Raw genomic sequence first — 72,089 nt, forward strand, 5'->3', positions numbered from 1 at the left:
ACCTCCTCTCCGCACTCACAGCCCCACGCAAGAGCCTAATCTGAGTAACTGAAGGCAGTTAAAGTTAACCGCTGGCAGGGCTGTGAGCCACCAGGTTGACAGTTCTGGTTAGACAGGTTCTGAGCGAGAGAGAGAGGGGAGAGGCTGCTACTTGTTAGTCTGATGAGTGTGACACACTCATGCCTCTTCTCCAGTATAGAGTGCAGCTCGCTCGGCCGAGGCCCAGTCGTCGACTATATAACTGCTTTTAGGAGAAATAGCAGTGCAAACTGTGTGTCATGATAACGTGCCTGGCACTGATAATGTGCTGGTGGAGTGGGTTGGGGGGGGGCTGATGTTATGTAACACTTCTGGTTTTGAATCACCTTCACTGGAAACAGAAGTGCGTTCCGCTTGGGAAACATCTCTCAACACATGGATTGACACACAAAGCAGTGAAGCGGCGTCCCGTGTGTACACATAAAATGCCTACATTTCAGTAGTGCAATACGAATATGGAAATTCTGCAATAAATCTGTTTGGTGGAGGAGTCCGTCTCATAAATCCTCCTGTGTGACAAATCCAACATAGATGTACTACTATGAGCCATGTTGGTATGTGTGTGTGTGTGTGTGTGTGTGTGTGTGTGTGTGTGTGTGTGTGTGTGTGTGTGTGTGTGTGTGTGTGTGTGTGTGTGTGTGTGTGTGTGTGTGGTGTGTGTGTGTGTGTGTGTGTGTGTGTGTGTGTGTGTGTGTGTGTGTGTGTGTGTGTGTGTGTGTGTGTGTGTGTGTGTGTGTCATTGTTTTTAACACATAAACAAAGACAAGCCACATGAATCAGCAGAGACGGGCTGAGTAAAGTGATGATTAAGCAACCTTGCTCAACAAGTCGAGTCCATCCACACTTTCCATCCCCTCTGTTTCTCACACACACTTCAAAGGAATTGTCCTCTGTTGTTGTGAAACTGGCAGCCCAGGTATACACGAGAGGGACCTCATTTACACAGCGACACAAGAACACACCTGCACAGATGGAAACATGAGAGAAAAGAGGAAGTTTCAACTTTCAACAGATAAACAAGCCTTATAGTCATTTTTGAACTTTTTGTACCAAAGGCATAGCCTACAGATGCAAGGCAAGTCCAAATCTTAAAGGTACACCTGTATTCATACTAGACAATATGTGGATCGACAAGCTTTAAACGCAGCCTGGACTGTTTCAATTCTCAAATTACAATTTTACATATTCAGCTCATGCCCAAAATAGGGATGCCATGTTGAAAATGTTTTAAATATTTTGTGGGTTTATATAATTTGCCTCTGTATTGATAGATGAGTGTGCACAAAGTACAGATATTGTAAATTAAAGTTCATTCGTAACTTATTTTGTATTCGGTAGTTGTAAATTGCAATAGTTGTCTCGCGGCACACCAAGACTAGATCAATGGAACGGGATGGGTGACTACAAGTTGTTTTCTGCTCTTACTAGCTCAACATTTCTTCACACATCACATTGCTTTTAGTGGACTCCCCACACATAGTCTACTTCTGTGGTTACATGAGCGTGGATAATGATGGCCACTGTTCCTATTAGTTTGAGATTTTGTCTTTGATGTTTATTAATGGAATATTCAAACCCATGACTAGGCCCTCAAAAGAAATTCATGACTTTTATTAACAAAATCTCTCTCTCTCTCTCTGTGTGTGTGTGTGTGTGTGTGTGTGTGTGTGTGTGTGTGTGTGGGTGTGTGTGTGCGTGTGTCTGTACAAATAACTGAATTGTTAGCAAGGTCAGGGTTGAGTCTTTTATTCATTTTTCCTTGCAACTTGCAACTTGATTTTTTTTTTACAGATGTTCAAAAAGTATGTCATACCCACTGCCTAACCTCTACCTGATAAAAAACTAACCCATTTATAAAAGTTTAACACATCATAAAAACCATACACCAGAATGATACCATTATTTACACAAGCCCATTAAATTACAACATAAATTAGAAAATATTTACATTCAGGACAAGATACTGGATAAAATCCTATGTTTGTAATTCAATGTCTAATTAGAAACACGTTTTTAGTTTTGTTTTAAAAGAAAGAAATATATACATTTACACACGCTCGCTCGCGCGCACGCACACACACACACACACACACACACACACACACACACACACACACACACACACACACACACACACACACACACACACACACACACACACACACACACACACACACATACACATACATACGTACACTGGCAGGACTGAATTGGCTGGTTGGTTGACATCTACATGGGGTTCTTTTAGTACTAAATGTGTCACATATCCAATGGACTAAGACTCTTAAAGACTTGTTTTAAATACAGAGGAAATGGAAGCATTGCTCTGCCCTTAAGCCACACGAACACTGAAAAGGCTTGCATGATAAACTGTACTTTAAACACTCTGGTTTCTGGGGGGAACGCAGACTGAGTGACAAGCAAATTGTCAATGTTTTTCCTTGTCTTTTTCTTCGGTCACTCAGCTCTACGGTATGAAACAACTGCCATGAACAAAAGCAAAGTGATAATACTGGACCCATTTTGGTGTTGTGAAGATTGAGTGAGAGAGAGAGAGAGAGAGAGAGAGAGAGAGAGAGAGAGAGAGAGAAGAAATCAGGAGCACATACGAGGAAAAGGATTAAGTAAATTTTCTTCTCTCTGTCTTTCCCGTATTTAAAAAAAGATGTCTCTGTTGGAAGTCCAATGGGATGTGAGTGAGCACCACAGAAGAGACAGGAAATCAGTGGATTTGCCTCCAGACGGGGGGGAAGGGGGTGGGAGGGGAGGGGGGTGGGATACAAATCGGAGAGGAATTCACAGCCACAGCAACTCATCTTGAAATGATGTCCTCTGGGAAGAAGGAAGAAAAATTACAGTCTGCTTTCTGTTGTGTTCTGTTCTGGCGTCAACACACCGTTCTACACAGACGCTGTGTGATGTCCTGCTGAATGAAGCTCTCACTGTGACCGGTCAGTGGGCGTTCACCATAGGTGCTGATCACAGGAATGCATGTGTAGGAGATACACTTCCATTCATAGCAATGCAGAAGTAATCAGTCCATGGGGGCGGGATCCATAATGTGTTTGTTTATTTTGGATAGCAACACCCCATGGCAGTCACACCGCCAACGGGCACCCCATGGCAGTCACACCGCCAACGGGCACCCCATGGCAGTCACACCGCCAACGGGCACCCCGTGGCAGTCACACCGCCAACGGGCACCCCGTGGCAGTCACACCGCCAACGGGCACCCCATGGCAGTCACACCGCCAACGGGCACCCCATGGCAGTCACACCACCAACGGGCACCCCATGGCAGTCACACCGCCAATGGGCACCCCATGGCAGTCACACAGCCAACGGGCACCCCATGGCAGTCACACCGCCAACGGGCACCCCATGGCAGTCACACCGCCAACGGGCACCCCATGGCAGTCACACCGCCAACGGGCACCCCATGGCAGTCACACCGCCAACGGGCACCCCATGGCAGTCACACCGCCAACGGGCACCCCATGGCAGTCACACCGCCAACGGGCACCCCATGGCAGTCACACCGCCAACGGGCACCCCATGGCAGTCACACCGCCAACGGGCACCCCATGGCAGTCACACCGCCAACGGGCACCCCATGGCAGTCACACCGCCAACGGGCACCCCATGGCAGTCACACCGCCAACGGGCACCCCATGGCAGTCACACCACCAACGGGCACCCCATGGCAGTCACACCGCCAACGCGCACCCCATGGCAGTCACACCGCCAACGGGCACCCCAACAAAGTAGGTGGCTGTGGACACAGACATATGGTGACCCCATCTATTTGACTGGCAAGTTCCCAGAAATCATCAAACAAATGCCTAATGAATAATGTGTAGATTCACATCACACAGACAACCCTTTTTTGTCTTATTGTTACCAAAATGCCAAAACTAGTGAATAGCAATTTGAAAATAGTCCAAAAGGCCGACAGACAAGGAGGGGGCAGGGGGCTGGCTGGGGTGGGTGACTGTCGTAGAAGAGATTGACGGGGGGCGACTAGGGGGCTCTGAAGTCCATGAACACTCTTCCGTGAAAAAGTCTCATTATTATTTCCTGTGCTTCTCCATTTTGTCGGCGGATTTGTTGCCGTTGTCCGAGGCCGAGACTTGGCTGTCGCCGCCGCTCAGGTACATCTTGTCCACCTGCTTGAGCGACTCGTTCAGGTAGTTCTGCAGCGAGGTCATGGCGGCGCAGATGGCGGGCGAGCCGAAGCCGTGCGTGATGAGGCTGAAGTGGGTCAGGCAGCCCTGGATGCCGGGGTCGAGGATGGGCGCCGGTCGAGAGTTTCCCAGGGGCGAGCGGTCCTGAGTGAGCATGTCGGTGAACTCTTTGCAGATTTGCCTGAAGGGGGAGAGAGATGTCAAATATAGTCAATGGTGGAAAGAGTACTTGCAAATGTTTTGCTAAAGGGATTGTGACATAAATCAAGGTTTTGAAATTTTTCTTAATTTTCTCAACTTTCTCAACTTTTAACATTCAGTAGGTTTTCTGTGGTCTGGGGTTTTCTGGCTCAAACAAGTGATATTCCTGCTGTTTGTGATGTCACAGCCTGCAAATCCCATATATGTCAATGGGATTTGCCAGCAGATGTAACTGTTTTGCCTGTTTTCATTGCAGCTCAAAAAGGCTTCCAAACCCCAGAGAAAACTCCAGACCACAGAAAATCCACTGAATGGTCAAAGTTCAGGATTTTTGGGGTGTAACTGAGGTCAGAAAACCTAAAATAAAGAATAAAACTTAATGAGAATGTATGTCATGAAACCTTTAAGTAAAAGTATCAATACTGCAATGTGGAACTACTTTGTTGCACGTAAAAGTCACCGGAATTCAAAATACACTTGAGTAAAAGTGCAAAAGTATTGGCATCGAAATGTAGAACTACAAAGTACTCAGAATCACTATGCAGAATGTCCTGTCTCAAGTTTTCAAATGTACAAACATCTTTTGAAAATAGCCAATCTACAAGCTCACAATGTGTCGCATGGCAACGCATTGTGAGCTTGTAGATCGGCTATTTTCAAATGGCCGAAATGTGTATAAGGCTGAATGTGGTTATGTTTTGTACTGATAATCAAAATCGACAAAGTAATTAGTAACTATAGTTTTCCGATAATTGTAGTGGAGTAAAAGTACAATTATTTGCCTCTGAAATGTAGTGGAGTAGAAGTAACAGTACAGAAAGTTCGACATACTCAAGTAACTAAAAATTGTACTTAAGTACAGTACTTAAGTGAATGAACTTAGTTGCTTTCCACCACTGCAAATGCAATGGTGTACTAGATGTGAAGGTTGAAGTCTAGCCTCTATCATCTAGTGATTCAATGGTGTTATAACATGTACTAGATGTGTTATAACATGTACTAGATGTGTTATAACATGTACTAGATGTGAAGGTTGAAGTCTAGCCTCTATCATCTAGTGATTCAACTGACGTAGCTACTTGAGAGCTGAAGATGAAAGGAGGCATGCATGATGACATTTCCATTCAGTTTAGCAAGTAGTGAGTTCTCTGAACCGTAGCTAATAAGCCAAAGAAATCACAGAGAAATCGTTAAGTTGCTAAAACAATCAGTGAATGAACAAAATCTTTGTGAAATATCTTGATCTGTCAACTCGAATCAAAACTTGGCTAGCAGGCACTGCCAAGTTTTGATTTTAGGAGGGGGGGGGGGAGAAAATAGCTAGAGGCTCTTATGCAGATTAGATACCACCATCAAGGGATGAGTTTTGTCACTTACTTGGCGGCGAGGAGCATGTTCTTGCGAGAGTTGACCTCGTTGCGCTCCACGTGCGGCCTGCCCAGGTACTCGGCGATGGCTTTCGCCGGGAATTCGGTCTCGCACACGTAGCCAAAGTCCCTTGCTAAGTGAACCGCTTCACCTATTGGAAGAAAATCAAATATACATATTGTAATAAAAAACAACAGACTAATCACAGACAAACTCAATCCCTGAAGAAAAAAAAGCCAAGAATGTTTTTTGATGCCAAGAAAACACTGAGGGGAAACAACACTGGGGGCTCGCTTAATCTCAAGGCCATAAAAGCCTTATCATTAGCGTGTGCTCCAAAAACTCCTCTCTCCACCGCAGAGAAATTCGAAATGTAGGTAATTAACATTAACATTCATCATCACCGCATGTCCCCGGGCCCCTGCACTGGACAAAGGATTAGGATGGTGCCGTGTCCCAGGCAGACAACAGACCTCATCAATTTGGCCAGACATTCATTCCGCTAACAGCGGCAACCCATTTGGAGGCTGATGATGAGGCGGCAGAGCAGTGAGAGAGAGCACAGCGCAGAATGATCAGCTGTGCTCCGTGTTCTTGCTCGGGGGAGGAGGAGGAGGAGGTGCTAGCGAGATGAATATATCCCTCCCCGTCTTTAGGGCGACTTGACTTGCATGGTCATAATGGATTTATGTGGTCGAAATGCAAGTGGCGAGAGCCCCGTGGCGGCCAACATAGCGGCGCTGCTTATTGATAGACACGCACATCACTGGAGGATGCGGAGCGGACGCCTATTCAGAAGCACAAGCTTTAAGGTCAGCCGGCGCTCCTGGCGAGCTGCTACACCAGGATAACAAGCCTTAATTCAGCTTTGAAGGTCTCTAAATAACACACGCCTCCAGTCTTTTTTTCTTACACAGAACCATCAGACCATTTATAAAGATTAGAGTTGCAGAGAGAGAGAGAGAGAGAGAGAGAGAGAGAGAGAGAGATTTTCTTTTAAAAATATATATATTCTGGTCTAGCCTGGGGCAGGTAGACGTGATTGAAGTGATATCACGAGCATGACGATGTGTCATTGTCTAGCCCAGGTATGACTGATGGGGCTGTTTTAGCAATGGAGGCATTTACAAGGAAGGTTTAGGATATGGGCGATTTTTACTAGTCCCAGGCCATTTGAAGGAGAAAAGAATCCAACTGTGATCGGCGTGATCGCATACAGTATTTTAGTTGTGGGTGTGCAACCGATGTCACTACACTAGTCGGAAAGCAATCCATAGAAGCGTATTTCCTTTTGTAGGTCTGTACTGTTGACTTTTCAGATATTGCACAAATAAACGCTAACCTATAAAGTCACAAAGCAAGGCAGAAAATGAAGTAATCTCTGCCTTGATATCTGCTGTGGTCCAAAGACAGATGACAGACATAGCTCAGTCATTGACTTCAGTCAAAATTGAGACAATCACTACAGGATAGCTGCTACTGACAGACTAAATATATAATATACAAATAATGAGTCTGACACGGCCCTGTACTGCACTATATTACTGATGTAATAAACATGGTAATGAACATATAAAACCTTTAACATACTATATCCTTTATTTGAATCAATATCATAGACAGATCGAACCTCTTCGTCCTGGGTGTAATATACAGGCATGCATGCTAAGCAGGGAAATACTTTGCAGCACATGTTGCATAATTGAGCTGCATTCCCAGTGACCGAAATTATCCTAAGCAAATATGCAAAGTACTGAGTGACAGCTCATACCTTCTACTAGTGCCGTGAGTAAAGTGACATTAGCTGCCTTCCGTCTCCCCGCAGGCAGGTTAAGTCCAATCTTGTCCAGCTTTTCTCTCAGGGAACGGCCACCATTCTTTGACTTGGCTCTGTGGAAGAGGAATACATTATACTATTATTTTAGCATATCTTTGTAAAATGTTGTTAATTTAACCCTGTGTGTGTGTGTGTGTAAACAATGTACATGTATCGTTACTGTCCATTTCTATTTACATTGAAACTCAGGAGGGACACATGACAGAACAGAACGGACGCATTCCATTACACATTTTCAACCACTGCCTAACTACATTCCACATTCAGCCAAACTCAAGAGTTTTTAAGTGCTTTCAAATAGCCTGTCAGAGGAGAACCTCACCCAGCGCAGTGACCCCTGAACGAGGGCTCATCATACACTTTTGAAAAACAAATAAATCAAACACGAGCAGGTCCCGGATACCTCTCCTGACCCAATGATGCTTCAGCACAAACGGAAGCAGCGGCACCGCGCATACATAGCACAAATTCCCTATTGCTGTTTGGCCTATTGGCCTATATGACCTACTTAAAATGTCTGTTTTGTGTGTGAACGAATAGCTTGTTCTAGAATTAACACTAGAAACGGCGAACACGGAGGGTTACATTAGTACACTAGCCCGCCAAACACGAGACTCTCATGTTCCATGGTTTACATTCTTTAATCCATGTTTTAATCCTGATCGTATCGTTAGCTATCGTTATTTGCTAAAACAACAACACAAAGTGGGACAGTGGCCGCGGCCATTTTGAAGATGCGCGCGCATCCACTTCCATTCTAAGCCCTGCATTCAAAGCCCTGTATCTCAGAAACGACATTGAAGGGGGGGGCCGTTTCTGGTGAAGGGTGAAGGGTTTTCAACGGCTTGTAGCAGGCGCAGTGATACTCGCGGTCGGGTTTTTCCACCACCGACCGAGACAACAACCGGTCATGACACCACACACAGCGGTTTGTCATTGTAACATCCGGTTACGGATATTTGGCTCTTCAAAGTAAGTGTTACGCGCGATAAAACCTTGGCAATACGCTATTAATTAATGGTGGCGGGTAGACGGTTAACCGTGGAAAAGTGGAAGAGCTCTGGTCCACATGGTTGTAGGATGTATCTGATATATGAGACTGCTATGTTATACAAGAAAAGAGGACGCACAACTCGTATAGCTATCAACTATGCCATCAAAATGCTCTTCTTCAGGGTATGACTGCCTGTGTTAACATAGTGCCAAATTGTGCCATAAGGTCATCTTCTCTCTTGCAATAAGAGCTACCCTGCTGCAGCCCCAATCTCAACTCTAATAAACATAGCGGTAAGTGCGCACGCTCATGCGTGCACGCACGCACACAAACATGAACAGAATCGATAAAACCACTTCAATCCTTTGCATTCAGTACCAACCCATCTTTCACATTACTGCCAGGTGTTCTGATGTAACCTACTGTATCCCCAAAGGAGGCAATAAAGCCAAGTTAGAAGACCACACAAAAATATCTAATAACTGGTGGGCCAAACTATATAATCAGAAACTGCCACAAATGCTTTTTAGTACATTTCTGACAATATCTGAAACATGCTGAAATGGCAGCATTGCACCGGATCAGTGAACATTTGCTTCTCATCTTGCATGCCTATGGTTCGTTAATTGGTTAATAGACTACAGGCGGCCATTAATGAAGATGGAATACAGGGCTCCGATACATTAGCGCAGTGGTCCCCAAACTCTTTAAGCCTGTGACCCAAAAGAGAAATTAGACGTTTGCCCGGGACCCAAACTAACATTTGTTTTCGGATTTATGGAACTTCTTAGATTTCTTTCTTTGATTTCTTCCTGAAATTACAGAATTTCTCTGTGTGGAAACGTAATACCAGTCCATTTCGTATGTCATTGTTGAGAACACTTCGAGGTCTCACCTGCGTAGAACGCCTCCCAGTAGCGAGGCGTTGAGGCACTCGGGGGGCGACAGGCGTCTCTGGACCTCGGCCACGGTCACCTTGTACTTGGAGGTGGAGCTGAGCAGGGACAGGCGACCGGGCACAGAGCAGAACACCTCCGTGGGGTTGGACACCATGCCCAGCAAAGACTCCTTCTGGAAGGAAAGGCCCAGGCCGTGGCCTTTGGGAAGAGTGACGGGACCTGCATGGAGAGGAGAGGTGGAGAGAACGTGAGCGAGCTTAATAAACCCATTAAGACCTGAGACCAGATTCTACACAATGTCTTCCAAATCCTGACGGTTTTCTGAAAGAACGTATCTGACTTTTTTTTCATGTCAAGGACCCACAAAAGTATCTGTATTTGGCCGTGGACCCCCATCTGGAAATATGTTGTTCCAGGGACCCCCCAGAAGCAAATATTCGAGTTAGAAATGTTCACTGTGAAAGAATATATATTCAATGATGTGTGCAACATTTTCACGATTTTTCTTTCTTTTTTTCAAAACTACAATCTCATGAACTTGTAGATCTGCAATTTTTTCACCAGCTAAAATTGAAAGAAATATTGGTTAAAAGCTATATAAGGTCATACAGATGCGTTATCATGTGAATTTTAATTTGCTCCTACATTATGTGAACCCTCAACCTCCACAGTGTTGTTGTTTGTATACGTGGGTTTTGGGAGCGCTATAAACTCAAAGCCTGAGTCACAGTTAAGAGTCAAACTATGTCCTTTACTTACAGTACACTGGGTGCAAATGTACAGTATGCTCCGGACGGAGAACAATAGAACTTGCGAGGCTTGCGAAATGTCATGGTTTTCCCAACATAGGTTTCGCTGAGGTTTAAACAGCAGAAAAGTCCCTCATTCCTCACACACCCTCCACAGAAAACATCTAAACACACACAGACAGATCCTCGTCCACACATCATGTACGATACTAGTATACACCCTGGGTGTCTCATGATGATGCACACAGCATCTAGCCAGTCCATGCCACCACGTCCCTCCCTGCGTTTCAATGGACAACCTCATGTTAGCCCAGTTTGTGGGTGTTAGAGCAGTGGTTCTCAACCTTTTTCCACATCAAGGCCGATTATTTATTCAGCATTTGAGCCACGTCGGACCACCATATTGATGTGGTATAGGAGAGATAACAGGCAAACGTTGATCAAAATAACAAGTAGTCTACATTCTCTAATTGTGAAGACTTCTTGTAAATTAAACAATACAGATGTTTAACAATATTTTTTACTTTTGAGAGCGTAGAATTATGAAATTATGTTTCATTTTACGCTCTCAAAACTTATTAAAGATCTAATAAGGGTCCACTCTCCATCATTTAGCTGGGGGACCACCTGGAACCCCCTCAAGGACCACTGTTGGTCCCCTGGGCCAAAACCCCCGGCCCCACACAATGCACTGGACAGCAGTCTCACCGGACAAAACGAAACAAATACAGCACAAACTACACAACAAAACGACGTACTGTAACTGTAACTCTCTTCATCCTCACCCGCAAGAATGCCCCCCTGATAACAAGTCCTCTGTAAGCGATCAAGGTTTCGGCCACCTCGCAGTCCTAATACTGAGACAAAATAAAATCACACATGTCATGAGTTTTAAACTACTTTTAAACTACTTATGCACCCTGTACGTTGGTGTGCGGCAAACAGTGAAAAAATAGCCGGTCTACAAGCTCGCAACGCGGCGCAATGTGACGCGTTGCGAGCTTGTAGACCTGCCATTTGTTAAAATGTTTTGTCGATGCTTGACAGTTTTCTTCTATAAGGACAGGAAAATAGTTAACGTCTGAGGCACATGTGGCTAGTATGATGTGGCTAAGAGGAGTGACACGCCGCTGTTTACAAACGCTAACTCGTTTCCCTACAGCATACATGCCCGTGAGCAATCACAGATTTCCGCAACAAGGACTGGTTTGTTTATTGTGCTATGCAAACTGTCACTGACTGAATATGCTGCATAATATTAATTTGCACCTTACTTTCCCTTTCTTTCAAGCAGATTGCATTTATTATCCATATTGCTGATGAATATTAATTAAATTAGAAACAAAAAATATTTGTTATAATTCTTTAGCATTATAATGGAAATAAAATAATATATAACAATAACAATGACAATAATAATTTGCGGTGAATGATATATGAGGTAGAGTAGACCCTATTGGATATTATATTGATATAGGCTACTGACATATGTTTTTTGTAAGCTTACAGAGCTGAGTAAGACAGTAATGTTGTCTAAGGATGACAGCAACATTAAAGTACTTTATATATTCTTGGTCATGCAACACATAGCTTAAATCCTCGTTTATTCTTTCTGAACAATTCATGCCCCAACAAATGACTGAACTGTCCTCCACATACAGGCAGCTAAGGCTTAATATGCCACACCCCAGCAAAAAAGCTGGTTCTGCAAGCGTCTGGGATGCAGCTTCAAGATCAACTCACAGACATTGCTGTTAACTTCAGCTGAAAAGAGTGCCGGGCTTAATCAACTTAAACATAAACCAGAGCTTTCTCGTCTCAACACAGGGGTTGTTAGCCCTATTGCTCAACTTCCATGTCTTGTCAGCTACACTGCCATTTTTTGAAACGGATCTTTTCTTCCCACTGGGCATCCATTCAAACACGTTCAACACTAGAATAGACTACGGATCACAGCGAGCTTAGTTAAGTGCATCAGATGGCAACGAGGATTAGTGCTGTATGCAAAGTATACAAGCACTCCTCCTTTTTGCTGTGTGTTCTCTGATTGAATGCCCTGACATGCCACTGTACAAATAATTTTTTTGCTTTTCCAAATACGGGTAGTGGAAAGTATGGTCCTTTACAGTAAATTTCCAATCCCTTCCAGTTATGATTGCATCCTTGTTTAATACTTAATGGACAAAGAAAGACCTAATACATATAGGCCTTCATTTCAACTCCTGACTCCCGAGTCCCCCCCACCCCCTTTTTTGTTATAAACTACATTAACCTCATATATAAAATATAACTCACCTTTTTTTATGACTGTCTGGTCTGCCATTATAATACTGTGGTCATCTACGTGCTGATAAAAAATGAAAATGAAGACATTAGCCATGGTGTACAATACAATTGGCTATGAATGCATGCTTACATTTATTTGTATTATTATTCGTTTTTTTGTTTTTTTTGTTGTTTTTTTTTGGGGGGGGGGAGATAGTCCTACACATAAAAATAAAAAGGGGTCAAATAAGAAATAAAAAGTGATACCAACTTTAGAGTTCACACAAAACTATATATATAGGCCTAAATAAACAAACCAACACCAGAGCATTGGACTCACTTGGACGTCGTCTAATCCGTGGCCTGTCATGTCGTGCATTCCCATATTCCCATCGCCGATGCTAGACGAGTCCATGTTGTGAACGTGAGGAGGAGGCAGCAGCTCCGGCCGGCGGAAGCCCTCTCTCCTCACCCCCGAGGAGGAGCCTCCGTCCAGGCCCAGGATCTGACTCGCCAGGCCGCTCCTGCCCCCGTGAGCCCCGACCCCGACGAGTCCCTCCTGGCCCTGCCGGCCGGGCCACGACTGCTGCTGGTTGGAGGACTGCGACTGCTGGTGCAGTGAGTTGATGTTGAACGGGTCGCCGAGGTGCGAGTACGGGTCGCCGGACTGCGGGTACGAGATGGGCTGGTAGGGCGGAGGGAAGTACGGCGGCTGGAAGTCCGAGTTGACCGAGTGGGACAGAGAGGGAGACGGGCTATAGAGGTGCTGGCTGACCGCCGGGAGGTGAGGCAGCCTGGGGTTCCCGTTGCTGCTGCCGTCGTGCCTTTCCTGGGGGACGAGTGGAGGGTGGGGAAGAAAATAAATACTATAGGCCAGGTGCTGATGAAGGTGATAATAAAATGGCGGACATGTCATTTATTACAGTACAAGATGTCAGTAAAGTGAAAAGGTGACGTCTCAGTGAGGGGAAAAATATATATTAATAAATAATATATATTAAAAAGTTTTGTAGCCTAGGCATATTTAATTTCTGGCATTGATCTCGGCTAAGAAACGCGTTCCCCTTTTATTACTAATTAAAAAAGTTTTATGGTCACTAGGCCATCCAACAAACTTTAGTAGTAGCCTAGAACTATTAGCCACGTACAATAAACACAATATATTGCATTACATATTGTTATTTATGATCATTATTAATTTATTATTACATTGTTATTATAGTTTTTATTTTTATAATTTTGTGTGGTTGTGTGGATATTTTTTCACATGAGGAAACTGGAAATGCGCGCACAGGGCATTGGCTGGCGTTTCTCTGTCGCCTACTTCAGTTTAATTACTCTCTCTCTCTCTCTCTCATTATTATTTTTTTAAACAAACGTTTAGTTATAGTTTCACTCGCTAAACGTGCTCACATGTTGTGCCATGCAGTGCACTCTGTGATTCCAATTCCTCATTTTTGAAACAGAAATAGGGGGGGGGGGGGAAATAATAATAAGGAACGCATGAGCTGCTGTAGCTTGTAACTTGTTTGTCATTCATTTCAAACTGTTGATCGACGTTATTCAAAGACCCCTTTTTATATTTTCCGTGCCATGGTGTGGCGATCCGATCGATCGGCCGAAACTCACTCACCTCACAGTCATCCTCGTACTTGACGTTGTCTGCTAGTTTCCACAACATCGCTTCTTCTGACAGACAAGAGAACAAAATCTCTTCAAAAAAATCAACAACAAAGCGTTTGTCGTCAAACAAAAAAGACGATAATTATTCCAGGTATGATGATGATGAACCGAACGGTTTCTTCACAGTAGAAATCATGAATTGTTTTCTTCAAGCGAGCGGAGCAAATTTGGTCGAAGTCAAACTTTTTTTGAGGGGGGGGGCGGCTGCATGCATTAAAAACTACCGCACCAACTAAACTACCGCACCAACTAAAACTACGATGGGAGAGTTGACAAGAAATATTCCCTCTCTCTCTCTCCGCCCGATGCTTTTGGGGTGTACTTCTGTTCTGTTGTGTGAAGCTGCAGAGTTGCATGTGAAGAAACTCGTCTCCCTCTCATGGACAAAGCAGTGATGTTCAGTCCTGGCTGGATGGATGGCTGGCACCCACACTGCCGCACACACAGTGTCACACGCACACACACTGCCGCACTACACGCACACACACACACCGTGGACTTGCTGAACCTTGCATGGTGCAGGCATGAGGTCTCTCTCTACTATATTTTGGTGGGCGTTGCTGCTGTCATGATGATGTCACCGAATATGAAAGAAAACTTCGCTGATTGGTTATCGGTGGAGTAGAGAGAGTCCAATTATATTTCTGTCCGTCTTCTTGATCGCTATACTTTTTCCCAGGCAGAAATCGTCTCATGATGCAATGCTTAATAATAATAATATCATAATTATAATTATAATAGCCTAATAATAATCAGCCTATGAAATAACGAAATAGTTGTGTTGATTATGTGTAACCTCTGGGATGTATGCTATTAATATCAAACCAAACCATTGTTTTTATTCTAAAATGTCCTATAGGACTGTATAGGTATAGTTAGCTATTAACATATGTAAATGCATGTAAATGTAAATTAATAGACTAGCATTAGGCCTAATGCAAGTAGCATACTTAAATCATAATAATAATTTAGTATACCCATTTAGTGTAGGCTATTTTCTAATATTAGTAAAGGTGTTAGAATTAATAGGCCTCTTTGCTACAGCCATTAGCTTATAAATGAAAAATGCCTGTATTCTATTGTTACCTGCTCTAATAGCTACCTTGGCCAACAGCGAATGGAAATTGCATCAAAAGTAGCAATATTATTATAATATTAATTATGCATCCACTGCTGTGCAATCACTCAGAAACGATAATCGTTTGTTTTTAGACTTGTATTCAAATGAACCCAACACAACACATGCTGGGTCTCCAGGTTTAAGTGCCATGGTTTCGTTGACGCCAAATTCCAAGAAATAAATAAACCCGAGGGCTTCTTTCCTTTCAGGAAGAACCACTGAAGCTTCAATGAAATGAATGAGGGATCCCAACAACAACACGCATCTCTTTCTTATACCTTCATTAACATCTTTGGTGGAGCTGCCCTTCGCTTCGCCATGCATGTCCAAAACAACAAGTCTGCTTTGAAGCATTGATATGTATATGTATACTATGTATATATGTATGTATATAGACCCCACTACTGGGGCTGACAGTGGAATTCATTTATTTATGTTTTGTTAAAAAAGAGACTTAGCTATTGTCAGTTGTCGTGTTTGTTGTTGTTGCTTTTTAAATACATAACAAAAGCTTCCAACTAGCATGCATTTTTAGTTGTCTTAATTGTCTTTGTCTTTTTTATTATTGCTCCCAGGAGTTTTTATAACTTGACACACCCACCACATACAAGTGTGTGTGTGTGTGTGTGTGTGTGTGTGTGTGTGTGTGTGTGTGTGTGTGTGTGTGTGTGTGTGTGTGTGTGTAATATATATATATAATATATATATATATATATATATATATATATTACACACGTTTATTTTCCTTCATATAGAAGATTAGCACAGCATGCAGTTATAATCACATTGCCCTGTTGTTTTAATCGCATCATGCACATTGTTCATTGTATAGCATATTTAATTACGACTGACTATAATTATTTGCCACATAATAATTATTTGCAGAATAATTGTGGTCAGACATGCGGGATTTATTGTATTTATTTAGGGCCAATAGCCTGTTGCGTCTGTCCATGTCCACCATGGGAACCAGCGGACCCGAAGCAGCGACCGTGGATTAACTCTGCCTGCCATAGTGCCTGATGCGTGTTCGTTCTTGGCTTGTATATTATTATTGTGACGTGAAGCAGAAACGAATGTTCACTGATTACATGATCTTTATATTAGAAAGGAATTAAGAAAGAATCGGAGGAGACTTAAACGACGTTAGACACGCTCGGTCGGACGCCGATGATTTGAACCAGCTTGTCAGCTCAATGGCAATTCATTCCCGAGATGGAATTGATTGAGCTGCTGCTGCTGAGGTTTGAATTAAAAAAACAACCACCCCTCAATTATCACAATAGTTGATGTGATGCATGTGTGAGGTGCAAGTGCAGTGTGTCTTGGAACAAGGCTACTGCATTTTCAAACCACATTAATCGAAATTATGTTTATACAAATGTTACACTATAGGCTACTTATATTACAGTATTCCAGACACGCACTGACTGTGAACCATTACCACCTAATTTTAATAAATACCCTGATTAAAAAAACAATTTAACTAACAGGTATACAGCAATTAATAAGGCATAGCTGCTTGTACTGCTGCCATTAAACTCTAAAGTGTCTTATTATATTCTTTATATTATGGCTTTTTGGCCTACTATATAGCCGACGTGGAGAGACAAGAGAAACAGGTGAGCAAGCCATATTATACCCCCACAAAAAAGTCACAAATAGGCATGAATGCGAACAACAATAACTACAATAATGTTGAATGTAAAGCAATGAACTCACCCTCCAGTCTATCCTCTCCATTAAAGACATTATTTGTTGTGTAAAAGGCTCGATCCTCCGCAGCTATACTGCAGACAGACAGACGGTATAATCCCAGTGCGGAACAGCGGAGCCAGAGGACACTAACGGAGTGACTGCAGGAATCACTGAGCGCTTCACTCAGGCTAGATGCTCACTGACTTCACCTGGTGGTGGTGTGCGCGCGTGCCCGCGCATGCGCACTCCCGTGGAACACACATACACCTGAATCGGAGGAGCCTTTTTTTTGTGCCGCTTGTGTCTGTCTGTCTGCTGAGATGGTAAAACAAATAGGCCGATGATCTGCAAGATCACTGTGAGTTTGTAGATCGCCTATATTCAGAGGGGTCCCCCAAAGCTGCGTGTGCATGCGTTTGTGTGTGTGTGTGTGTGTGTGTGTGTGTGTGTGTGCTATTTAATTTATAGCTCTCCATAGCTCTAAGGCATATGACAGTTGACATAAATCTGATGAATAGGCTGTTCGATAAGATGGTCCTATACTTTCATTTAGGCAAAAAAAAAAGAAGAGACAAATGACATGCTGCTAATGAGTTGGGAGGAGGCCCAATTGTGTTCAGTTTTATTTAATAAAATAAACTATGAACACACATCTCAATCTATTAGTCAGGTTTACAGGACTTTCAACATAATATATACTTTCCAATAAATGCATGTTTATTGCCATGATGTGAACATATTGACGCGAGAGAAAGGGGTTAAATATTCCCCGTGGGATTTCTGGAGCATTGAGAAATGTGAAGGTGAGGTAATCCCACCCTTGAAGACAACAGTGCCCGAGGCTGACCGAGAATCTGCTTTCAAAAAGCCACCGAAGCTTTTTAGGCCTAACCTGGCTCACGGTTATCTGATCTCTCCAAATACTTTAGCTTAAAACTAATGAACACATCAAAGTGTCTGTGCCATATGTTTGAGAGAGCAGCTTCCACGTCGCATTTACCTTAAATAAACGTACCTTGGCTTGATAGACATAGCTTTTAATCTGCCGCAAATCAATTTAAACAGTTCTGAAATGAACAAACAGGAGTTTACAGCTAATTGTATATAGTCTATGTGAAATAGAAAAAGAAACATCTAAAAGGAGGGGGGAACTGTTCGCTGTCCGCCTATACCATTTTATTTATCTCCCACTTTTATAAATGAATATATATATAGGCCATAATTCAGATATACTGAAACTGAATCACTGGCTTGCTGCAGTAAAACGGAGAAATAGCCAAGCTTTTTTCGTCAAAAATGAGGTATTTTTTAAGATGAAGGGTTAAGGGCGGCATAGGCTATAGTATTTTCTGCACTGCCTAATTCTGTTAATTAGATATATATAAGATACAGGCTATTCAAACAATAAATACACATGGAAAGAAAACGGCCAAAATGACATAGGCCTACATGATGCATGACAGTCTCCGGCCTGACTATAGGCTCGGAATTTCTTAAAAGGTTGATTCAAATGTGAATTATTATTAAGGTTATAATTCGGAAAATTATTTTTATAAATAGAACAGTCAAGAAATTGAAGCACTTTATATAGAAATAGTCCCAAGAAAAATGTTGACATGCTACTTATATTTCTTTAAATAGGCCTATAAAACTTAAAAGCATATATATAGCAAGTATAAAAAAATATCATTTGTAAAACCTTGGAACAGGCATTAAGGGGGAACCCTCATTTTGAATAGTGCAGTGTGTTCTGGAGTAACGTCATCCTACACTCACGAACCGACAGTAATATAGGCCTATGGCCTTATAGGTGTAGAAAAAACGGAGAAAGCAAGGTAAACAACAAACAATAATAAAACATGATAGGTGATGCAGATGGATAAAGACAGTTTATTTTCAATCTTCAGCCACAGTGATTGTATTATTTATGGTCTAGCTTTCATTTAATGAGAAACAGGCAGTTCTCCCTGGTACAGATTTCTATGGAGGATAAGTATAGGTATAGGCTACCGTATCAAGAAAACCACATGGTAAAATGACTGAGTGTCTGCTGCCCTCTTTTGGTGGGATCTATACATTACTGCTGCAGCGCATGCAGACAACATCTTCTGCCAGTTTAACCCAGAGCGAGGGGTATCATTTCTGTAGGCCTACGTTTTGCGTTTTAAAGGTTTTATGACATTCATTTTAATTTTTATTTATTTTTTATTTTAGGTTTTATGACCTCAATTACACCCAAAAAACCTGAACTTTGAACATTCAGTGGATTTTCTGTGGTCTGAAGTTTTCTTTGGGGTTTTTTGGGCCTTTGAGCTACAATGAAAACAGGCAACACAGTGAAACAGTGACATCTGCTGGCAAATCCCATTGACATATATGGGATTTGCAGTAAGTGATGTCACTTACTGGGCAAATCAGAGCACCTGTTTGAGCCAGAAAACCCCAGATCACAGAAAATCTACTGAATGTTAAAAGTTCATGTTTTTTGGGTGCAATTGAGATTAGAAAACCTAAAAAAAACAAGAACAATTCCAAAACCTTTTTTTTAATGTCACAATCCCTTTAATGGCTGAACCTTAACACATAATTTTTCAATGATAGTAAAGCAAGCCTGCTAAGAGTATCAAACTCCCAAAGTTCACCAAACACAGGAAATTACATCTATACTGTGTTAAAATGTTTCTGGGGGAGGACTCACAAACCCCCCCGCTTGGGGAGTCCACAGTTCAATGTCGGTTTAACCACCTAGACCGGATACTTCATTGACCGAGTCCTCCAGACACCCTACTTTGACCCTCTAGTCTACACACCAAATCTCTCGGTCAAAAATGAGATTTATGGGAGATCTATTTTTGCTGAAAGTTTGCCCCAGAATAGATATACGCATACGCGTACCGGCATATATTTTACACCACACAATGTATGACAGTCATTGATATCCTGTGGTAATATTGGACCAATACAATGGACTCCCATAGACCCATGCATATGTGAGACAGCAACTAAAAGGGGCATTTTCAACATTTTACTGTCATTAATATACCTTAGAGCTGTTGTGTGGAAATGATAAAAAAAAGTCCCCCCCATCCTGTGTTTCCTAGAACTGTAATTATGAAGAAAAAAATCATTAACATGGTGAAACACATCTTGATGACACCATCAAGATGTGTTTCACCATGTTAATGATTTTTTTCATACCTCTAGTCAAGGGGCCCAGAGTAAACCAGAGCCTAGTCCCTCCACATGCCAGAATTGTGCCTCTCAGTCCCGGAGTAGTCTTTCCCTAGTGGGACTGATTGAGGGTAGCTACTGGGACGTAAGTCGGGACTTGATAACCCCAGCTGGGTCACCTGAGTGAGGGGTATGATGTTCGAGAGAACCGAAACCCCAGATGACCATGGGATACATCACATACGTCCCAGGTGCATCCATGCGATGTATTTTCGTTCTGGTTTATATTCTTCTGTCTTCAAGACAATAAGATACTGGATCAAGTATTGGAGTCAACCTTAAATTGTATGCTTAAAAATCTTTATTTGGGATTTACTGATAAAATGGGGGTCACATTCACATATTATTTCTACTGAGACAGGTAAAACAAACAAAACATTGCCTTACAATGTGTTCAAATTTTCTTTTCTAAGCCGGGTGTAGAAAACAAGATGAATATATTAAAACATTAACGTAAGCCTTCCTTCCGTGAACAACTACATTGGAAGTCAGAGTAATTCCTAAATTGCAACATGAATCAGAGGCGCTCGTATCATACATACATCATCACATTCCAAGCCAATCAGTTTTGGCGTCCTCACTTTTCTGTTTTTAAGCCCTCAGCCAATGAAATCATCGCTATGGGGGTACACACACACGCACACACCACGCTGGGCATGGCCCCTCAATAACTAATGAGATCATAAATAAGATGAAACCCCTAGTATTCTCCTTGCATGATGAGGGGAAAAGAATACATCTAAATTATGAATTACCTTTTAGGGGAATATTGAATTTACCACCTTAGTTCCAGTGTTGTTTTTCGCAGCACATTTTGATTTTAGTCATAGTCTCTTGAATAGTTTTTATTTACACATCACATTTTAGTCAAATGGAACGTTTCAGTGTTCGTAGTTTTAGTCGACTAAATATCATAAGATTTGAGTCGACTAAATCTACAGTTGATTTAGTAGAGTGAAAAAAGGTAGTCGACAGACATTTTGTCTTAGTTTTAGTCGACGAAATCAACAGTGCTTAGTTCTCACTAAGCAATCAAGGAAAGCGTATGCATTGTGTGCATTTCAGCATCTAATGATTTACTGATGGACAATGGGAGAACTCTCATGAAGAACTGTAAATAAGATCAAAGTACAGGAGCTTTGAGTTGAGGATCAATGGTCTGAACTCTAGCATGTAAGATTCATCGATACTTCATGGTTTGTCCAGGTGTTCCAAGCAAGAAATCCAAAGATGGCCAAGAAGGATAAATAACCCAGTCAAAAATAGAGCCTCACCTAGGTAAACTGACCCCCAAGTTAGAACCTTTAGGAGAAAACAGCAGGTTGGTCAATTTATGCAGTCCAATCCCCAACAAAGAAGACCTGTTGTAATACACAAAGCTACCACTGGAGAGCAATAGAGCAACAGTTTGGTCCAAGATATTTTAGGTTCCTCAGCCAAATCCCAAATCACCCCTCTGTTGCACGGCACATCTTACTGACATCATAGAGGTCCAAGGGAATACGTGTGTTGAGTAATAGCTAAGAAAACACATACATAAGCCTGGGGATTTATTAAGAAAATGTTCACAACAACTAAATACCAGGGCCTCTGGGGATGATTTGGAGGACTGTGGGGGCGCGCACGTGTGTGTGTGTGTCTTACACACAGAGAGAGAGAGAGGGAGAGAGAGAGAGAGAGAGAGAATGATGCATGGCTACAGAAGATATTTATTTGCATTGGGAGCTTTAGATGAGATTACTCTATAATATGTCTAACACCGACGTTCAGCTTTAATCTCACTCGAACATAATTGCCACCGTGGTGGTTGTGAATAAGCGGTCTTTCTTCCGGGTTTGCCTGAATCCACCCATCCTTCCTAAAAGTGGTACGGGGTGTGGGTCACCCAGTTGGACGTCTGGTCTTTGGTGCGCTTGGCAGAACTGTGGGTGGTGAACAGGGACTTGAAGATCTCAGACTTCTCCTCCATCTGCTGGACGGACCTCTTGGTGGCAGGGGTCAGCTTGGAGGAGGAGGAGGAGGAGGTGGTGGTGGAGCTGGACGAGCCGGACGCTCCAGCTACAGCCGGGAAGAAACACAATAAGTTGGTAGCCATTATACTTTAATTTGAACGTGAAGGCGTCACTATTCTGGATACTAGGTTATATCAATCATAACCATAATCATAGTAAGCTAACATTCTGCAAAAATATGCCATCCACATCTAAGGCTGTCACGATTACAAGTAAAGATTTTTACTGTGTTTCACATTTCTGTTTGGCTGGTAATCAAAAAATGCACAGGACAAATATGACAAATAACTGAAATATACAAATAAATGACTGATATATTCATTATTTGTATACAAAAAAAAAAGTATATAAAAAAAAGTAAGAACAAAACCAAGAAATAACTTACGTGACACATAGTGTAGTTTGTAGATCTACTATTTCAGCTTATTTTTTAATGTATGACAATTTTTCAACACGGAAACGATTATGACAATTATGACAAAATGATTGCGATTATCTCAAATAATTGCAATTATACGATTATATAATAATTGCGACAGGCCAATCCACATCACCGATCTACATCGCAAAGTGACGTGTTGTGAGCTTATAATGTAAATCAGCTAATTTATTTGAGGATTCGAATGATAATCAACCGATAATCACCAGTAGGTTACTTATCACTCGAATACAATCGAGGCATCAGCAGCAGGCTTGCCTGCACTATTACTAACACTAACCCTAACCTCAGTCTTAACCGGCCACGTTAAGTCCCCAAACCTCATAGTAGTCTTAACCGGCCACGTGAGTCCCCTAACCTCATATCGGTCTTAACTGGCAACCTAAGTCCCCAAACCTCATATCGGTCTTAACCGGCAACCTAAGTCCCCAAACCTCATATCGGTCTTAACCGGCCACGCAAGTCCCCAAACCTCATATCGGTCTTAACCAGCAGCCTAAGTCCCTAAACCTCTTATCAGTCTTAACCGGCCACGTAAGTCCCCTAACCTCATATTGGTCTTAAGCGGCAACCTAAGTCCCTAAACCTCATATCGGTCTTAACCGGCCACCTAAGTCTCCAAACCTCATATCGGTCTTAACCGGCCACTTAAGTCCCCAAACCTCATATCGGTCTTAACCGGCCACTTAAGTCCCCAAACCTCATATCGGTCTTAACCGGCCACGTAAGTCCCCAAACCTCATATCGGTCTTAACCAGCCACCTAAGTCCCCAAACCTCACATCAGTCTTAACCGGCCACGTAAGTCCCCAAACCTCACATCAGTCTTAACCAGCCATGTAAGTCCCCAAACCTCACATCAGTCTTAACCGGTCACGTAATTCCCCAAACCTCATATCAGTCTTAACCAGCAACCTAAGTCCCTAAACCTCATATCGGTCTTAACCGGCCATGTAAGTCCCCAAACCTCCTATCGGTCTTAACCAGCAACCTAAGTCCCTAAACCTCATATCGGTCTTAACCGGCCAAGTAAGTCCCCAAACCTTCACATGTTTTTGCTTCGGCGGCAGTAATCGCAGCCAGTATACATCCAGTATAGGCTCCAGGCGAGCCTGCTGGCTCCATTGGTTACAGCCCAGTCAGTCAGTAAATTCTGAGTTTCCTTTTCTGCTAACCAGCAGTGTTTTTATAACTATAAAACCAAGTGATGTATGGCTGAGGATATAGCATTGTGAGCATACCTGACTGGCTGCATTCACCACCACCACTAGTGCCACCACCATTTTGCGCAGAGCTTGTCCCTGCCACGTCCACTTGTGGAGAGCCTGCTTCATCTGTGGGTTTTTGTTGATTCAGAAAGCGTGATCTTAAAACACGGGACCCCTTTTGTTGTTTTAAGAATTATATTATACTTTAGCCATCGTGAAAATGTGACACAAATCTTTGATTACCGGTATGTTCTTTCAAAGTGAAAGTTTTTAACTCGTTTTTAATTTGTTGCTTCTGGGGGGTGGGGTCTGGAACAACATATTTTAACATTGGGGTCCAATGAAAGTGTGCGGAATAGAAGGTGACGTGTGGGAAAGACCCCCATCTGCAAATATGTTGCTCCAGACCCACCCCCCGAAGCAATGACTTGCGTTAAAAACGTTCGCTCTCACAGAATATATATTCAATGATTTGCACCACATTTTCACGATTTAAAAAAAATAGCAGATCTACAAGCTCGTAGATGAGCTTGTAGATCTGCTATTTTTCAATAGCATATCACATAAGATAACATAATGCTTTAAACATCAAAAGGGGTTCCCGCCCAGAATGGGTTAAAATGGAAGCCAAGGTCAAACTGAAGCATTTTTTGGGTAGGATGTGTATTTGGCCTTCTTATTGTTTCATTGAAAACTGTGATGACTGTATGATGGTACAAATAAACATTGCATCCTTCTCAGCCAACGCCTTGTTCTGAATGTGAGGGGAGAGCATTGTGCCTCATTATGCAGCACTGCTGGACTCAACAGGAAGCCACACCAACGTGACGCAAAGACGACCCAGTCCTGGTGTATTAAGGCACAGTGGTTCTCAACCTTTTCAGGCTGCGAGTCAGACTGGAAAAGTACTGGGCCACCGGTGTCTGTACCAAAACTAAATGTACACAACATACGCAGCTCAATGGCAGTTAGTAGGGACCTTAAGCAACGGCGGCTACGGCAGTCCGCTCCGGCAACCGGAAATGGATCAGTGCTCGATAGATAAACCTGCTTGCCTACTACGGCAGAACCTACACTTGCACGTAGTGTCTACAACGCCATGTCATCATTTAAATAAACTGTCATACATTTACACCGATTGCTCCATCACCTCTCTCTTCTGCTGTGTAATGTGTCTGCATGCTCTGAATGAAGAAATAACACTAATTCCATATGTCATAATAACCTTGTTTATTAAAATCGTTTTAGAATAACACAAATTGCTCCAGCACCTTCCTCTTTCCACTGCTGATCATGTCCAGCGCATGTAAGAAGCAAGTTATCGGCAAGTGAGCCGACGGGGTGTTCTCTTTTTCTTATGTCTGTTTATGTTTGACACGTGCTGCGTAGACGCGTCGTCACCATGGGAACCAAAAAGCGATGGGAACCCGTCGCCGACGGCTGTTTGCTTAACGATTTTGACTACTTCCGCCTAGCGGAGCCGTGCTGAAAACCGTCATTGCTTTAAGTCCCTAGTGTCTTTATTGTCAACATGCCGCCTGGACCCTGGAGTCGAGGTGTGTCAATAACCACATGAACCCTAGCCTCCATATTCTGGGCATGTCATGGTAATAAGGCAAACTGTAGTAATAAATAGCCGATCTGCAAGCTATATAAACGCGTTAAAGTTGAAATGAACTGGGAATAATTCCCTGGTCCCTAGTAGGGGGCGGGACTGCGACAATGCTTTCTTTAAAGTTCAACTGTGTTCCTCATCTGCAGGTGATTCTTCAGCAGATGATTCATGTCTCTGAGACATCACACACCGTCCAGGACCCACCTACCTTTTGACTCTGATGCTTTGGATGCACTCTCAGCAACCACCTTGCTCTTTTTGGATTTCTGGAGGGAAAATAAATAGAAATACATTTGAGAACAAAACAAGTCACAAATAAGATGGAAGTATAATTTAAGCTAAAACACAACACTGAACACAAATTGTGGTTTTGACCCATTTAAGACTGAGGCCGATTCTAAAAACGCCTTCTAAAGCTTCTCCTAAGATTTAAAAGAAAAAAGAAAAGAAAGGAGTCAAATATTTATTCCAAAATTACAAAAATGTTATGTTGCTATATACTGTACATAGCAACAAGAACCCCAAAAGGGGTTCCCGTCCAGAAGGGTTTTAACCCCAAAAGGGGTTCCAGACCCGTCCAGAAGGGTTTAACCCCAAAAGGGGTTCCCGTCCAGAAGGGTTTTAACCCCAAAAGGGGTTCCAGACCCGTCCAGAAGGGTTTTAACCCCAAAAGGGGTTCCAGACCCGTCCAGAAGGGTTTTAACCCCAAAAGGGGTTCCCGTGCTGAATGTGTTTACTTTACTTTACTCAGATTTAAAAAAATTGTTTGTACCAGCATCAACTAAGATGTCGAACGAGGCTCTGAAACAGCAGTAACTGTGTGAGGCTAGATTATCCACATCATGTGTGCAATGGTGTAATGTTGTGTCTCCCTCTGTAATGTATTTTTGTCTGTCATTGATGTTTTATGTGTGGCTGTAGCTGGGGTGAAAGCCCATGTCCCTTGTGGACAATAAGGTTTACCTTGACCTTGACTTTACTGTAACTGAAAAAAAGAAAGAAAAATCACACCCGTGTGAAGTGAGGGGCGCTAATATATTAAAGGCTAACTCATGTTGAATAGGTGATGTAAAACAAACTCTCTTTATTGTTAATGGCATTTAATGTTTGTGTTAGGGACAAGATGACGTAAAGCTTGTAGATCTGCTATTTTTGAAAAATCATGAAAATGTGGCCCAAATGTTTGAATATATATTCGTTCAGAGCGAACATTTTTAACTAAAATATTTGCTTCTGGGTAGGGGGTCCCTGGAACAACATATATTTGGGGGGGGGGGGGGGGGGTCCTTGACATGAAAATGTTTGAGAACGACTGACATAGGAACAAACTCAGAAAACTGTCAGGATTTAGAAGGCATTTGTAGAAGCAGGTCCTCAGGTCTAAATGGGCTAAACTTCATCCTCAACCGTCAGCAGCCAAGTAGCGCCTAAAATATAGGGACTTGGGCACTGCACACACTGTTCTCACCTTCTGACAATACCGATACACATCATATCTACATTAGATGGACACACAGCAGCTGTTCTATCATGCATGTTACCCACAGCACAAAGCGGAACCAACCTTTGCTTGTTTCAGTAGTTTTGCCGCGGCCCTCTTCCCCTCCATCCTCTCCCTCAGCCTGTCCGTGTCCTCCTTGGTTCCGTTGATCACCACAACATCCTGGTCGTGGAACGTGTCGCCACACTGAATCAGACCATGAGAACAAATATGGAGCCATTAGCATTAATAGCATACACAACAATAGAGGGTATGCAGCACGTGACATCAGCATCATACCTGGAGATTATGCAAAAAACTACTTTCTGGCCTTGACAGCTCATACATCCAAGCAGAAAAGCCCCATTAGATTAAACAATGTTAAAACAACATTAAACTCACTTTCCCGCTCACTTTATGCATGCGCATACCCTCTATAAGGAGCAGCGGTGTTTAATTCATTAATTTGCATATCAAGGGCAAAACATTAACTTAAAAAAGAAGGGGTAGTCTTGCCTACTCCCTGAAGTGTCAACATCAATATACAATTTAGGCATTTAGCAGACGCTATGTCTGCCAAGGACTTAATTAACTTATTTTTTATCAATCCAGAGCGATTTAAGCAAGAACAAAAAACAAGATAATTTCAGATTTCAGAGAGGGAGCAAAATACTAAATTAATTGTCAACTACATTAACACATTTCCTGGGGGCGAGTTGGTAAAGGGGCGAGTGTGACTCAATCGTTGAAGAGACTGAAGACAGCGGCCATCTTGTAGGCTACTGAGGTGACAATGGCCGCTGGCCACAAGAGTGTCAAAGTACTTAAGTCACAGTACACAGTCAACTTAACAATAGATATAATGATGATGGCACACTCATTTAGTATTCAAAGTACTGCACGTAGCTCAGTAACAACTGCAGGTGGTCCATGGGGAAAGGTTTTAAAATGTAAATGCTCATGGCCTGGGACGCCGGCATGCATGGTGGTCCCGGCTCCCTAGGCTGCAATGACAGCCTGACAGGGTGGTGAAAAAACACAAAAAAGTACAACACGGTAGAAAACTGAAGAGAATGCAGTTTTATATCCGTTTATTTTCCAATAATGATGACTCAACTGGTACACTTCCCCTTTCTTTAGATTCTAATTTCCTCTTTTTTTTAATTGACCTCCTACTTCCCGGTAACTGACAACATAGACTAGTCACCTGGTCATTTGGTGCACTATTCCATGAAAAAAGAAAGAAAAACCTACAGTACATCCTATCATACAAATAGAAAGTGGCTACAATTTGTGCTAGCAAATATCTCTCCTTTTATTTGGGAGCATTCTTCCACCACCAGCCATAACCACCAGCCATAACTGTCTGTTTAACTGTTTAACTGTCTGTCTGTGTCCCACATGGAGATCTCTGTATATGCCTGTGTGTGAAGAGGGCAAACTGACTGACTGTGAAAAGTGGACTGGTTAAGTAGGCTAATCAATTGTCAGGTGTGGTTGCCATTGCAATCAATTGGCTGAGGCAGAGGCTGGAAATTGCACAGATGAGGGGATTTAGGCTGATTAGGCCCACTGGCAGAGCCTGGCCAGAGCCTTTTGTGGTGGTTCTGGAGAACCGTGGGTCCGACCGACTCGAGTCCGGGAATTGCACTCCCTGCGGGGGTGTTCTCGAGTTACATGCATTACAACCACACACACACACACACACACACACACACACACACACACACACACACACACACACACACACACACACCTTAGGATAGTTCAATGTTGAAAATGAGTGGTATGAAAAGGTATAAATATGAAAATAAATAAAATACTAACAATAATGACACCGGGCAAGCAAACATTGAAGCCTGGCTATCGATTAGAAGACAAGGAGCTCCTCTCATCGCCTGAGGAACTTGTTAATGACTGAACAAATGTTTGATACGCATACATTCGAATGTATGTGTGTCATCTTGGCTGAGTCCACTTTTACGTACCAACTTAATAAAACAAAAGCTGTCTGTTCAACACTCAACGCTAACCACTTAATGAATTGCATTTGTATAGCGCTTTTCCAAGAGCTCAAAGCGCTTTACAATGGTTCAGTCATTCATACAGTACATTGGGAGGTGAAGGGGCGAACAGTCGACGCCACCAGCGTCCTCACTTCCCACATTCACACACCAATGGTGGCAAGCTCACACCGACCGACTGATTGGAGGCAATGTAGGGTTCAGTGTCTTGCCCAAGGACATTTTGACATGTGGACAGGAGGAACCGGGATTCGAACCGCCGACCCAGGGATCATTGGACGAACTGCTCTACCTCCTGAGCCACAGCCGCCGGGGTTAAACCCAACTTATATGGGCCCTATACTTACTTGACCACATTCCCATGGGCTACACAAAATATATTCACGGAAATATCTATGAAAAAGCACACAACACTGAGCTTGCAGATCTGCTATATTCGCAAGTGAGTCTACAATTTTGTAAGGGCATTTTTGTTTTTCCTGTACGACCTAATGGTTCAAGAATTATAGGCCAAAGTGTGAATTGGCCCGTTACACATTTGGGGCAGAGGTTCGTGCAAAGAGCAAAGTGCACTGACAAACAAACAAAGGGGCGAAAACATAATGTCTGGCCTTTGACAGACATTTATCCACATACACATTTGCATTCTATATGGCAAGCAAGCAAAAGAAAAGAAACTGAGAAAACACCCCATGTTGCACGCATGCAAAACTCAAAAGCCCTCAGTGACCAGCAGGGGAATTTGTGCATGTGTGTATAGTGCAGGCTCAGTGGGGGTGGCCCGGTCCATGGCCATGTGCTCTGTTAACACAAGAGAGCTAATCTCAGTAGCTGACCAGGCAGCAAACAAACTCTCTGCGCTGCTCCAAAGTCAGTCACACGGTTGTTGCTGCTCCCAGCCACACTGACAAAAAACTGGTTCGGGCAGCTAAGCATTTATTTCACTCAACAGCTGTGCAACAAGCCAGAAAACCATTCAACCAGCAGTTTTGATGCGGCACTGAGCCAGCCATCTGAGAGGCGACAAGAGAGAGAGACATGGATGGGGACATACAAAGTGTGGATACTTCTAAACTACGTTCCACTAACGGACTTCTAAAACATCTGCAAAATGGAGGGAAAGAGTGAAAAGTGAAAGCAAGAAGAAAAAAAAAGTAATACACTAAGTGACAGAAAAGCAAAGGGGAGGAGACAGGAAAGAACGACTCGAGAGAGAAGCGGTGAGTCTGTGTGTCTCTGTGGACCTGCCGGTAACCAGGCAAAGCCCCCGTCTCAAGGGGATGGAGGAGAGACTCGTTCGGCAATATAACAAGAGCGCCCACACACTCTTCCTCCGTCACAGGCTCAGGCTTTGAGGAATACAGACCCTTGGGCCACTCGTTGCCTGAGGCGACAGCAGCAGCAAAACAACCCTGGATACTCTGATCTACACAAGGCGCATGTCTTTTTTATCAATGCTGCCACTGCAGCTGCCGTTGCTGATTACAGTGAACAAGATGCCTCACACGGACGTGACTCCTGTTCTTTGTCTCCAATGCCAGATGGAGTCTTGTTAAGACTCGTTTGGATTAATGTTCTTATTTCCGCCATGAGGGCATGGGGCTAATGTTTAACGTCTTCTAAGGACTACGGGGTCAACTAAAATCAAGGTAACTGACTAACTAACTGTGCCTCCGTTGGCATTAGCAATCTGTGCGTGCGTGCGTGCGTGCGACTATTTGTGTGTGCGTGTGACTGTATGTGTGTGTCTGTTTGTGCATGCATGGTTCATACATTTCATAGACTTGAGTAGTAGGTACATAAAGAGATTTTACATCAGGTCTAGGCAAATCTAGAAATGGTTATACTATGGTTATAAAACAATAAATCGTGATTGTCCATTTGTAACAAATGTCCCTTTCTTGACAGATACATTTATCATTAACCACACATCTGGAATCAATAGCAAGCAGCTCAATGATTTCTAGCAATTAAAAGGCTGTCTTTCCTCCTACTGTCCTCCAGTCAAGATAAGACGAGAATGACTGTGGCTGCGACCACAATGCCATTCTACCCTTATCTTCAAGGATAGCAATGATAGCCTAACATGGTCAGGAAAGAACACAAGGCATTGTAGACACACCAGCCCACACACACACGGTGCAACCGTACCCTAGGTAACCCTTGGTAAACCTGTGTCACGACGCCCGGTGTTTGCGCTTCGTGTGACATTTTATCAGAAATCGACATCATTGCCAGGCAGCTGGATTTATATGTTTATCGTCTCTGCCAGGCCAAAGGCGTGGCCGACTATGATTTATTTTGCCCTCTTGTCTGTCCGTCCATCCATCTGTCCGTATGTTCTACCGTCTGTCTGTGGACAGCTAATCTTCGGCGCTGTTGGACCAATCGACTCCCTGGAGGCCAGAACAGAACATCTGCCTTAAATTGTTCACATCGGGCCTGTTGTAGGGCCACCAGAAAAGCCATTAATAATGTTGTACGATCAGCAGCAGTCAAACCAAACAGACGCGTTTTGGCACACAGGCCTGATGAAGGCCTGCGCCGAAACACGCAGGCCTTCTCTGCGTATTCCCTGAATCCAGCATACGGCTGAAGTTAACCGCACAGACTGTCAACTTGAGTCGAGCGAGCCTTTCCCTTGCAGTCGGGTTTTTTGCAAAAACCAATTACTCCTACAGGTTTTGTCAAAACTTCACGCAAATCTTAAATTGGTACACGTTACACAAACAGAGATAGTCGTCAAGGGTCAGAGACGCTGAATCCCTAATTGCTCCTGATGTGCAGGTTGGTCCCTTGCATGGTTTCCTCCACCATCGGTGTATGAATGTGTGTGTGAATGGGTGAATGTAATGCCTGTCTATGTAAAGCACCTTGGATGAAGGCGCTATATAAATGCACCATTTATATGTGTTCAAGACAGTTCTGTCCCATTTTTCAAATCCCAACCCGATTGGCTGGGATTGACTTCTGCTCCAAGGAGCACATTTTTACTCAAGTACTCAATTGTTCTAATACGTAAGTAAAAGTATCAATACTGCAATTACTAACTACTTAGTTTGGAATTAAAAATGTACTTGAGTGAAAGTATTGGCATAAACATACAAAGTACCAAAAATGTAAGCACTCACTAGATGTAGGCATATAGGGCTGAAGTGGTTAATCATGTATGTTGTTTTGTAATAATAATCAAAGTAACTACAGTTTTCAAATAAATGTAGTGGAGTAAAAAGGTACATAGAAGCAAAAGTATTGGAAATTGGAAATACTCCAGTAAAGCAGGTGCAAATACCTCAAAATTGTACTTAATTACAGTACTTAAGTAAATGTGCTATTAACTGTATATATGATAATTTCGGGTGTGCCAGTACAGTGACAGTAAAGTAGAGGGACCCCCACACAGTAACTGTCATTTCTCAACCGTTTCGGACATGGGGCGGCTCGCCGGAATCGGCCCCCCAGCCCCTTGCGCGCTGGGGGTCTGGATTGTTCCGGGGACCCCCCCGGGGACTCCCCGGGGACCCCCAGAGACCCCCACATGGTAACTCTCTCATTTATCTACCGTTTTGGATGTGGGGCGGCTCGCCGGAACCGGGGAGGCACCCTGGCTGTGGTCCTGTGGGTCTGGAACTTCCGGGACCCCCACACAGAGTTTCACCACTCACTTCACACAGGTGTGATTTTTCTAGTTAGCACTGCAACACTCAACCGAGAAAAAGGACCATAGAAGCAGAGCTTTCTCTGATGACTTATTAAGAATTATCCTCAGAGACAGCAACACACGTTATATAACCCACCTACAGTACGCCATTCCCTCAATTAGCATTATGTAACCACATAATTTGATTGACATTACTTTGTACAATCTAATTGTCTCCTTTGTCATAACGTAATCAATACCCTAGGTAGCCTTCAATCAAATCGCCTGGACGAGATATAATATTGCTCATAGCGGAGAGAAAAGAGAGAGACATGTATGTGGGACAAACTGGTCTACTCTGTGTATGAACTGGCTGAGCTAATAGTATATTGCTGTGTGTTAATATTAGTATATAATAGTAATTTTCAATATGATACATTTTCAGTGGACTGAAGGCAGACCTGCAAACTCATGAGAACTGAAAAGGTAACAAGTTACAAAATCAAACCTCTGATTATCTACCCTGTCAAATGTGTATCAGAGTAAAGCAGTCATCATCTAATGACAGAATAGTAGCAAATCATACTATAATTCTGACAATGTCTGTCTGAATGTGTGTCTGTCGATCTGTCTGTCTGTCAGAAACACTTCCGTAGCTCCTCACTGCCCGCACCAATCGCTCCCACTTTTCACACAGGCATTGACCATAATAATATGGAGGTCTTAAAGAAGCCCTTTTTCCAATTTAACAAATTATAAATTAATAATTAATTTATTAGTGAATAAAAAAATTATAAACGCACCCAGGGCGCAGTACCTGTACCGCAGTAAGGGCTAGTCAATATAACAGTACAATTAACACTGTCAGGTGATCACCCCGAATATGAAAATGCTGGATAACATGCATGGATAGCGTTTTGTACCATGCACTGATGGCGCCACAGTTACACTGTATATTCAAAACCATACTAATGATTACCAGTGTTGATTCCGTTGACTAAAACTAAGACGAAAAATGTTTGTAGACTACGTTTTTCCACTGACGAAAACTAAATGGAAACGAAATGAAAACTAAGCTATGACGACTAAAACTAAGACTAAATATACAATTTTGTGGACAAGAAAAGATCCAGTATAATTATAAGTCATTTTACAATTAGTTGCATGCTGAAAATAGCCGATCTACAAGCTCACAATGCGTCGCGCTAAGAGCCTGCGACGCGTTGTGGGCTTGTAGATCAGCTATTTTCAGCATTCAGTCATTACGACGGCATCAAGGCCCGCCAAAATAGATTTTGTTCGACTAAATCAACTGTAGATTTAGTCGACTAAAACTATACCAACACTAAAACATTCCAGGTGACTAAAATGTGACTAAAACTAAAATCAAAACTATTCAAGAGACTATGACTAAAACTAAAATCAAAATTTGCTGCCAAAAACAACACTGATGATTACCATATGATTGAAATCCTGAGAACAACCTGACCACATGGTTGTAACGTAGTAGGCTATGTACATCATGAGAGTGCATGTGGACTGCACAGTTGCAGCCTATAATCTCCATGACGATTCCGTAGTACGACATTGATCTACAAGATAGTCCGCCAGCACTGGAAACCTTAAAAGGCCAAACCAATGATTGGCCATGCAACTCCTTGCAACATGCAACTACTTGCATCCAGTATCTCCAATGGCAGTTGCAAGGAGTTGACACACGAGTGTAGAAGGGCCTTGTGTTATACGTTTGTGGTATAGGTAACCTGTGTCTGTGCGTTTGTATGTGTAGGAGTGAGGGAGAGTCTGAGCACGGATAGCGTGAAAGAAAAGAAATCACACCAGTGTGAACCGAGTGGTGCAACTCCCGTCTATTGGTTCTCTGTATCATTCCAATTTGTATCGTCCAATTTCTTCTCTGTATCGTTCCAATTTGTATCGTCCAATTTCTTCTCTGTATCGTTCCAATTTCTTCTCTGTATCGTTCCAATTTCTTCTCTGTATCGTTCCAATTTCTTCTCTGGTGCCCCCTACTGGTATAAATAAGTAACATACCCGTGCTCACTTATACAAACATACAGGTACCTACCTACCTACCTAGGTACACGGACGTTGCTGGATGTAGGAGTGGTTGCACCACTCAAAAAAAGATAAAACTTTGGGTAGGTGGAGTTACAATGTCACCCCCAAAAAAACCTAAAAGCGTAATGTGTTCCTCTTAGATGTTTGTATGTATATGGGTTTTCAATTGTCGAGAAGCATGTTGTACCTTGCTGGTACTTATTCACTCAAAAACATGCAAAAGAACTGCCTAGAATTAACATTTATTGTACTGGGTGATCAAATATGGGTAAATCATTACGCCATGCAAGTTGGACATTTCACTGATTGTTCTCCGGGTGGACTATCATTTGCACAGACAGATTCTTATCCTCTGACCTCTGTATTTCACCCATTGAGCTCTATAGCTTGAAAATGGATTAAAGGCAGGTCTCAAAGAATAACACACATATTATCTAACCTTATTTGGTATTCCTGAACGTTCCAGGAGGGCTGGCTAACTTTTGTCTTTGTTGCAGGAGGTAGGAATCTGGGGCTGCGCTGCGCTGGATTATTATGCTCCAACTTGAAGGGGCCAAGTGCAGCTTCTTGTTGTGCCTTGGGATAAGCATGGTGATCTGCTCGGCCATCTACCTGAGGGCCAAGGTGCAGATGAAGCCCCAGCCCCTGATAGTGTCCGGTGGATGCAGGCCCTTTGACGCTAAATGCACTACCTTTCTGTCCAGCCCCGAGGAGGGACTAGAATGGCACCGGCGTGATTGCCAGGTAGGGAGGCCACATAAAGGCAATTACTATTGCCTATTAAGGTCTAAGTGACTGAAACGTTTCTTTGTTTTTCAAAAGATACCCTTTTTAATTATTTGTAAATGACTTGCTGTACTTGAATTGCTCTGGTGTGAATAGGTTTGACAAATCACTCATAACGCTCATTCGTCTCTCAAGTCCACTCCCTTTGCTCCCTCTGAGAAATAGGGTTGTCACAATTATCACATAATCGCAATTGAGAAGATAATCGGAATTATTTTGTAATATAATTGTGACCATGTTGAAAACTGTTCATAACTTCATACATAAAAAAGCAACGCATCACAAGCGTGGAGATCAGCTATTTCCTCTATTTTTGAGTGGTGCAACCACTCCCTTACGGAGCTGTGTGTGGCTGGCTGGCTGGCTGGGTCTGAGCACGAAAACAGCATGGTTGTTTTTCCACCACCTGTGAGCAACCTATACAGTATATGATGATTTTGGGTGTGCCAGTACAGTACAGTACAGTAGAGGCACCCCCACACAGTAACTCTGTCATTTCTCAACCATTTCGGACGTGGGGTGGCTCGCCGGAATCGGCCCGGCCCCCTGGGCGTGTTCCTGGGGGTCTGGATGTTCCGGGGACCCCCAGAGACCCCCACATGGTAACTCTCATTTCTCTAATTGCAATTATTTGTGTGACATTAACCCATTAAGACCTGAGGACGAAAAATCTCTTCTAAATGATGACAATTTTCTGAAAAATGTTCATTGGTGTTAATTATTTCATGTCAAGGACCCCCACAAATATATGTAATAGGCCGCCGACCTCCATTTGAAAATATGTTGTTCCAGGGACCCCCCGGAAGCAAAGATTTGAGTTAAAAACGTTCGCTCTAAAATAATTTATATATTCAAAGATTTGTGCCGCATTTTCACGAATCATGGCTTAAATGTGTAATGGTGACAGCCCTAATGAGAGATTATCCCTCTGTGAACATACACCGACAGACACCTATGGCATTATGTTTGATGGTGGAGCCACTCACTTATTGGAGGCTTCCAAGAAGCCAACCTACCGACCAACAAGAGGTGATTATATTAGCAGCCAGGTCCCAGCTAAAATATTCTAGTGTACTGGGTTAGATAGGAGAAAAACTAAATGAGAGAGCAACTAAAGTTATGACAACTGTAACAATAAATTGTTTTTTCCTCTCCATCAGGTAGAAAGCTATATCTTCAACTCTCATCTGAACTGCTCACATTTGACCAAAGATCTCCACTTCATCACGAGACCTCTGAGTGACGAGGAGGAGAGCTACCCGTTAGCCTTCATCTTGACAGTCCACAAAGAGTTGGAGCTTTTTGTGCGTCTGCTGCGGGCCGTCTACGCCCCACAGAACGTCTACTGCGTACACATGGACGCCAAGGCTCCCTGGCGGTACCGGACGGCCATACGAAGACTGGTCGGCTGCCTCCCAAACAACGTCTTCCTCTCCAGCCGCAGCGAGACCGTCACGTACGCCGGCTTCTCCCGCCTCCAGGCGGACGTGGACTGCATGAGGGACCTGGCGAGGTCCAAGGTGGCGTGGAGGAAAGTGGTGAACACGTGCGGGCAGGACTTCCCGGTCAAGAGCAACCTGGAGCTGGTGCGTTACATGCGGAGCAAGGAATGGAGGGACAGGAACATGACCCCGGGCGTCAGGCAGCCGATGGCCATGGGATACAGGACAGAGCTCCAGCACAGGGAGATCGTAGGGTCGTACGTGGCGCCGAGAGGGCAGGCGTGGACGAAGGAGCCCGCTCCTCACGGCCTCAAAGTGTATTTCGGCACGGCGTACTACGCCCTCACCAGAGACTTTGTAGACTTTGTCCTGACAAGCCCCGTGGCCCAGGACCTGTTGGAGTGGTCCAGAGACACCTACAGTCCAGACGAACACTACTGGGTAACACTCAACCACATCAAAGGTACACCCCAAAAAGATCATTACTACTGGGTAACACTCAACCACATCAAAGGTACACCCCGAAAAGATCTTTACTACTGGGTAACACTCAACCACATCAAAGGTACACCCCAAAAACATCATTACTACTGGGTAACACTCAACCACATCAAAGGTACACCCCAAAAAGATCTTTACTGCTGGGTAACACTCAACCACATCAAAGGTACACCCCAAAAAGATCATTACTACTGGGTAACACTCAACCACATCAAAGGTACACCCCGAAAAGATCTTTACTGCTGGGTAACACTCAACCACATCAAAGGTACACCCCAAAAACATCATTACTACTGGGTAACACTCAACCACATCAAAGGTACACCCCGAAAAGATCTTTACTACTGGGTAACACTCAACCACATCAAAGGTACACCCCAAAAACATCATTACTACTGGGTAACACTCAACCACATCAAAGGTACACCCCGAAAAGATCTTTACTGCTGGGTAACACTCAACCACATCAAAGGTACACCCCGACAAGATCATTACTACTGGGTAACACTCAACCACATCAAAGGTACACCCCAAAAAGATCTTTACTACTGGGTAACACTCAACCACATCAAAGGTACACCCCGAAAAGATCTTTACTACTGGGTAACACTTAACCACATCAAAGGTACACCCCAAAAAGATCTTTACTACTGGGTAACACTCAACCACATCAAAGGTACACCCCGAAAAGATCATTACTTGACCACTATTCACTTCCCTCGTCTGATTTATACGTCAGGTGTCTTGTGCTGAAAATAGATCAACAAGGTCTCCAGATCTGCTATACTCGAGGCTCATTCATAGTCTGACCACCGAACTACAACATGATGTCACGAGCCGCGGTGAAGTGCAAACCACCGCTCCAGCCCTACTCTCGTTATTTCAGCTCTGGTGGTCACCTCACCACCGGAGAGGTGGTCACCTCACCACCGAAAACCCAGACTATGAATGAGCCTTTAGTGTACGACAGTTGTTGAATGAAGCATACATTAGGCATCACTTAGCCCTGAAAAATACAGTAAACCTGATATTCCAGGAACTATTTTCTCTGGTTTAGACTTGTAGTTGGGGTTTGTGCTATTAATAATGATAATCAAATGTCTACTATTCATGCATTTTTTAAGTGAACTGAGAATTGAATTGGTTTGGTTACATTTCTATAGAAGCTCCAGGAAGCCACGTAGACGGAGGCTGGAATGGAGACATCCGGTCAATCAAATGGAGGGATCAGGAGGGAACGGCACACAAAGGCTGCAAAGGTACAGTCGGCCGTAATCAAACTGGATACTTTTTTATTTATTTAAAGATGCTTGAATGCAGAGTGCAACAGTGTAGAAGTTAAAGTGTAACGGCACGGTATGCAAATCATCCACCTGTGGTGAAAATAAGATTGCATATGTAGATAATGTACCTTTACAAGAAATTATTTTACAATGAAATTCTGTGTTCGATTACCTGACTGCCAAACCTGACTGCCAAAGCTTAAGAAATAAGATGAAATAACAATTTAAATATAAATAACAATGAAACTTCTAAATTCAGAGGGAGATGGAAAACAATAATGTTTTGTCGTATTCTAATCTGGTCAAAACTGTGTGTCTCGTCAATTCCCCAGGCCGTTATGTAAGAGACATCTGCATCTACGGTCTGGAAGACCTTCCATGGATCATCGACAGAAACAGCATGTTTGCCAACAAGTTCGAGAGCGGTAGCTTCCCCGAGGCACTGGACTGCCTGGAGCAATGGCACAGAGACAAGCAGCTAAGGCAGGCCACGGTGCCCATAGAGCCATCATGGCTGCTGGCCATACAGGTCCATTCAAACAGGAGCAGCAGCAGCTACCACAACAGCAGTGCTGGAGGACCATGAAGTAGATGCCCGTTTTCCTGAATGAAATATAGACTACACTGTAGTGTATATGTATGTGACGATGACTATTACCACATACAGGTTCCATTGAGTTGCACCTTCTCTGACAGCTGATCACATTGAGGATAATGTGAAGTATTGTGTAGTGTAGTGTATGTTCTGTACTATAGCACAGGACCTCCTGTATTCATCAACTTGATGAGCGATGGAGGGTTTCCTGGAATAATTTCTTCAAGACTTGATAACGGTTTAGGTCAAGGCTCTACGGGCAATTGGGCATCTTTGAGCTTTTCAGGCTGCATTAGTCCAATTTGTCTTTTTTCAAAGCTTCTGGTCTAGAGTCTAGTATATTCAGTATTAGGCATGTAACGATAGATATTAATCCAGACAATTTCTTTATTTTTATTCTTTATTTTTAGGGGGGCTAGTTAAATTATGGTGTGCTTGATAGGAAATGTGAGCTTTAATCATATTCCAATTGCTTTTGGAGAGAAATGAGACACTTTCAGTAGTAGAAGCATGCAGAGGGGAGCTGTGCGTGTCTGTGACTGTGCCCAGGTGAATTAATAGGCTTACATTAAGGAAGGAAATTATGTTTCTGCACTGTCAAATAGAGCATGTTTACAGTTGTAGCACAGAAATTAAGTAATTTTACATGAAAAGTAATTCTACTTTTGCAAGGGAAGTTAAATCATAAACAAATCATGGAAAATAATGTTGTTAAATATCGTATCATGAACCTCATATCGTGATACATATCGTGAGTCGAGTGTATCGTTACATGCCTATTCAGTATGTATTTGTTGGCGGTTACGGTAATGTCCACAATTTGTTGGGAGAGCCACAAGACAAGAATGTGAAATGCTGCTTTGTGATCAATCCTATTTGTGTAAATGAATGAAAATGGCCAGGCTAAATGAGTCACAATGTTGATTCAAGGCCTGATTTAAGACTGTACTAGAATACTTAGGGCTACAAACATCCGGGAGAAAGAAACTCCAGAATTGGGATGGAAGTTTAAAACCATGATTCATGGAACAGCAAAATGGAAAAAACAAAAGCATACAGAATTCAGCTGAATAATAAGAATACCAATCACAACCATATTTACAAAATGTTAACAGGAATAGAAAAAGGCACGTGGTGCCACTGAAGAAGGGAACGGCAATCTTAACATTTACATTCCAGGGAAAACTAAGTGCGCCGATGATCAAGTGAGCGAGAGTTGTCACTGACAGGTTCAGTTTGGCCTGAAATACTCTGTGGCATAAATAGGCAGGCACTGTGAGCACAGAGGCAGGGGTGATGACACCATAATAACACAAGAACACAAAGAATACAATAGAATGTGGGCAGACGCAGCACCAGTGTTGATTTTGTCGACTAAAACCAAGACGAAAAATGTTCGTCGACTACCTTTTTCCACTGACGAAAACTAAATGGACACTAAATGAGAACTAAGCTATGATGGACTAAATATACTGACAATTTCGTCAACAAATAAAAACTAGACTAAAATGGGTTAGTCTATGACATAGGTTAGTCATTTTACAATTAGTTGCATGCTGAAAGTAGACGATCTACAAGCTCACAACGCGTCGCGCTGCGTTGTGAGCAAGTGAAAAAACTGTCATTAGAGACGGCATCAAGGCCCGCCAAAATACATTTTGTTCGACTAAATCAACTGTAGATTTAGTCGATTAAAACTAGACTAACACTAAAACATTCCAGGTGACTAAAATGTGACTAAAACTAAATTAAAAACTATTCAAGAGACTGACTAAAACTGAAATCAAAATTTGCTGCCAAAAACAACACTGCCACACATATACACACGCAGGGAAATACAGTACCCAAACATGCATAAATCCTGACGCAGACAACTTCACTGTCCAGTTTCTCAAGGGTCAAAATTGCATGAAACGCAATAGCCCAGGGACCTTAGGTTATTACTAATAATGATAATTAGCTAAATGACCGGAGCAGAGGAAGTCTGCTGATGAAGAAGAGTGCAAGACAGGGCAAATGTAATTTCAAGATACATTATATATGAGAGAGAGAGAGTTTTAATTTAATTTGGGACATAAATTAATACATTATAGTACACGACTGTGAACAAAACTAGCAGACGACATGAAGCAGTAACTGAAGAAGTGATAAAAACAGAGTACTAAACAGAAGTATGCATTACAGACTCCAACTGCCATTGTGGAAGTAGTTGCAAGTAGTTTCCTGTTGCAAGGAGTTGCGTGGCGAATCATAGGTGCAGTTTGGGCTTAACATTTTTTAATGAGTAAGCTAGTCCGTTTCTCCTACCTCTCCTCAATAAGTCAAATAGAAGCCACAAATTGCAGCAGGATTTTACCACATTTAGCCTGTGCCATGTATTTCCTTCCCCCTAATTCTCAGGTTTTGTCATAGAACACTGATCTAAAAAGAAATTCCCATGGATGTCAATGTTGAGCTTAATGTGAATGTGATACAACACAAACGGTTTAACATTATTGTGTGCTGTTAGCAAGGGAAAGAATCTGCATGGCTTAAAACAGTAATTTGTGTGCATACTATGGATCCACAAAAGTTTATTTATTATTTCATTAAATAGAGGTAGATTTAATGGATCATTCTATTTATGGGTAAATTATGCCATTGTGTGAATTGTTTGTTTGTGCTGAGTTATTTGATTAAATGTACAACTTATTTGAGGCTATGCCTTTCAAGCACCCGTTTTAACCGTCTGTCTGTGTCCCACTTGGAGATCTCTGTTGTATCTCCCTGTCTGCCTGTGTCTGAAGAGGGCAAACTGACTGACTGTGAAAAGTGGACTGGTTAAGTAATGAATTGTCAGGTGTGGGGTTGCCATGGCAATCAATTGGCTGAGGCAGAGGCTGGAAATTGCACAGGTGAGGGGATTTAGGCTGATTAGTCCCACTGGCAGAGCCTGAGCAAAGCCTTTTGTGGTGGTTCTGGAGAACCGTGGGTCCGACCGACTCGATACCGGGCACTGCACTCCCTGCGGGGGTGTGGAACACGTGTGTCGAATTAGAAGTCGGTGGGGCAAACGGTTCTCGAATTATGTGCATTACAACCGCGCGCACACACACACACACACACACTTATAGTAGGATTATGACAAAACAATTGTGATTATCTCAAATAATTGCAATTAGACGATTAAATAATTGTGACAGGCCTACTGCACCTCCGTCCCATTACTTCTGCACTCTGCTGCAAAATGTAACTTGGAATAACGTTTTAAAATAAATAAATTACTCTGATCAGAATCCGATCAGTTCATTTTCTTCATTATTCGGGTCAATTCTTGACTGTTATTTGCCGAAACAAAAGATAGTGGATAATACAATGGTGGAGCCAGTGATCTTGAAAAGCCACACACTCCCGGAAGGCTGATGGGGACTGGCAAAATTCACTTAAAGACAACCCATGCTTTGCTTTTTGATTTTAGACAGGCAATGAAGACAGACAGGAAACGGTGGACAGTATTACACGTCTTCAGCCGGAATTGAACCAGAGATTGTAGGGTTGATTCAGTAGCAGTGAGCTACTAGCATAACCAAAAATATTTTTTTACTGTGTATTCACCATATAGCCTATCTATCTATAGACCGATTCCGTAGCGGTTTCATGGTCGCAGCCTACGTATTTCCTGTAGGCGGACTCGACGTAGCTGCAGGGTTTAAACCCTCACCAGGCGCACCTCTTCTACTATAGTGAACGGCAGAGTGACTGATGTTAGTTTGCCTCAAACTTTACTCTTTTACCTGCTTTTTTACTAACACTAACATTACAAAGATGCCCAGAACATCGAGATGAACCTGTGTAGTTTATGGCTGCTCCAACAGTAGTGGCAACATAAAAAATAAATAAATACGGAATGTCAAAATATCCACCGTGGTGGCTGAGACCAGAGCCATTGAGTAATGGTTGAGACAAAGCAGTGAAAGGTCCTGAAAGATACATAATTTCAGTCTTACCCAATACCCAATCTTTCTGTTTTATGAACACAAGGCTGCTGTATTTTATACCTCATACTAAGCATTTAAAGTATGAGGTATAAAGTACAGCAGCCTTGTGTTAATAAAACAGAAATATTTGGTATTGGGTAAGACTGGCGTTATGTATCTTTCACTGCTTCGTCTCAACCATTACTCAATGGCTCTGGTCTCCGCCACCGCGGTGGATATTAGACATTACGTTTTTTATTTATTTATATGTTGCCACTACTGTTGGAGCAGCCATAAACTACACAGGTTCATCTCGATGTTCTGGGCATCTTTGTAATGTTAGTGTTAGTAAAAAAGGAGTAAAGTTTGAGGCAAACTAACATCAGTCACTCTGCCGTTCACTGTAGTGGAAGAGGTGCGCCTGGTGAGGGTTTAAACCCTGCAGCTACGTCGAGTCCCGCCAACAGGAAATACGTAGGCTGCGACCATGAGACCCGCTACGGAATCGGTCTATAGTTCATCTAACAGTTCTGGGCTTTCTGTAGTCATGTTTGTAGTCTCTACTCTGCCCATACTGTAGTTCCGTTGGGTTGGCTCACTGCATGTGATTGCACTTTGCAGGATGGACTGTAGTAAACATCCCTTCTGTATCGGAACGTGGACCGGTGACGTGATAGCCTATCTCCGATACGTGAATTAAGCCGTATCAGGGGCCGATATAATATCATATTGGTTGCACCCCTATACTTATGTGCATTCTCATGAGTTAACTAAATCGGGTTAACTACTGTATACGCAGAGCAAGTACTGAATAAACTAATGGTGAGATCAAAGAGCTACAATCTCTGTGGCTCTACTGGCAACAGTGTGTTACCAAATAAGTCCATCTCGAGTACAATCTCTTTTGAGAGAGTTGGGTTCCCACGAGTGCCCAACTAGCTAGCAGCACAATAGCTCTGCTTATTATTTTAGGTCCTATTTCTAGCAGAGTCAAAGAATTGACCTGTGCTGAACTGCTGCCAGTGCCACAGAAAAAGCAACAATGACTGTTTCTCATCAGCTGACTGCTATCTAAACTCTCAAGTCATCTTAATCGATGGTTAAGGGCCACTGGTGCTTCACTCTTCTATTCTAACATGTTAATTGCATTAATGGCCCGGGTATGAATTAAGGTCTAGACGGATGCGTGTGTTAATGAGAACTAGCACTGGGACCCCAGGACAGGAGCAGAAAAACAATGACATGGTTTTAATGAGCACATTTTGGGGACCTAGTTGCAAAAATAAATACTTATTTTGAGTTAAAACTACCGTTACAGTAAGGACAATATGACAATCTTTAGATATTTCACAAACGTTGTATGTTTTACCCATTCTGGCCGGGCACCCATTTTGGTGTCGGCATCATGTTATGCTTTAGCTATTGAAAAATAGCAGATCTACAAGCTCATATCGCGCCACCGAGTGGCGCGATACGAGCTTGTAGGTCTGCTATTTTTGAAAAATCAAAGACACTTTTAGAATCTGATCTCAGGTCAGAATGGGTTAATAATGAAACTGTCAGGATGTAATAGACATTTTTAGAATCTGATCTCAGGTCAGAATGGGTTAAAAAAGGAGAAAAAAAAAAAGGACATTCCCGACCGTGGTACAGCGGCTCAGTCAGACATGGTCTATTCCTAAAATAGACTGGGAAAAGTATGGTAAAATAAAATAAATCCACAGCCAGCAGCCAAAGTTAGGATGAAAACAAACCACATGAAGACTCTAAACTCACTCAATAGGGAACAGGCGATGCAATTCCCAAGACAATGAAGACAACTTACGGTCTTTATCAAAACACTACAAACCAAAGGGGAGTTAATTTGCTACCACTGGTTTCCCACAGTAAACAAGCCTGCTGCATATACTGTAATAACGCTCGTTGTTGGCAAATATATCTCAGGGAATGTACATGTCATGATGAAAACTAAACCTTGAAGCCTGTACCTGTTATACAAAAACACCACAATAATCGGACTTGTCTTGTTTGTTATCCCTTGTGAAACCCAAGAAAGCCTTTCAGTGGACCAACAAGGAAGCAGTCCAGCAACACCGCCAAAATAGTGTCCTGCCCTGGGGTTGTTGAAGTAGCAGGAGGAGGTGCCGAAACGGCAGCAAACCTCACCCCACAGGTGAAGCGAAAAACATTCAGCAGCAACAAGGTAGTGCAAGCATGCACAGGGCCACGTAACGTTTTTTATTTTCTTTGCAAAATTCCCCTTTTGGTGTTTTAAAGCATTATGTTGTACTTTAGCTGTTGAAAAATAGCAGATCTACAAGCTCATAGCACGGCACAGAGTGCCGCGGTACGAGCTTGTAGTTCTGCTATTTTTTAAAGATTGTGAAAATGTGTCGCAAATCTTTGAATATATATTCTTTCAGGGGGAACGTTTTTAACTAAAATCTTTGCTTCTGGCCCTATATGTTCAGATGGGGGTCGGCATGGGGGTCGGCGGCCAATTAAATATATTTCTGGGGGTCCTTGACATGAAAATGTCTGAGAACCACTGACATAGAAACATGGGGTTTTTCAGAAAACTGTCAGGATTTAGAAGGCCTTTGTAGAATCGTCATCACGTCTAAATGAGTTAAAAGAGTGTGTGTGAACAGGTCACTGGTTAGTGGAAACCAAACCAGTCCATGGGGCAACAACATACTTCACTATGTAATCATTCACCACTGCGAACAAACATCCACACAGATTGCAGTCAAAGGAACTGAGAACAATACGAGTAATCAGCTCCTCTGTGCCAAACTCTAAGGGCTAGAGGCAGTGGACAGCCTGATCGAACTCTAAGGGCTAGAGGCAGTGGACAGCCTGATCGAACTCTAAGGGCTGGAGGCAGTGGACAGCCTGATCGAACTCTAAGGGCTAGAGGCAGTGGACAGCCTGATCCAAAGGTTAAGAATCTATTAGGGAAAGGGGGGGGATTCATATTCACTCAACCGGCAAGTTATGGTGCGTTATTTATTATTTACCCTTGGCTGCATTAACGGGCACAGAAATGTTCACCTGTCCAAGTGAAGCTTTAAGCTCCTTCTAAATTTGTATTTCTTAGTTTTCCGTCATATTTTGCTATGAAGTTATGTTATGTTTGCTTGTATTGATCCGTTATTCTGTTTCTTGCCCGTCTTTACCCTGTTGAGAGTTAAGCCAAAACTATTTGTGCTTCAGGAAAGGTAAAATGGAACTATGGAAGAAGGTGGGTTGAGAGTCCCAGGCTGATTATTGTTATGTTCCTTACCTTGTGACAGATCTCTGTCTTGACCTCTTTGAGAGCCCGTTCAGAGAAGACACAGCCACAGGTCTGCAAATAACAGAACCTAAAAATAAAATAAATAAATAGCACATTTAAACAACAAAATCCTGTGAAAGTATTTGAAAACAACTTTCCGGAATTAACTAAATAGAATCAGTCCATATTACACATTACAACATAAAGAATGTTCAAAGTCCACCGTTTGAATTATTTTAAAGTCATCCCATGTCATAATAGGCAAACATTCTGTGAAAATAGCACATCTACATGTCACGCTCACAACACGTCATGTGGTCTGAGCTTGTAAATCGGTTATTTTCAGCGAAGCTATTTTGAGTAGAGGGAAAGGAGTGGGCCACGTACAAATCCCTGGAGGACACGGGGCAATGAAGTATACAGGGTTTAAGTAATAAGCGTTAACCTACTTGCATCGCTAAACGCCATGAAATGAATAGATAGCATAACTAATGTGTAGCATCCCTAAAAGAAATGTCTCCGTATAATTACGAACGATGCACATTTTCAGTTCGGAAACAGCTTTTTGAAAACTATGAGCTACTATAAACTAATCAGCTCTTCAACCTTGTTACCTGTGTTTGCCGTTCATCTCCAGGCCTACGACAGGACAGATGTACATGGCACTGTGCACGTCCTCATAGTGGTCTCCCTTGGCGTTCCTTCTCTCTCCATCCCACTCTGGGTTATCAGTCAAATTCAGCTCTGTGATATCCTGACATGAATAAAGAATGGGTTATCAGTCAAATAAAGGAATGCGAGGTAAAGGATTCAGGTGGAATTAGGGATGGGCAATAATATATCAATACAAGATATTGTGTTATGAGACCAGATGGCATAAGTGTTGTGATTTTAAGGATTTATTCACTTAAAACAGCACTACGTAAAACATCTATGTAACTTTGTCCAATCTGTATGGTAGAGTATGTTAATGCAATATACTGTAACAAATGTATACATTTGGGGTAGTTGGAACTTTGTCTCCCTCTTTAGATCAAGTCAAAGGTCATGTCTCACCGAGTCTCGCGTAGCCAGACAACTGTCCCACAATCCCCGCTGGCTATATACAATCTGAAACTACACCTCCCACAATCCAAGGCACGAAGCCGTCATCGGTTTATCATTTGAGTAATATTTTAATTTCCTTTTTCTGCTAAGCAACTGAGCTTTATATGCTTCGATGATTTTTATAGGCTTCACATTCGCTTTATCACTTAATCGTTTTTAGAGCTTCCGTGCTCCACTGTATGACGGAAGCATTTCAAAACGGTGTTACTTAGTCCACAATCTGGCTCGCACGACTGTCTCTTCTAGACACAGGATTTGACATGAATTTTGAATTGATGGTCAAGCTTAAATGTATCTGGGCAATCATGCAATGGTAAAAAGTCAGCAGCACTTGTGCAGGAAACCACGTTCAATCATGGTGCAGCTTTAAGCCTTATTTTATACATACAAATAATTGTTAAACATGTAAAAAGCAAATAGATGATTTATAAGCTCACAATGTGTCCGATCACAGCGTTTTGTGAGCTTGAAGATTGTATCTTGAGCGTGTAGCCGTGTACATATATACATTTTCAAACACAGAAAAAAATAGCAGATCTACAAGGTCCCAACGGGACATGTGAGTTTGAAGTTTATATAGTTTATAACTATACGTACTACAGTATATAGTTAGTATAGTTTAGTATACTATATTTAAGCACTCTTAAATATAGTATGTAATATAGTATGGTATATAGTATATAGTATGGTATATATATATATATATATATATATATATAATCATACATATAATGTGTTTGCGTCTGTACCTTTCTCCACATATCTATAGTTCCAGGCAGCATACAGTTTGTACTGTTAGTGTACCTTTCTCCACATATCTAGTCCCAGGCAGCATACAGTTTGTACTGCTAGTGTACCTTTCTCCACATATCTAGTCCCAGGCAGAATACAGTTTGTACTGTATCTGCCTGTTGCTGTCCTGCCAAGTCTTGGTTACCTCTGTAACCGTGATTTGTGCATTCCAGTCACACAATGCGTATTGTGGAAATGTTTGCAATCTCGGTTTGTGCTTAATAAAGTTCAGTCCTTTCCTTTATCTCCCCCTGTTCAGGAGGGGGGAGAAAAAAACAGCGAGCCTATAGCTACGGTAAGCCCCTGCCCAAACTGCTATGGCGCAATCACGGCTAAGCATAACATGGGTTAGTCTAACCGTTAGACAAACCTCTCCACCAATAGTTTTCCTATATGATAAAACATTGTTTTAAAAAAGAAATGCCACGCACATATTTTTACAGTGCATATGGCAGGCCTTGTTGACGGATTTGGAAGATATTTTGAACCAGTATTTAATGTGTAAGGGCGAGGGCGGGGCTTGGCTAAAGGAGCATGTCGTGCCCAGGGTGTGAAAAAGCACAGTGAAAGCATACCTTAATGCCACGGATGTGTGTTGCCACCTCAATGTTGGGTCTCTCAGCAGTCTTATCCAGAAGATACTCGATGACTGCATCTTTGTTATAGAGCCTTTGAATAACAAAACAGGTTTTTATTACAAATGTGTTTTAAGTGTCTGGAATAAAAGGAGTTCAAACGATTAACGGCATGTCCGGTGCATCTCAGGAGCACGACATTGTCAGCAGAATGACTTTAGAGACCTGTGTTATGATATAGCACCTAAATAAAAAAGACATTTAATATGTCATAGGACATATTAAATGCCTATGTCCTATGACTCCAGCGCAACATTCCTTCATTCATTGGTGGTATAGCATTTGCTTGGAGTTAACATGTGCACTACTACATTTAAGGTGCGCATGATAAGGCTCTGCTCAATGACAAATTGCTGCTGTACCTGGAAAGAATTTAACAAATAGTTAAATAAAAATATGACAACTATATTTTAGGAAAGATATGTCTAACCGTGTGTGTGCGCGCTTCCAAAATTATGATATGTAAAATAAAATAAAAACACACACACACACACGTCAAAACTTCCTGTGTGTGGGGAGGAAGGGGAGAATGTTTAGGCCTGATGCAAACTGATATAATAATATAGCTGATTGACTTTTATACCACTTAAATGGTATAAAAGATCGGTTTCTCCAGATCTGGTAAATTGCAGATCACCGATGGACACTATGGGACCCTGACTAAGGCTTGGCAGCCGAAATGCGTTGGTCGTTTTTTTTTTATTGCCGAGCTGATGCCATCTAAATAAAGGCCTATTATACCTGACTGCAACAGAGTGACTTGGATCTCCTTCTGTTTTGCCACTGATTAATTTAGATTGTAGACTGGGGGGGTGGGGGGGGGGGGGGGGGTGGTATTAAAATAATAAATCAAATGGGGCTCTGTTAAACTGGGGTCAGTGGACGTCATTGAAATCCTAAAGTTTGAGTGTTGCTGCATTACATGACGAACAGAAAGCCTCTCACCTTCCAAGTTCACAGGTGACAATGGGGCGCCTGAGTTTCTCCTGGCTCAAAGCACAGTGCTTCCACTTAGCGAGCAGCTCCGCACTCCTGTCAACCTACAACACATACAACAACAATATGAACTGGGACATGTTTATGACACACTATCATCCCATCCCATGGACAGTTTGAACATGACAGCTTCATGTTCAAACAATGTATTGACAATCGTAAATTGAAATTGGAATTGCAGAAGCTAAAAAAGGTACAGTAGATTTTGATTGATTGAAATATGTATTAACAGTTTGCAGAATTACAGTACATTTCAAGCCCAACTCAATACAGCTATACTACGGTACGTGGTACCCAACTATACACATTTACATAGTCAGCAAAGTCAGGTGTCTTTAGTTTGATTGATTGAACTTTTTATTTCACAGTACAAACTAAGGAAAGCACAAGTCAATAGAAAAATCACACCTGTGTGAACCGAGTGGTGCAACTCCCCTCTCCCCCCCTCCTCTCTCTCTCTCTCTCTCTCTCTCTCTCTCTCTCTGCTCGTCAGATTATAGCTTTATTATGGATATCAATGAACCTAGACAGTCAGTAGTTGGATTTGCGTCCAGCAGGTGGCAGCCATGTCACATACTTCTCTCTTTCCAATTTTACGCATGCACCACTCGTGCTCATGACGACGGTCGACGGATACCCATACCCACGGACATTCCTGATTGTAGGAGTGGTTGCACCACTCAAAAACTGCTACTTTGAGGACGAAACTATGAAAAGCACTAAGACTTGTTTACATCAGGATTAGCTCTGCTCCATAGCTCTATTAAGCAAGGCATTAGCTCCACTGGACCAGAGCTTCACCAGGTTCCTCCATTTTCAATTAATAAGAAAGGTATTGTATGACTTTATCACAGTGGATCAGAAAACAATACTATTGAACTAGTGCAGTAGTTTTCAACCATTGAGGTTGAAATAATGAAAACCTTGAGCGTGTTCCAGAATCCAGATGGTCCCCAGTTAAATGACGTAAGAGACCTAATCAAAAGGACCCTTATAGCTCAGATCATCTGCATTTAATTGTTATTTTGATCAACGTTTGCCTGTTGTCTCTCCTAATGGACAAAATAGTATCCAACGACAACAAAATTGTGGGTCTGAGAAGTTATTAAATCTCATCAAATGATGGTCCGTGGCCGTGGCTCAAAATGCAGAATAAATAATGGACCCTGATGTGAAAAGGGTTGAAAACCAAACCCCTGAACTAATGTGTCAGTCACACTTTTATAAATACTTTAATAATACTCGTCTTTCTCTCATAAAAGGCTACCTTGTTAGCAGGCTGGCTACCGGCTAGCGAGGTTCTGACAATATATCGTCGACAATAATAACGATGCATTCGGACCAACCTTCTCCACTTTTTTGGGTCCTTTCACCAACTCGTGTCTTTTAGGAATAGTTCCACCATCACATCCCATTTTGAAAAGGAATTAAATGGAGATTTATGAACAACAACAAAAAGAAAAACTAGCAGAAAGCTCCAAGCAAAGTAGGAAGCTGTTAGCTGTTGCTTTGCTGTAAACAAACAACGACAAGTGACGAGGACCAACAAGAGTCATTTATTAATTCTCTTTGGTTGCCCTCTACTGCCCGGATGAACGAATTACACATGGCTGTAGTTTGTGTCGTAGTCCACGAGGTGGAAGCAACGCCACAGTTTTGGATTTGTACGTCTTCACAACTTCTAGGCAGTGGTGGAAAAGTATTAATGTACTACACTAGTAATTACATCATGTTTTACTTGACTCTAAAAGTACCAATACTGCAATATAGTCATAGAAATACTCTGGTACAAGTAAAAGTCCGGAATTCAACATTTACTTGAGTAAAAGTACATGTAGGCCTATAGGCTTCAAATGTACCAAAAAGTAGCCTAGGCCTACTTGTGCAGATTGTCCCATTTAAAGTGTTCAAATAATAATCTTTTGAAAATACAGCAGATCTACAAGCTCACAATGCGGGTCTCATCGCCACGCATGGCATGTAGCCTAATACTTTGGTGTTTTCACTGTTTGTTATTTGCAAAACAAAACAAAAAACATCCCAGTCTACAGTACCAACACAACAGTATATGAAAACACCAAAATACAGCAAGTGGGCAATGTGTTTCTGCAGGTAAACAAACACCACCACATTACTACAGTGGCTGATGATAACTGATGGGAATCATGGGATAGGCTGCTAGACATAAGGGGGAAAAAGTGTAGCTTAAAGATAATTGTTGTTATTATTATTATTATTATTATTATTATTATTATTATTAGTAGTAGTAGTAGTAGTAGTAGTAGTAGTAGTAGTAGTAGTAGTAGTAGTAGTAGTAGTAGTAGTAGAAGAGGTAGTAGTAGTAGTAGGCTAGTAGTAGTAGTAGTATTTTTATGTTACATACTTTGTATGAATTTATGCCTTTAATTTATCATCTATTGAAAATAGCCAATCATATACAATCACATTAAATGTCTCCGATATGTTGAGAACTTGTAGGCCTAGATTGCCTATTTTCGACTGTTCAACACAATAGGCCTACCACAATGATCAGGCTTTGAAACATTTGCTAAACCTGGAAAAACAACAACAAGTTAATTCAAATGACTTCACTTCCTCATTGACCATCTCCTACTAGGCTTTCTACGGTGGGCCAATAAATAAAGAACTAGTATAAGTGACATTAGTCTGGCTTTCAAGCCTCTTGTCAAAGTGGTCTAAAGATGAAAGTTGTCTTGGAAGATAGCTTGCAATGAGTGCTAATGAGATCTGTTTCCTGTGCCTTGCAGGCTGCAGATTAGTTTACCATCGACGGCCCTGTCCATGAGCGACCATTAGTTTGGGGAATGGTACCTCACTGGAGACATTCTGTGGCGGCATGACTGATCCTCTGTGTGGAAGAAGAAGATGGAACAAAAGCAGCCTTTGGACTTCATTTGGGGTGAGAAAATAGATTTTCAAGATATTTATGGTCACAGAACACAGCTGTTAGCCTATGGTGAAAAAAAAGTTCAGAAATCAACAAACATATGAACAGAAAGCCATTTTCTCCATTACGTCTATTGGTTCGATTGGGTCTTCCTGTAATTTATAAATTGTGTTATGTGTCTTATTGAATTTCCCCCTTTCTCACACAGAGCTAAATGTTTAGTATGGATTTTCATTATAGGCAAAGAAGTGGTATCTCTGTTAGCAAACTATCTTTGAGAGAAAGGAATTCTCCACGCAGACCAATACACACTAAGACCATATAGGCTACGTCCTCAATCATAGAGGCTACCCATTTCTCTTTATTTCATGTGTTCTATTCTTATGAATCCTGCCTTTGTTTGTGTTAATTTACTATTGATAAATTGTGCTTTACAAAATAATAATATAAAAGGTTATATAGGTAGAAAAGGTAGTAAACCTTCGGCTTCGGTTATTTTTCTTTTTACATTTGACTTTTTATAGTAGACTTATTCAAATATGAAAAGAAAAACCCCAGAAACAGGGATGTGTGTCTTAAGTGAGTCTAATATGGTTAATATGGAGATTGAAGTTGTATTGTATAGGACGGGGGTGTGTCTCATCCAATGAATATCAAATATCTAAATATTGAATCAAGCAACGTCTGTGGTACGCATAAAAGCCCAAGTAGGTTCTATAATGACCCCAGAACTGTTTCAAAGTGAGGCCTGACGTCGAAATTTAAAAAATGTCTTCTGAATCCTGACAGTTTTCTGAAACAATATGTTTCTCTGCCAGTGGTTCCCAAACTTTTTCACGTCAAGGACCCCCAGAATGTTATGTAATTGAAAATATGTAGTTCCTGGGAGCCCCCGGAAGCAAAGATTTGATTTTCAAACGTTCACTGTGAAAGAATATATATTATTCAGAGATTTGCGCCACATTTTCACGATTTTTCAAAAATAGCAGATCTACAAGCTCGTAGCGCAGCACCCGGTGCAGCGCTATGAGCTTGTAGATCTGCTATAGCTAAAGTATAACATAATGCTTAAGACACCAAAAGGGGTTCCCGCCCAGAATGGGTTAAGTTAAGGCAATCTGGGAACCCATTGGCAAAACAAAGGGAAAACAGTGCCCTCGTGAGGTGAAGTACAGCTATTACATGGACTAATTGTATGTACTGTATGCCTTATTATCCCAGCTTCCAACCAATCTGTTCCCACTACAGATCTATTTGTATCGTTTACGTATAGGCTGCATTAATCCTTGTGGCCATTAACCGTTCTGCTGATATGGCTGTTTGATCACTTCAAACTGAAGCTGACAATTTGCACTTTGACCTCTTTGCCCTTATGTCATTTCACATCCAAAGTAATGTGAGTACAGAGTCCAAACATTAAATACGGTATTGTCACTGTCCGAATACGTACAGTACGTACAGGAGTAGGCCTGTAGTCTCAGCGGGTCATCCCTGCAGCCATATACCACTTTACTGTTAACAATCCGAAAGGCATCTTCAATCTTACGTAAAGCTCTTCCATTCTCTGATTGAGCTGCCCCCCACCACCGCAGATATATCTCCCTGGCCTGGCCCGCCGCGATCCTATACCCCAACACGGCTGACCCGCGGAACACCCCGAACCGCCGCGCGTACCGTCCAACCTCGTTGTTTATGCTTCCATGATGAGTCCAACCTGCCCAATCAGACTTCCACCGCCCGGCCTTGAACTGAAACCGTATCCATCTGAACCATCGCAGCCATCCGAGGCGGCCTGCAGCGGAGAGGCCAGGGCGAGCATTAATTGCGCGTCTCGGCCCTGGCAGTGCACCGAGTCCAATGCATTTAGCGTTTCTAATTGGGAAGGAATTGCTGTGTTTACATTGGCACCGGTTGCCAGAGCCGGACCCCGTAAGCCTGATTTACGCTCCGTCGTATTAAGGCGTTGTGCACCAGAAATGGCAGATCTACAGTACTTAAGCTCATACATACAGCACGTCGTGGAATGCGGGCCATGCTGCGCATTGTAGTTTGGAGATCTGCTGTTTTCAATGTGCGACTCCATCACACGACGAAGCAAAAATTAAGCGTTAGCTCTCCAAGTCGCCCCGAGCTAAAGCTGTCTGTAGATGTAGGAGATGGAGTAGAAGGAAAAGCCCTGGCTGCCTGCTCCATGAACGCTCAGAGCACAGAGCAGGGCTGGAAATTATGGCGAACAGAGCAGAAGGCGATTATTTGAGATTTGTCAAGGGAGATGGGGGGACTTTTCCTAAACTCTTCCTAACTCACGGGTGACGTATTTGTTTACGTGCATCTAGATTCTAGGTGGATGCCACATACCCATGACTCTGTGTCCACTTACATTTTTTGATTTCTTCAAAAGAGCACAGGGACAATAATTTGGAGCTGTGAGGAACTGCAAAATGTCCACAATTTTGCAGGAAAATTGCAATGTTTTTGTAACGCTTTTTCAAGAGCCGGGCTGTGGTTTTCTGGAAAACATCGGCTGGATCTTACAAGCTTGCTCTTTTTTATTGCAGTGCTGAAGGCTTCGCTTTCTAACGACAATTTCACTCTGATTCATAAAAGAGCTGCTATACGCAATAGAACAAGGATTTTATCTGTGAACTTAACAATGAACTGGAAAAGTGGTTGGACCCCTGACTTTCAGCTGCAGCACATGTACAGTATGTGGGCCACATACAAGTTCATGTAGGCTACCTAACATAATGAGAAATTCAAAACCTCGGAAAAAGTATACCACATCCAACATGGAGATTGCAACCACACACTTCAGACACGCCATTCAACCACAGTCGTTTTCCCATTCCTTGTTCTGTTTGTCTTGAAAGTGAACCTCGCATAGCTCAAATATTGTCAGTAGGAAACATTGCCCATGACTAATTTAGCTAATCTCTTGGTTTGAACGATATCAGTGCATCTAACCACACATATTCTGTCCTTTAACCACTTCAACCCCTATAGCATATACTTGGTTGACCGGTGTCCTCCAGGGGTCTATACTTGGCCACCCTCCTTTTTTCCCTCAACCAAATCTATTCGCCGAAAATAGCCAATCTACGACACGTTGTGAGCTTCTAGATCAGCTGTTTTCGCAGAATGTTTGCCTATTTTCGCCAAATGTTATTTTTTTTGGTGGCTATAGGGTTTATGTGGTCAACAGGTATATATGCCTAATCGGAGACTGAGGATGTGAGGATAATCACACACTGGTGGTGGAATATGTGCCGTCACCAGTGGCGTGTACGTTTGCCAATGCCGCAAATAGGGGTGTATACACTCCTCTCTGTGTATAGTGTATTGTGTATAGTGAAACAGTGAAAATAAATCAATAAAACCAAGTCCAACTAGGTATAGGGCTGAGCAACATGGACAAAATGTATAAAAATATCACAATAGTTTTGACCAAACACCTCTATAACAATATTGTGATGATATCATATTGTGACTACACACACGCACAGCTGCACATGCACGCACGCACACACCCACCCACTCACACACACACACACACACACACACACACACACACACACACGCACACACACACACACACACACACACACACACACACACACACACACACACACACACACACACACACACACACACACACACACACACACACACACACACACACAGATTATCCATATATAGAGAGTATATATAACAAAAGGCTTAAGTGATTAAAACCAGGAAAAGACCACACATATGCCATATATCAATCACCACAGTACGCTATCACAATATGGTCCCAGTAGTCTTTAAGCTTGGGTCCATTATGTCAGAGCTTCCAGCATACAGTATATCCTCCTGTTGCAGTGATGATGCTTCCAGCAGACAGTCAGTGGCTGGCCATTCCTTCCCCGCTGCACCACGCTAGCTGCATGTGACACGTTCAATCTGTTGACTGTCTGGGACGACAAAGTGCGCAGCTCAACAATTTATTTACCGCAGACTCATGAAGCACCGCCGGGACCCCCGTTCAACGCCAAGCCAAGATGACAGTGACAGCCGCCAGGACACACACACACACACACACCAGCAAATGCACGTGCACGCGCCTATTTGCGGCATTGGCACGCGTGCTACGCGGCGCATATTCCACCTGGCTAGTGCACACTCACCATCGACCAGTACTGTGATTATCTTTTCCACTACTAATGCAAACCAAAAAGGAGGTTAGGCCACATCAACACGCACGCTTACACATGCAGGCACACCAAAACATGCCTGCACACACACATACACAGCATGCATGTGCGCACACACACGTGCACATACACAACCCTGGGTTGCTCGTTGAGGGTTGTGATGACCATATAGAGAGAAAGTCTCTCCATACATCAGTAGGGCCTACAGGGTAGTCCATATATGTTATGAATGGAACAATCGCTGGTTTGCTGGCAGCAGTGGAGCAGTGCGTCACATGTGATTAGCATGACGGGAGAACAGAGAGGCTCTGACAGCACACTGGCTGTGCTTGGGGTTGCCCGGGGCGACGGCGACATACCTGTGGCCGCCTTGTGTACTCTGTGGAAGCATTGGTATAGGATCTGAGCGCCCAGCAACCGCCCAGCAATCACCCAGCAACCACCACCTGCATGGCATGCAGCTGACAGTTGCCTGTGGTTAAGAGTGTCCGCCCTGAAACTGGAAGGTCGGGGGTTCGATCCCCGGACCGGGTCATACCAAAAGACTGTAAAAATGGGATTGTGGGGTCAAATCAATCAATGATGTTGCACCATGCGCCACTATACGCCAGCCTCACTGGCATGCACTGGACACCACCATCAAGTGTTCATTTCACTCAGAGAGATGAGGCCAGTGCTATAGCCTTGACTACAAACAATCACTCTTCATTATGTATCACTATCAGGTTTTTATTATTAGATTATTATGATTCCAATCCTTTAGGTCTGTTACATTGAGACTGAGAGATATCGTTAATTTACTCTCAGAGTGTTCAAATAAGTGTTCACATTTTGGTTACATTTGTACACTCAGTCAGACTGCCTAAAAGTGCTGAGTGCACTTTCGGAAAATAATAACGCAGACGACTCGCAAATCTACTTGCCCCTGAATAAAAAAGATCCCACCACCTCCCTGAACACAAGTTTGGATGGCCCTGAACTTTCTTAACTTCAATGAAAGTAAAACAGAGGTCATGGTGTTCAGAGCACTGCCTGTGACACCTCCTCTCTGGATGTGGGCCCCCTGCAACCGTTTTTAAACCCGGTGGTCACAAACCTTGGTGTTGAAATTGGACAGTGATTTTTAAGTCCCCCGATCCTTGCCTCCCTACACTGGCTCCCACATGGATACAGGATCCAGTTTAAGATTGTAATGTTTGTTTTTAAGTCTGTAAATGGGTTGGCACCAGTCTATATATCGGAACTTGTAGCTCCTAAAGTATCGACAAGGGCCCTGAGGTCGACTGACCAGTCACTTCTCAAGATCCCTAAATCAAAGCTGAAATCCCGGGGGGATAGGTCATTTTCCGTTGTAGCGCCCACACTGTGGAATGAACTTCCACCTCATATCAGAGCTTCTTAAATCACGTCTGAAAACTCACTTGTAGCCTACTCCTTGGCATTTGAACATATTGATTAAGAGTTGCTGCTTCCACTGCTTTGTGTCCTTATGTTGCCCTGTTTATGTATTGTTGTTGTTTTGTCTTTGATATTTTAGTATTTCTTTGTGTACAGCTCTTTGTTTCAAGCTTGTTGTATAAAAATGTGCTTTATAAATAAAGTGGATTGGATTGGATTGGATTGTGTTTGACTAGGGTTTGGCTGGATTGCTGAATTCCTACAGTGACCATAATGCTTTGGTGTACTGCTACTCCTTGTGGAGAGGAGGAGGGCTGTCAACATGTAGAGTCCAGGAAGGAAGTGAGACCAGTGCCTGCGACATCACAGGCACTTTGAAATAGGCCTACTAAAATATATAAAAGCACATGTTACACACACACACACACACACACAAATCCTAGAAAAGTGTTTCTTGTGTCCTAAACATCATTAAAATTAGATCTGTTTGAAAAAGGGGTGAAGTGGCCATTTAAGGACAATATATGCAGAACCGTCTTCAGTATATGCCGTCAGGAAAACAGGAGTTAGACATTGTGAAGTAATAATATTATGTATTACTGAGCATTAATCACTGTCATTTAAGCATCAATACAGAACATTCTTAAGTCCATCTTGAGAACATTTAAAAGAAATGTTGACGAACAGAAAAAAATGTTCAGAAAAAGTTGAACAAAAACAGCAGATTTTCTAGAATCTCAAAGCATCGCGTGAGATTGCACGTCATCAGCTATTTTATTTATTTATTTAATATTTTTGCCGTCATGCGACAAATGTAAAATACAGTAGGGCTTAAGTGGTTAAAGATGCCGTCTGTACGTTTTTAATGTCATACCCGGGACTTGAACCCCGGCCGTCTTCCTGCAGCAGCAGCATGGGAGAGCAAAGCTCTACCACTCGTCTTCTTTAGATGGAGCACACGCTTCACTCCAGCAGAGTTATTGCACTTATGAGCTTAAGGCATTCCCAAAGCAGTAGGTGTCCCACCTGACACCGGGGTCAAGGTAGGGAGAGACCACCTCCAACCGCTGCAGATGCACCACTTATATTCCATTAAGTAGACCAGGGGTGCCCACACTTTGAAAATGACCAGCTCAACCAGATCTATACCCACCAAAAAATATAGATTATCTCATTGCTGAAAATAGTTACATATTAGGCATTAGGCAATACGCTCTTGGAATGGGAAGAGGGGTCGGAAATGGAATTGGTAGGTTTTCTTTCTTGTTTGTGCGAAACACTCTTGAAAGTATTGCATTTTGAACTTCCCTTTTTGATGTCTATTAATTAAGTGAAGTCACCTTAATTCAAGTGGCAGATGCCAAAAAAAAGTTTTTTATTTAAATTATACATTTTAGGGGCATGTCATGTGGTCTACCTGCACAGCCTGTGTGATCTCTTTTGGGCACAGAAGAATGTGACTTATATGCGATCGCTTAATTGACCTATAATCAGCCAAATGGCGCAGATTATGCTGGGGTAAATATTTTTCAAAAAGGGTTGCATAATCGCCCCGAACTTCCCACATATTTCGCAATTTCCCGCATATTTCACCAAATGAAATCAAACATACAACTCTATATTTTGCAACTTTTCCACATATTTTTCATTTTTCCGCATTTTGCAACTTTGTGCAATTTCACCGCATGAAATCACATAAAAACACATTATATTTCTATAATCAAGCATTTTAGCCCGCATAAAGGATATCTGCCCACATTGTTCTGGAGGGTCTAATTGGTTAAAATAACGTTAGTTCTAGATAGCAGCTTTAACTCTAGGATACATTTGTACACTATTGGAGTTAAATTAACGCTCAGGATTTCGGCGCGCGGCGTCCGTCATACAGCCATTCAGTTCAGTCACCTCCAGACCCCCCCCCCCCCCTATATAGAGTCCCCCCAGAGACCCCTGACTGAGGGGTCTCTGGAAGAACACGTGTTTTTCATAAGGGTCTTTGCGTCTGGCCTTACATAAATGTTTAGCAGCGTTCCTTCTGGGAGCCAGGGCCTGTCTTTACAGTGGAGGCTAATCAGCAGTAAATTCTGTTTTAAAAAGGAAAAGGAAGGCATGGAAGGAGTTAATCTCCAAGGCCCATTGCACAATAACTCTCTCTCTCTCTCTCTCTCTCTCTCTCTCTCTCTCTCTCTCTCTCTCTCTCTCTCTTACTCTATTACTCTATTACTTCTCTCATCTCTTCTTTTGAATCTATTCTATCGCTTTTCCCAGGTTGTCTGCACCAGTGCACCTCAATACTCATTCTCTCTCTCCCACTCTCTTTATTGCTCTCTCTCGCTCATGCAGTTACACTCGCACGCACGCACGCACACAGAGCCCTCTATCCAGTTCGGGGAAAGGGAAAGGAGTGGATGACGACAAAAAAGGAAAGAGAGAAGAAAGAAAAGCTGGAGGCTTTTGACAAATGATCTAATAAACGGGGAGGGAGATTACAGGCTGGGTGCCCGCCGGGAGAGGAAGTGGGGCAGTAAATATTTTTTAAGGGCTGTCAATAAATTTGCACTGTTGAATTGAGAGAAGAGTCCAGGGTTCAGAGCCAAGTACAGTGACTGCATGGGCTCCTGTCCTGTGCTGGTCGGTGCGGTGCTGTGCTGTGCTGTGCTGTGCTGGTCGGTGCGGTGCTGTGCTGTCCTGTGCTGGTCGGTGCGGTGCTGTGCTGTGCTGTGCTGGTCGGTGCTGTGCTGTGCTGTGCTGTGCTGTGCTGTGCGGCTGACTGACGCGGAGGAGAGCGTTTCCGGGAATCTGTCCGTCGCGTCAGTCAGCCGCGGAGGTGGAGCTTCGTTTCCATCCACCAGCTGTCTAAAAACCCCACAAAGAAGAAGGGTGTCAGGTTCTTCTGACGCGGCTGTGCGCGAAGGTCTGCCTGCGCTGACAAGGAGCCCCAGTACCTTGATGGGGAAAAACGTAGATTTCGGCCATTTGAAAATAGCCGATCTACTTGTAGATCGGCCATTTTCAAAAGATTTTGCATACATTTTGAACTTGTTGAAATGGGACATTCTGCAGTAATTTTACTTTTTTATATTTTGATGCCGATACTTTTGTACTTTTACTCAAGTCCATTTTTAATACAGGACTTGTAACGGAGTACATCTACATTGCCATATTTATACTTTTACTTAAGTAAAATATTTGAGTACTTTTTCCACCACTGAGTAATAATGCACATTAAAATCATCACTATCATGATATCATGATTCATGTAGCTATAATACCACACAAGGCAAGGTATCAAGCGGTGCCGGCACAGTATACAGTGTCAGTATATCAATGCCGTGTGTACAGAGAGTGAATGCTTTAAATATAGCCCTATACTAATATATTCAATCATTTCCTTTTCACGACAAGGCCATTGTTCCAGGGCTTTCTTCAGGCGTATAGTTAAAGAGTGATAATGGAGAGGGCCATTATTACTCCCTCTCTCTGCCTCCGCAGTTGGCAAGGAGTCTGTCAGAGCTCCATAAACTTCCACCAGTCTCACTTTTCCCACACCTTTCTCGGCGGCTTGTTACTCAGCAGCCAATTATAGCTGATTTAGGGCCTCACCTGCATGCCTATTGGCAAATGCTGCCCCCGGGGCGGCACTACCTCACTGATTGATGGGTTGATGAGATAATGATGGACAGCCACAGGTCTCACTGGCGGTCGCCTGTTCCCGACGCTTGGGAGACTGATTGGCTAATTATCTCGATAAGGCACGGCCTCTGTTAACTCCGCGAAGGAAAAGGTCACCATGACAGCAGAATGACTGTGAAGAAGGACACGGCTATTATGAAAACTTTACATGGTTCGAGTTGCAACAACAAAGAAATTATGATGACATTTTCACCGCCTTGACAGCTGTGTTGTTGAAATGATCAGCATTTTGTACACATGGCAGATATTTTGTGTGTGTGTGTATGTGCTTGCGTGCGTTGTATGCACCAGTATTCAGAACAATCACTCCACAGCTCGACAGCTTAGTATTTTCATAGACATTTTTAAAGCTTTTGATGAAGAATATGATGTTAATGTATACTGCACAGCCATTGGCAGTGGCCACAGTGCACTGTTCACTGCCACTGGCTTGCCATAGGCAAATGGCTGCCCACCCACACTCAGCGCTATAAACACCGGTGACAGGTTACGCCCCATACCTTCAGGACACGATCCAACCTCACACCCTTTAACCTCTCACTTAGATCATCTAACACAGAAAGCCTGTTCAAACCTTCCTTGGCCCACGCTGGGCACAATATAATATACGCTGTAGAGTGTATATTAGCTGAAATTTGGCAGAAGTATAGCGGGATTTTGGCGGAATATACCGCTCAAGGAAATGACGTTGACGCTTTACAAATCTGTTTACATTCTCTGTGAATGGAACAAGTGTTGTGATTGGTCAAAAATATATTGTATCCAGGGGAAATACGTCTGATGGATGTTCCGTCCCAACATTTCCGCCTATGCACTCTCTGCCTTAATTGTGACCAGGCTTTTCTCTTCGCAGATGGGTAAGGCTGGGACCGAGGCTATCCTCGGCCTAAAACATTGTGGCCAACACACCACGCATGGACAACATAGTCTCTATGCACACACGCCATTTTGGAAAGAACTTGTGCCCCTTCTATACTTCCTTCACAGGTGTTACTGTTACCGATGATACTAATTAAGGCTCTGTTCCAATCAGGGGGGCAGTCAGACAGATATTTTGTGAAGCCACAAGGAAATCGGGATTTCCTGAAAGTTCATATAATGGCCTGTTGTTGCGCTGTCATTGGGCCCAAAAAAAACCATAGCCCCATAGAAGTCCATGTATTTGGGCCCAACTTCACATAGACTGTATTACCTTAATAAACATGGTCATGAATACTTTCTGCTTCCAGTCACTAGTTTAAAGTCTCTTTTATAATGTCATAATATTCTTTTTGGAAAATTATGGTCCCATTCATAAAAACGGTGGCTACCGTTACAGTCTATGATCGGGATTCCCCACCCACTCGAGTCAAAATAAAAACCAACTAAGAAGAAGGGGGGAAGTCCCGCCTTGTTGTCTGGGCCAGCCAATGGGCCAGCTGGGCCCAAACGGATCTAGAAAGATGGCGACATACAATTCAAGGACTGACAGGCTTAATTTTACGTTCATGTTAGACCCGGGGAACGCTTTGTCCATATTTTTAGACACTTTTTTTTTTTTTTTAAATAGACACTTCTATTTTGCCAAAGAACAGAACAGAAGAGGAATTCATCATAAAGGAGGTAAAAAGGGAAAAGAAACATATACAGTGAGGGGGAAAACAAAGGGGGGGATTCCAATTTTACGGGGGGCAGTTTCGAATTGCAGCCGTCCGTAGGTGCCCTTTGAGAGCGGTTTTGAAGGAATCAAGGGATTCACATGTCTTAATGACTGTTGGTAGGGCGTTCCACATTTTGGTGGCATAGGAGCGAAAATAATTTTGTCCCTTGTTTATGCCAAATCTGGGTTGTATGTACATGGTTTGTTGCACTCCCTCTGGTGTTGTGGGTGTGGACTTCGTTAACATTAAGGAAGTATTTAGACAGGTACATGGGTATCTTGGTGGTGTATCGAATCTTGTGGACCAGACCATTGCAAGATGCTGTACTCTGTCGTCGACCCTAAGCCATTCCAGATTGTCAGATAATACAGGAGTTTTCAATAGATTTTGACCCAGGGACCACCATTCTGACTATAAAGAGCAACCTGTTATGCATCAAAGCAATTATGTTGCTGTACTGCACTGTCAAATAGGCCTACATCTGGCTGTAAAGGGGCTACATTTGGTTGGTTGTGTATGAAACACTGTTGTGTTTTATAAATACAGCACTTTTAAACTGAAGATGATGGCCAATGTTGATTTGATTCTTTTCAAGGACCACCTGCAATACCTCCGCAGAAAACCCATGAGATAACATAATGACACCATTAGAGTAAATTGAAACATACTGCTCCCTGTCCCAGCTGACAATGTTCAGTGAATAGGTCACCGTCAGCCAAACACACTGACAGATCCAGTTTGGTTTAGTGACATGTATGGCCCGTGTGAAGTGATTAGTGACATGGCCCGTGTGAAGTGATTAGTGACATGTATGGCCCGTGTGAAGTGATTAGTGACATGTATGGCCCGTGTGAAGTGATTAGTGACATGTATGGCCTGTGTGAAGTGATCACTGATTAGTGACATGTATGGCCCGTGTGAAGTGATTAGTGACATGTATGGCCCGTGTGAAGTGATCACTGATTAGTGACATGTATGGCCCGTGTGAAGTGATTAGTGACATGTATGGCCCGTGTGAAGTGATCACTGATTAGTGACATGTATGGCCCGTGTGAAGTGATTAGTGACATGTATGGCCCGTGTGAAGTGATCACTGATTAGTGACATGTATGGCCCGTGTGAAGTGATTAGTGACATGTATGGCCTGTGTGAAGTGATCACTGATTAGTGACATGTATGGCCCGTGTGAAGTGATTAGTGACATGTACCTGTATGGCCCGTGTGAAGTGATTAGTGACATGTACCTGTATGGCCTGTGTGAAGTGATTAGTGACATGTACCTGTATGGCCTGTGTGAAGTGATTAGTGACATGTACCTGTATGGCCTGTGTGAAGTGATTAGTGACATGTATGGCCCGTGTGAAGTGATGTAATGGCAGGAGATTATATGTAAAATATATTTGTTTTCCACATCAAATATGTTACAAAGGACACGATGCAATGCATATATTTATGCAGACACACACACACACACACACACACACACACACACACACACACACACACACACACACACACACACACACACACACGCGTAAAACAAAGGAAACCCCTGAGGAGATGAGAGCCACACCAGCTTCCTGATGTTCCCTTTTTTTTTACCTTATTTTCCAACTGTTGCCACTGATCCTTCCAATCCCTATTTGGTAAGCAGATAGAACGTAATTAAGTCTCACCCGCACTCCACTTCCCAGCTGCTTTCTGTTGATGGGGATACAGTTTCGCTACCCCCGCACACACCCCCCCCCCCCCCCCCAGCAAGGTGTCTGTCGCTACCATCAAGGTGTGGCCCTCAGTGGTGGAAAAAGTAGCCTCCTCAATTGTTTTGCTTAGTGTAAGTGATTTTGGATTTGTTCAGTTAGTAACAGCCAACAGGAGTCTCCATGTCTCTCCAGCTTTTTATTAAACAGAAAATGCATTTTCAGAAACTGAAACTGGGATACCAATTTTATCCAATCAGGATAGAGAACGCAGTCAGGATACAGATTAAACAAGTGGAATTGTAAGTGATGACACAAATAAATGAGCAGACAAAATTGGAACTCACTATAAAGATTGAAGTTCATAAATAGCTATACTCTCCTGATTGGCTGAATTTTTGTCACCTACTGTACCTGAAAATGTATTTTCTGTTTATTAAAGAGCTGGAGAGACGTGGACACCCCTGTTACTGAACACACTCGCAGTGGTTCCCAAACTGTGGTGCGTGCACCCTTTGTGGTGCGTGAGCGCCTTCTAGGGGGGTGCGCGACATGAAAAGGCTAATGGTTATTTTAAATATATTATGCCAATATATGGCAAGTATATGCCGAATATAGTCTATGCTGCATATATGCCATATTCAGGTTCGTACATGCATGATATATGTGGATAAATAAATAGGAAATATATAGTCTCTATATAGCGTATGCCATTTATATTTCCATGTGGGGGAGGTGCGTCAGCTATAGGTCGGGAGGTAACAGGGGGTGCATGGCCAAAAAGGTTTGGGAACCGCTTCTCTACAATGAGTACTGGGGTCGGCTGTGGCTCAGGAGGTAGCAGGTCATCCAATGATCGAATCCCAGCTCCTCCCGTGCACATGTCGAAGTTTCCTTGGGCAAGACACTTGCCAGCCTTGGTGTGGGAATGTGGGAATTTCAGACGCTAGCGGCGACTAGGTGAACGCCTCATGGAAAAGTGGCTTGTAGATCAGCTATTTTCAAATGGCCGGTATTGGAAATTGGAAATACTCAAAATTGTACTTAGTTACTTTCCAGAGGTTAAACACTTTTTTGCCCAGAAAATAGCGACATGATGTATTGTAAGTAGATTAGCTATTTTCACGATTTTACCATTTTTGTCACTGTCGTATACAGTGTACAAAATACACCAGACTGGCAAGTGCATCACCGATAAAGTCATGCCCCTTTTTGGGGTCATCCAAATAGCTATTATAGCAAACCTATGGAATGTGATTATGTGACCTAAATAAGCTCATATAAATTGACATCACTATCCAATATTTGTTTCAATTATATCTCTGACAACCTGGAAATAGTATTTCCATACTAGGCTACTATTTTTCAAAAAGTAGATTTTAAGAACGAGAGCTTTGTTTGTAAACGTATCTCTTCTGCGACCTGACGACGTCATGTTATATTATTTCCCTGCACGTCGGAGAAGCTAAACAAAGCTCTCTTTTTTTAAATCTACTTATTGAAACAAACTTAGTATCAGAATATTTACAGGTTGTCAAAGTATAATCAAAACAAACATTGGATAGAGATGTCAAAATGATATTAAGCTAATTTGGGTCACATTCCATTGGCTTACAAAGGCGATGATTCCCCCCAAAAGGGGCAGTAACGTGTTTGATTGATTTTATAGTCTAATCATTTCTATCCCACGATTTTATAACTCGTTCTTTCACCCAGTGTCAAGTCTATGTAATCCTGGGCTCTACACTCCCTATGCCAACCTGGGGAGAGCAACGGAATGACCTCATGCTTCCTTCCATGGATGAGGAGTCCAAGCTTCTTTTCACCTGCAGGGGGTAGTTTCACAGTTTGTAGAATGGGTATAGTTCAACGAAAGTATGGGTCAATACAAAATCTGCTACGAGGATAAAACCAGAAAAAGCACTAAGACTTGTTTACATATCAGGGTCCTCCATTTTCAATTCATCAGATTTGTGAATTGATCATCATGTTGCCGCTCTGGTCTGCATGGTGTATAGCGCTATAGCGCAAGTCTTATATTGACTTTGACCTTTCAAACAGCCACCGCGACTATAGGCTAAAAACTGTCTGTTTATACGGTATTAAGTCTTCCTTGCTTGCATCATGCTCCCCAAAATATCGACGCCGATTATTGCGTCAACGGTCGAGATCATTGCGCAGTACTCCATCTTGGTCGTGTATTGGTTTGGGTTGTCTCGCTGGGCCTGCGAGCGTGCGTGGGTTCAATCCCCTCGGACTCTCACGTAGCTGCCCTTGAAGCAGCAGCAGCAGCAGCTAGCTACCAAACACACGTCACATCCAATCATCATCACAGGCTTTGCGGCCTTCGGAGGCCAACCAGGTCTAGAGTTTCACCTCCGCAGCCTTCTCCAAACCCCGCCAGGCTCACCAGACCTTGCTCCGAGTCCCATTCTCTCTTACATAGACCCGCTGCTCTCCTGGAATGCACCGTATATAGTACGTGTACTTACTCTGAGGATAATTTAAATTGCGAGAAGGGAAGAGGAAGAGAAACACACAAATATAGGATGGTAATGTTTGTGTGTGTGTGTGTGTGTGTGTGTGTGTGTGTGTGTGTGTGTGTGTGTGTGTATGTGAGTGTGTTTGTGTGTGTGTGTGTGTGTGTGTGTGTGTGTGTGTGTGTGTGTGTGCGTGCGTGCGTGTGCGTTTTAAAGACATTTGGCTATATGTTTTGCACCACCCCTTACCCCTGATCGCGCAAATAAGGCCCAATCTTTTTTTCATGGGCAATTGACTCTTTTTGGGCGAGCTGGGGGCTGTTGTCTATGTTTGCCAGAGAGGGCCTGAGGGGCTCCTGCCCTCTCCTCCAGCTGTGATGCCTGCATGCTGATTTTGACTTGGCATCAGTCTCTCCACTTGATGCCTTTACTCACCGCTTACTCACGGGCCACGGCGTGGTGCGGTGCGGTGTGATGTGGTGCGTCAGACCCTGAGGCTGCTCGTGCACTCAATATATACTTCTCTGGAGAAGTGACAGCGCAAGAGGTTTGACGGTGTACCAATTGTGACGTATATGAGCTTAAGCCAAATTTGTACTGTCGTGGAACAGCTAGGTCATGCTCAAAGAAAAGCACAGATTTTCAACTAGTGTTTTAGGCTTTAAATTTGGAAGCATGGTCCAGAACTCTACATATGTGTTTTTCATTGATTGATTGATTGATTGATTTATTAACAGTTTGCAGAATTACAATACATTTCAAGTACAACTCAACACAAAAACTGTTAACTATGAGTGGATGACACCATAAAGCATTACACTTGTTTACAATAGGGCCCACCATTTTTTAAGAGACGTACGAATGTACACAACTCAACTATATAGTCAAAACAGGAAATCATCATAGAGGAAGTAAAAAGGGAAAAGAAACATATAGCCTACAGTGAGGGGGGAAAGTGTATGGCCCATGTAAACAATCACACAACCTTGCTTTTGCGATTTAGATTCTTCAATTCTATTCTATTTCTGCCCTTGTCAATTATATTCCTGTGCAGTATAGTTTGTTCTGATTATGTCCGTTGTCCGTTCTTCTCATACACAACCAACCCCTATTATGTGTGCATTCCTGGGGCCTGCTCTGTGCTCCTAAAAGGCTGGAACGAGAACCGTTGACAAATACAGGCCATGTCCCTCTCACATCAAAGAGTGTCGGGCCCAACATGGAGGAAAAGTGTGTTTTTTTAGTAGAGAAATTGACAGTGTGTGTGTGTGTGTGTGTGTGTGTGCACGCGTGTGTGGGCGCGCATGTATTCCAGCTTCCCCTGCAGTCATCATCCGAGCCTGCAGATTCACAAGTGGATGCATGCATGCACAGTTGCACACATGTAGTGTAGATACACATTACAGACATGCACATCCAACATAGTCACAAACACATATAATCCCCATTAAACCATGCCATGCCATGCCATGCCATGCCATGCCATGCCATGCCATGCCATGCCATGCCATGCCATGCCATGCCATGCCATGCCATGCCATGCCGTGCCATGCCATGCCATGCCGTGCCGTGCCGTGCCGTGCCATGCCATGCCATGCCATGCCATGCCGTGCCGTGCCGTGCCATGCCATGCCGTGCCATGCCATGCCATGCCATGCGCCATGCCATGCCGTGCCATGCCATGCCATGCCATGCCATGCCATCCTCTCTCTTCTACCGTTGCTATCATCTTTTCAGGTATGGTATATGCGCACACACTCAAACACAGAACGCACGCACGCACGCACGCACGCACGCACGCACACACGCACGCACGCACGCACACACACACACACACACACACACACACACACACACACACACACACACACACACACACTGTTACCACTGCAACGCTACAGACTATACCACTACACCATCACACATGCCCACAAACACATAAACGGATGAACTCAGCGATGCATTTCTTCTAGGTACTTTATACACACACAACCACCACCACCGCCCCCTGGCTACCACCATGAGGCAGCTTAACCACTGATCATCGTGTCTGCTGTCTCGTTGCCTCTGCGGCCCACATTCATCAATTAACCAGCCACTTGCTATTCAAAAGCAAACAACATCAACGTCACCCTCAAACGTCCAGTCAAAACAAGCAGCGCGCCCAGCTTGTCCGCACTGGCCCTCTCCTAATCAGAGCCAGATGTCTCTTTAAAGCTGTTCCTCTCTCTCTCTCTCTCTCTCTCTCTCTCTCTCTCTCTCTCTCTCTCTCGCACCCCTTTTCCAATCTCTCCTTTCCCTCTTTCCCCCCGTTCCCTTTCCTGTCTGACATTCTGGGGATAGCTGGCTCTCCATGGTCATGATTTGACTCCCTCGCCCCCCCCTCTCTGTTCTGTCTCTTAGGTCTCTCTCCATCTCTCTCTCTCTGTCTCGTTTACTTTCTTTTACTCTGTCTGTCTTTCTTTCTGTATTTCTCTCTAATGCTTTCCCTCTCTCTCTCTGTCTGTCTCTCTGTCTAGGGTTCTCTCTCTTTGAGAATTAGCTTCCTGTTGAGCACCTCTTCTGACCCTCTCTAGTCTATACACAGTGTTCACAATCACTCAAGGTGAAGAATTAGACCCACATGGTCTGCATGCAGGTCCCGACCTGAAGAAACACACTACTACAGAATGACTTCCATTTGATGTGCGCCCGGGCCCGGGCCCATCTGATGTGATGCATGGCCCCTTTTCTGAGTTCCCGCCATGGCCTGTCTGTCTGTCCAGTGGAGAGCTGGCCGGGGACCACTTGGGTGTTTATATAAGTACGTTCCATGTCCCTCCAGTTAGAGGTCTTTGAACAGCTATAGGGCAAATCCTGCGGCTGTCGACACACACCACTCTCAATTTTGCTGGAGTCGGTGTGCCTGCGCGGAAACCGGAGCGCTAATTTACTTTTCTACCTCAGTGCCGAGAGAAAACACACTCTACCCGAAGACGCTAAACAATACAGGCAGGTCCCTCTCTGCTAACTGCTCTTCAGGGGGAGAGAAATCTCTGGAGCTTGTCTGCCACTGCTGCTGCTAGCCGCTCCTGCTACTCCCTCTATACTTCCAGCCGGCTATCTCACACAGCTTCTTTAATCTGAGAAGCAAATAGCCCCCAGTGTTGTCTTTAGAGCTCAGGCCACGACTCTGACCGGACGGCTCAATGAGTCCTTGGAGAACGGCAGCATGAAGCATGGGAGTCGGCAGTGTTTGAAGTCTGCCTTGTGATGGGCAGTAATTTACTGGCTCTTTATACTCCCCTTTTGTACTTTATTCAGCTTGTGCTGTAGTAGAATCCGTCAAGGCTTATATTCTGCATGTGGTCCAACAGGAACTGCTTTGTCAAAAGTGTCAAATGCAAGAGCTCTGATGTAAATCAGACGAGTCCTTCCTCCTGCGGAGCCCTTCCCGTATAGATCCCGCAGAATGGAATCAATAAAACCTGCACACTTCCTTGAAAAAATCTTGTTTTTCTTTGTGTATGGAAGCCGGTTTTAAACGGATACCCTGTGGTTGTTAGTAGCTCCATATGTGAGAATTTCAGACTTGATTTATAATGTGTAACAAATCCATCAACATTTATGACATTTCCATATTCAATATGATTACATATACCGGAGAGACGGGTGACAGCCGGAATGTAGACAGGCACCCGGGTGAGCGGTATGGGTTAGCACCCCCAGCCTGTGTCCTCCGTGAGGAGACAGCCCAACAAACCTCTGTGAGGCCTTTAGGAGGGCCATTATAATCCACCACTCCTGACCGATTCAAACGGTATATACCACCCCTCCAGACCGGAATGAAAATTCATTCGGAATTGAGGTGTTTACATTTTTATTTTCATTTTTATTCCGATGACTGGAATGAATCCATTCATTCCGAATGAATTTCTGCATGTAAATGGGGCCATTGACTCGA

The 72,089-nt window shown here is 43.0% G+C and overlaps 3 protein-coding genes across 6 annotated transcripts; 1 reads left to right on the forward strand and 2 right to left on the reverse strand.

Annotated features, from left to right (window-relative positions):
• Positions 1-3,565: 3,565 nt before the first annotated feature.
• tfap2c (transcription factor AP-2 gamma (activating enhancer binding protein 2 gamma)) lies at positions 3,566-14,512 on the reverse strand. 3 transcript variants are annotated; one of them, XM_083771267.1, is made up of 8 exons: positions 14,170-14,512; positions 12,877-13,365; positions 12,567-12,618; positions 11,057-11,128; positions 9,519-9,741; positions 7,564-7,682; positions 5,802-5,943; positions 3,566-4,404 (listed from the first exon to the last, which is right to left on the reverse strand). In XM_083771267.1, the coding sequence occupies exons 1-8, from the start codon at positions 14,215-14,217 to the stop codon at positions 4,110-4,112; spliced, it is 1,440 nt and encodes a 479-aa protein (XP_083627393.1). In that variant the 5' UTR covers positions 14,218-14,512; the 3' UTR covers positions 3,566-4,109. The 3 variants fall into 3 exon arrangements, with proteins under 3 accessions (XP_083627393.1, XP_083627392.1, XP_083627394.1); XM_083771266.1 differs by having other exon boundaries at positions 11,030-11,128; XM_083771268.1 differs by lacking the exon at positions 11,057-11,128.
• Positions 14,513-20,560: 6,048 nt separating this feature from the next.
• On the reverse strand, positions 20,561-51,643 carry rtf2 (replication termination factor 2). Of its 2 annotated transcripts, XM_083771629.1 has the most exons (9): positions 51,481-51,643; positions 50,084-50,178; positions 49,079-49,172; positions 47,219-47,358; positions 46,614-46,692; positions 27,106-27,228; positions 25,750-25,807; positions 23,960-24,052; positions 20,561-22,326 (listed from the first exon to the last, which is right to left on the reverse strand). In XM_083771629.1, the coding sequence occupies exons 1-9, from the start codon at positions 51,547-51,549 to the stop codon at positions 22,127-22,129; spliced, it is 951 nt and encodes a 316-aa protein (XP_083627755.1). In that variant the 5' UTR covers positions 51,550-51,643; the 3' UTR covers positions 20,561-22,126. The 2 variants fall into 2 exon arrangements, with proteins under 2 accessions (XP_083627755.1, XP_083627756.1); XM_083771630.1 differs by lacking the exon at positions 23,960-24,052.
• Positions 30,640-39,731, forward strand: gcnt7 (glucosaminyl (N-acetyl) transferase family member 7). Its single transcript, XM_083771628.1, has 5 exons — positions 30,640-30,694; positions 35,262-35,508; positions 36,711-37,455; positions 38,657-38,752; positions 39,109-39,731. Exons 2-5 carry the CDS (start codon positions 35,299-35,301, stop codon positions 39,360-39,362), a joined length of 1,305 nt encoding a protein of 434 aa, XP_083627754.1. The 5' UTR covers positions 30,640-30,694; positions 35,262-35,298; the 3' UTR covers positions 39,363-39,731.
• Positions 51,644-72,089: the final 20,446 nt, after the last annotated feature.

The sequence above is a fragment of the Protomyctophum parallelum genome (assembly GCF_964188405.1).
Source record: "Protomyctophum parallelum genome assembly, chromosome: 8".
In the NCBI taxonomy this organism is placed as follows: domain Eukaryota; kingdom Metazoa; phylum Chordata; class Actinopteri; order Myctophiformes; family Myctophidae; genus Protomyctophum; species Protomyctophum parallelum.

Excerpts from the sequence above, each read along its gene's own strand:
- tfap2c (XM_083771266.1), bottom strand. The coding sequence starts at position 14,217 with ATGTTGTGGAAACTAGCAGACAACGTCAAGTACGAGGATGACTGTGAG. Across the intron at positions 12,619-12,876 it reads ACGGATTAGACGACGTCCAA|CACGTAGATGACCACAGTAT; the intron begins GTGAGTCCAATG and ends ATTTTTTATCAG. Across the intron at positions 11,129-12,566 it reads CCAGACAGTCATAAAAAAAG|TATTAGGACTGCGAGGTGGC; the intron begins GTGAGTTATATT and ends ATTTTGTCTCAG.
- gcnt7 (XM_083771628.1), top strand. The coding sequence starts at position 35,299 with ATGCTCCAACTTGAAGGGGCCAAGTGCAGCTTCTTGTTGTGCCTTGGG. Across the intron at positions 37,456-38,656 it reads AACACTCAACCACATCAAAG|AAGCTCCAGGAAGCCACGTA; the intron begins GTACACCCCAAA and ends ACATTTCTATAG. Across the intron at positions 38,753-39,108 it reads GGCACACAAAGGCTGCAAAG|GCCGTTATGTAAGAGACATC; the intron begins GTACAGTCGGCC and ends TCAATTCCCCAG.
- rtf2 (XM_083771629.1), bottom strand. The coding sequence starts at position 51,549 with ATGGGATGTGATGGTGGAACTATTCCTAAAAGACACGAGTTGGTGAAA. Across the intron at positions 46,693-47,218 it reads GAGATGAACGGCAAACACAG|GTTCTGTTATTTGCAGACCT; the intron begins GTAACAAGGTTG and ends TTTTATTTTTAG. Across the intron at positions 25,808-27,105 it reads AACTACTGAAACAAGCAAAG|AAATCCAAAAAGAGCAAGGT; the intron begins GTTGGTTCCGCT and ends TTTTCCCTCCAG.